At 40.6% G+C, this 72,089-nt stretch overlaps 3 protein-coding genes across 6 annotated transcripts in view; 1 reads left to right on the plus strand and 2 right to left on the minus strand.

Annotated features, from left to right (window-relative positions):
• Positions 1–1,114: 1,114 nt before the first annotated feature.
• Positions 1,115–5,203, minus strand: mlnr (motilin receptor; the record flags this gene model as incomplete). The annotated part of the gene is made up of 2 exons (XM_084350144.1): positions 1,115–1,422; positions 4,420–5,203. The coding sequence occupies 2 exons, from the start codon at positions 5,201–5,203 to the stop codon at positions 1,115–1,117; spliced, it is 1,092 nt and encodes a 363-aa protein (XP_084206270.1).
• A 4,578-nt stretch (positions 5,204–9,781) lies between these two features.
• fndc3a (fibronectin type III domain containing 3A) lies at positions 9,782–60,257 on the minus strand (the record flags this gene model as incomplete). 4 transcript variants are annotated; one of them, XM_084351143.1, is made up of 26 exons in its annotated part: positions 9,782–12,300; positions 13,902–14,026; positions 16,037–16,203; positions 16,482–16,694; positions 17,389–17,735; positions 19,749–19,898; positions 19,989–20,102; positions 20,248–20,423; positions 20,639–20,744; positions 21,714–21,832; positions 21,962–22,030; positions 23,603–23,741; positions 25,821–25,907; positions 26,445–26,619; positions 26,802–26,926; positions 27,026–27,079; positions 29,021–29,159; positions 29,251–29,310; positions 29,422–29,588; positions 30,810–30,868; positions 31,686–31,985; positions 32,283–32,529; positions 32,629–32,705; positions 42,959–43,034; positions 56,249–56,392; positions 59,734–60,257. In XM_084351143.1, 25 exons carry the CDS (start codon positions 56,357–56,359, stop codon positions 11,977–11,979), a joined length of 3,726 nt encoding a protein of 1,241 aa, XP_084207269.1. In that variant the 3' UTR covers positions 9,782–11,976. The 4 variants fall into 4 exon arrangements, with proteins under 4 accessions (XP_084207269.1, XP_084207270.1, XP_084207271.1 ...); XM_084351144.1 differs by having other exon boundaries at positions 59,730–60,257; XM_084351145.1 differs by lacking the exons at positions 56,249–56,392; positions 59,734–60,257 and adding an exon at positions 45,978–46,757.
• Positions 60,258–62,349: 2,092 nt separating this feature from the next.
• rcbtb2 (regulator of chromosome condensation (RCC1) and BTB (POZ) domain containing protein 2) overlaps positions 62,350–72,089 on the plus strand; it is an 11,582-nt gene continuing 1,842 nt past the window's right edge. Inside the window, exons 1-12 of the mRNA XM_084351708.1 lie at positions 62,350–62,578; positions 63,962–64,096; positions 65,007–65,157; positions 65,811–65,977; positions 66,068–66,226; positions 67,363–67,470; positions 67,570–67,712; positions 67,908–68,098; positions 68,985–69,111; positions 71,436–71,575; positions 71,673–71,803; positions 71,915–72,089. The exon at positions 71,915–72,089 is cut by the window's right edge and continues 1,842 nt beyond it. Of these exons, the coding sequence (XP_084207834.1) occupies positions 63,971–64,096; positions 65,007–65,157; positions 65,811–65,977; positions 66,068–66,226; positions 67,363–67,470; positions 67,570–67,712; positions 67,908–68,098; positions 68,985–69,111; positions 71,436–71,575; positions 71,673–71,803; positions 71,915–72,055 (1,584 nt within the window). The 5' untranslated portion in view covers positions 62,350–62,578; positions 63,962–63,970 and the 3' untranslated portion in view covers positions 72,056–72,089. The remainder of the gene's footprint in view (positions 62,579–63,961; positions 64,097–65,006; positions 65,158–65,810; positions 65,978–66,067; positions 66,227–67,362; positions 67,471–67,569; positions 67,713–67,907; positions 68,099–68,984; positions 69,112–71,435; positions 71,576–71,672; positions 71,804–71,914) is intronic.

Consider the following 72,089-nt stretch of genomic DNA (forward strand, 5'->3'; position numbering starts at 1 on the left):
GATGAGACATCGTTCAGGTTAAAAATACATAATTTCACCTTTCTTGCCCAAGTGTATGAGGTACGAAAGTGCACAATTTCTAATCTGAAACGCGAACATCAAAGAAGAATCGTACAATGCTGTGGAGATTATGCAAGTGGAAGCAATAAAAGCAATAAGATCCACCGCTGCTGACAACCTAATATCTTTTTTCCTCTTTGAAATGCACTTAGAGCAGCCATTACTTTGAATAAGATGATGCAGGGACGTCGGCTGCCTGCGTAAATCTAACACAGAGCCCAGGTAATATAATAGCTGTGTCAGATTACATGTGATGGCCCACACGTACGCAATCGCAACACCTCAAGGCTCAGGTGGCCTCTGTATCGCACACACAGACAACAACTACCCCCATTTTCATAGTAATTTGCTTTTATCAAGTTTATGTTCCATCTATTCACTGGAGAGATGGTAAACAGCCCTGCAAACACACAAACACGCACACACACAGTTTCAGATCCGAACAAACTAATGGCCCACAGCTAATAGGTTTACTTGCTTTGTTTTCCTTGATGTATGAGAAGAACGGACGGACAGTGTGATAAGAAGTGTTCACCATACATTAAACAAATTCAATCTTACAGCAGAATGGAGCTGAAGGGACAATTAAACATTGTAAATGAACAGTCATTTCAAATGTGGCAAACATCATCTGTCATTTATTAATCAGTGCTGCGGATTGATGTTAACTGTGAGCTGAAGTGGTTCATGTGTTCAGTAAGCGCTGACGCCAAGCAAGAAAAACATTTAGCAGCAAACAATGTGGAGGTAAATACTTATGCATGAGGTGTAACACTGGAACAGGACAATTTAAATTTTCTCTTGCAGTTCACTAAATTTTCTTGAAAATGTTGAACCTGACATGTTTGTAAATCCTTATCCAGTCTCTGTGAACAAACTGCCACTGAGTAGTAATAAATCTGAGGTCTCAGCCCTGTTTCCCCCCTCAAAGACAAACAGAACGAACATTCCTCCTCTACGTGTCTTCAACAAGTTTCCTCTTTAGCTGCAGTTCCTGAACTTTAAAGACCCCTGAAAACTCTCTCCTAGCGATGAAGTCAAACAAAAACACAGCTCAGACCCCAGTCAGGCTCTCATTCAGGGTGGACATGTGGTCGATCACAGAGAGCTGTCTCTGGCCACGGTGGGCTTGTCTGGGCCTCTGGTGCAGCAGGAAGAGGCGTTTGGCTGCAGCCCTGTACTTCCGTGACATGAGGTTGTAGACGACGGGGTTGATGGAAGCACTGAGGTAGCAGAGCACCATGGACGCCATGTTGAAGTTCTGGCTCAGCATGGCCAGGTCGTAGTCGTCCACCTGGGCAAAGAGGTTCCTGCCGATGTGGTAGGGCAGCCAGCAGATGATGAAGGCCAGCACCACCACCACTGAGGGGGAAATAAAGTAAGAAGGCGAAATTAGTTTCATGCAGGAGGGAATTTAGGGAATGGCTTGACTGTTTGGAAAATTCAATTATTCCCTTTCTTGCTGAGGGGATTGATACTATTTTCATGTTTATACCAAGTGCAAACCTGTCGTGACATAACCTATCCATTTGTGAGGTGGAGTGGAGTCAGCACAGTGAAAAACGACATTTAGTCACTTTCTGTCATCACCATGAGGATGCCAGGAGGTCACAAGAAATATCTGGGAGCATAACTTTCTGTCAAACCATTTGACACATTGGCATTTATAGTCCCTGTGTTTTCTAGAGATTAAACAAAAGAGATGTAAATTGTTAATGTCTCCAGTCTTTATGCTATGCTAAGCTAGCATGGCTGCTGGGGGTAGCTTTTACCTACCATACAAATGAGAGAGTGGTATCAATATTCTCACTAAATAAGAGTACTTCACAAAAAGTACCTGCAGTTGTATCTACTTCGGTGGAGAGTTTAAGTGTTACTTATCCAGGTTTCTTTGTACTTTAGGTGAACAGACCTTTTGAGTATCTGTGACTGGTTAAGCAACAAGTTAATGTTAGAAAGAAAAAAAAACCCTTTGTTCTGAAATTAATAAGAGTTTAATAAACACTAATAAACACATGCTAATGTCCCTTATTAGGACTGTGTGGGGGTGGTTTGATCAGATTCGACTGACAGCAGCATCTTTCTCACAAGGACCATTTCTGTTTTCTTATTTTTGTAAATTCAGATTGGTACGCTGAAACACCTGGCATTTTTAAACGCTGCAAACCAATTACAAGATCAGATCACACAAAGAAAAAGATTTCACATCTGCAATAACCAGTATCCTAACTGATGTACTCTTATTTCTTAGTATCTATTCCCTATTTTATATTTTTCTTATAATTTCTCTATAGACTTTTCTATTCTAAAAGGAGCAACTGTAACGTAACCCGATTTCCCCCTTTGGGATCAATAAGGTATTTCTGATTCTGATTGACAGACAATAGTTGGACTCATTTATAAAAAATACCTGATTAAGAAAATTGGTTTTCAAAATCTTTAAGTAAGCTATGATCTATGGTCTACAGCCAGCCTTGACATTTATTAATGACCTGCAGCAATAAATATCCATAGAACATTTCCACAATCCCACGCTCATGTTCACTTAAAGCTATATGCAACAGAAACACCACTGAGGGTAAAACATGTCACAAATCCAAAAGAGAACAAATCTTTATTGAGCCAGAAATTTCATTGCTAGATGAGGTAATCACGGAGACACTGATATTGATCATGAAGCCCCTGCAGATAAAATTAACATACATTTGTCTCATGGGGGCAGTAATTTCTGCGAGGATAATAAATATCAATTCAGTAATTAGAAGAGAAGTATATGTGGCCCACATAAGCCTAATCATTTGTGAATTAACAATGACAGCTATCGATAAGTTGAAGACCTACAGTGGGAACAGATGCCACAGTTTTGTCTAGAATTGATCTCATCTGGGCCATATGGGAAGAGTGATCATTGAGTGACTCCTGAGATGAGTGACAGATTAGAAATGAGCATGTGGGAGCATGTGAATTTCCATTAAGGCTGATGTATGAGGCCTCTGATGACAATCCAATTTGGGATTCAACAAACGTGGATACAAATGGAGGCAGGTCTGACAACATGAGCTCTGCGCAGTGTGTGCTCAGATAATGAACAGCATTAATATCCTAATGGATGCATCATGATTAAATATTTGGCCAATACAGATCGGCCTGGCTGCGGTCTTTTACTGTAAAACAGGGTTTCCTGCACAATATGCCAGAGCTCCAGATTAAGCCAATCAGTATGTGCAGAGGCAGGACACAATTAGCTTCAGACAAAACAGAATAATGAACTAGCTGATATCAACAATGACACACACACACACACACACACACACACACACACACACACACCAGTTTTCTCTTTCTAAAAGAGCACTTACAGAGAGCTGGATTAGACAGAGTAGGTGGAACTACTTTAAGTTTTAAATTGAGCACAAATCAGTTCTTTAAATATGTGAAAGCAAAAGTTAGATTTGCAGACACACTCAACAGAGCCAGTGTAGAAAACCCGTGTGAACAGATGGATTTCTGGTTTTCTGGTTTTCAAGCTTTTTACCTACAAAGAGAGTTTTATAAGCTGTCACTCCTGGATCTGAGATGTCTGCCTTTGAAGGTTGCGGCAATGAAAAGCAGAGAAAGTTTTCAGAAAGCAGAATCAGAGGGTGTCGTTCGGGATAATGTGAAATGTCTTTGTGCTTTTGTGTTTTATCATTTACTTGTAAGATGCAAATGGGAAAAAAATTTGTCCAAGTTTTTACTGGAAAAAAATGCTTCCTGATAGATATCTTTGTAATAAAATACTCAAGCAAAGCACAAGTACCTCAAATGTATTGCAGCACTCCCCTTGACAGCGGGAGTTTTCTTACCAGAAAATAAAAGACAAAGATTTGCTCCAGAAAGCTTGCCCTGCGTAGCCTAAGTCTCCAGAAGCCCAGAGATCCCAGATTAATTTTAAAAAGATGCTACATACTAACATTTTAGCTTAGCAGCTACAGCAAGATTTCAGCTTTAAAAAGCGTGTGAATAACATCTTTCAAATCAATTGGGGGTTTGAGGGCTTCTGTAGACTTGGATTATATCAGGCGGGCTGTAACACTTAACTCTGTAACTCTTAACACTTGACTATGAAACGTCACCTGACTTTCCATCTACATGGCCATGAGCAGATAATGATTGAATTTTTCATTTTTGGGCGAACTTGTACTTTAAGTACAATACCTGAGTAAGTGTACACCACTGCACACACACACATTGGTAGTAGTTTAGGTGTGCTCTTTCTGTTTTTCTTCTGTTACGATGTGCCCTGACATTAACCTTAACAACACAACATTCATCTGCCGAGTCGAGGAAAAAAAAAAAGAAAAAGAATAACCCACTCACCCAGGATCTTGACTGTTTGCCTGTGCGACCTTTCCCGGGCTAAAGCACAGGGACCTTGCAGATCATTTTTGCTTTTCCACAACTTGCATCCGATGGAGCCGTAAAGGAAGATGAGGCAGAGCATCGGGAAGAAAAAGTAGGTGGTGGACACCCAGAGCATGATGTGCAGCTGCCCGGAGCTGATGGCATAGTTGGTGTGTTTGCACTGCCCAGTGTTGTAGTCTGGGTGTGTGTCATTATCATACTCCACGCCAACCAGAAAGAGTGTAGGAGCTGCAGAAACCAGGGCGAAACCCCACAGGGCGAGGATGATGTACTGGACCCTTCGTCTGGTCACCATCACCTTGCTCCTGAGAGGGAAGCTGATGGCCAGGTAGCGCTCGATGCTCAGTGCCGTGATGTGAAGGATGGTGGCCGAGGTGCAGCCCTCAAAGATGTAGTGATAGAAGCGGCACACCGCCTCCCCGAACAGCCAGGGCACATACTTCCACAGGCGGTAGAGGTCAAAGGGCAGGCAGAGGAAGATGATGAGGTCAGACACGGCCATGCTGGACAGGTAGAGGTTGGTGGTCGTCTTCATGTCCTTGAAGTGCTGGATGATGAGGATGGTCATGGTGTTGCCCGTCACCCCAATGATGAAGATGAGGATGCAGATGACAGTGACAGGGATGAGGGTGGAGGTGGGGAACAGGGAGCCCTCGTAGTGGTGGTCCTCTATGTTGTACTGGTCCATGCCCTCCGCTCCACCAGCATGAAGGTCCACCTGAGGTCTGGTCCAGGGCATGCCAACCTCCACTAAGTGCCGGTGCAGTAAAGTGTGAATATACAAGTTGCTGAGGAGAGAAAAATGAGACCGTTAAAGGACCAACACTTTTTATCTCTCGCAAAGGAAGAATTGCCCCCTGAATCATACATACACATTTTCCCTTTTACATCTATCCATCTGGGTTGTTTCTGTGTGAGTTTTAGAGTTGTGAGATGTCTGCCTTCTCTCAAATATAATGAAACTAGATGGCACTCGGCTTGTGATGCTCAAATTGGCAAACAATGTATCAACAGCAATGTCTGTTTCTAGAAATGTTTTACCACATTTAAGCTCTGTGATAGCTTAGTGGTTTGCAGCTCAGTATTAAAGTCCGGCCCTTTGGCACTTCACTGTTTTTCAAATCTGGCCCATCTAAAAAAGTAGCTGAATAAGTCTGGACTAGAGGCTCATGCTCATGACAACGCAGGATGAAAACTTTAACGGTGTCCGACAGAAAGAAAAGAGTTCCTACATGAAACTGCTCACAACAAGGTTTGTGGATTATTGTGAGTAACTGGGTCATTATTTCTAATTTCATGATTTTTTGGTCCAGTGCCATCTAGTTCCATAATATTCCAGATAAGACAGAGATTTCCAAAACTCTGCAACTAACCAAAACAATCTAGTTGGATAAACAGCATGACAAGTAAGAGGGTGAACTATCCCTTTAACTACACATTTTTGTAGACTTAACATTTCTCCTATATATTCATATATGTATACTCTATACTGTTTTAATTCAAGGCAGCTGTTGGTTTCTATTATTTTATGACATTATGAACGTCTGTAAGCTGTGTCTTCAAACTTGCCTGAAAAATCTGTATTATTTTTGGTTCATTATTGTTACAAGGTAATGTTGTAGGTGATTTGACATTATTGCACTGCATTTCCCTTTAGCAATAATGTAAATTGTGACAAAGATAAAGGCACGTTTTATTATTACTCAACTGGCCTGCTCATTTATTTTCATTCCATACAGAAATTAATGGAAACCACTGGATGCCTGCAAAAATATATTCAGTAAAGTGAAACACATGAATAGTAGCCTCAATATAAAGGATAAAAAACACAAAATCACTGATATGATCCCTTAACTTCACCTCTAAGAGCAGAAACAACATCCTGCTGTAAAAGAAATCTTTGCTGGTGACTTTACCTTTAAAGTGGAGTTGAACCTCTGGACCTTTTAACTTTTTCTTTGCCTCGGTTGTGTTGACGTGGGTCGATGGAGAGCAGCAGCAGAAGGAGATTCTCATGAAGTGGCAGAGCCGGTCCCTGATGCTCAATAACCAGTTGAGCTCTGCTGAGAGATGTAGAAAGAAAGGAGCACCTCCTCCACAGTACCCTGAGGAGTCAGGGAGCAACAGGGAGGTTGTCTGCTGTGTGTGTGTCGAAGTAATCTTCATAATCGAATGATGACGGGACTGATGACGGTAAAAGGCATAAGAGGAGGGAATAAGATTTGAGGGAACCCCCCCACCACTGCTGCTGCTGCTCCCCTGAGAGAATTAATACAGATTGAGGATCAAATTAATCTGGACTGAGAACAAACACATTAGAGATATACATATAAAGAGGGCTATAACTTTATTAATAAATGCATCAATCACTGAAATCCCAGCATGTTTGCCAAGCTGTCTGGAAGTAGGCACTGAAAAATGAGTTCTGTGTTTGCCTAATTGTCCACCAGCCCCATCTGTCTCTGCTTGGCTTCATCACTCCACGCACCCACCAGCTCATCTCTTCGTCTTCATCCTCAAGTTACCAATCAGGCTTGTTATAATAAACCTAACTTCAACAGCACTGGTTAAAGAGGAATGCCATTTTAAGACATGAACTTTGCTCAGTAGTTAGGGGAGTAACCACAGCCTGAAATCTGTATCACTTTCTATGAGGACCACATCTATAGAAATCTATTAAAGGGGCATTTATTACAAATGCTGACATACAATTAATTATATGTTAAAGCTTCTTATTGATGTTCTAGACTAGTTGCAAACAAGAGGTTTAGGTTGATGGGATTTAGGTACATTATGACTACCTAGCATTAGTTATCACTGTATGTGTTAAGTAAAAGTCATATTACTTGTTATATTACTTGTAATTCTAATACTAATCATTAATGATGCAACTTAGTGATGCAACTTAGATTCTCGACCTAACCTTAACTCTTTGTGTGAGTTCCTTCACCTGAGGAGTTCAAGTTTTAAAATCTGTTTTTCAGTAAAAGAATGCAACTTTTTAATGCAGTGTGACCAACAAGTCAGTGCACAGTGACTTCACAATCCACTCATCCACATGTTGATGTTTTCAGATTTTAAGAGATAGAAAGTCGGTATGCATCAATATGTGGGCAAACTATCTACATCCGTAGATATTTGCTTTGTTGAATGCTGTTGGCTTATTGTAAAATATGACGGCAGTAGCTGATGTTTCATCATTCATCATCGTTTTATCATCGTTTTATCATCAGCATCATCGGTAACCATCTATTATGCATCAGTGATATTGGTGAGGTGAGGTGCCTGCGTAGAGCCCAAAGAATACTGAAAGGCAACACCCACCGCAGCCACAGACTGTATTCAATAGTCTGTTTTTGTTATTTTTTTTAAAATTTTGAATCATGACTATTATCTCTTGTCTCACATCACGTTTTTGCTGGCTCATTCATGAGCTACTGCCTTGTGACGTCAGTGCCAGTAAGGCTTTTAAGTACTGAAAAATTCTTATCATTGAGTCTGTACGTGTAAAGCAGGCTAAAAAATGCTTTTGAAGTAGTTACATAAAAAAAAAGTCTTTCATGTGAAAGAAGGTTCTATGAAAGGTTGTTTCATACATTTGTATGATGAAATTATACTTGTTCAAAGATAGTGTAATGAAAAACTTTAAAACTGTTATATTTTATAAGGAAAGGTGTCTTGACAACTAAAAAAAGGTAAACAATAACAAAGACATTGGCATCAGCTACTGGCCAAAATGTGATTTCAAACATCGGTATTAGAATTGAATTTAATAATCTGTGTATCTCTGATAGAAAGAGTGTTGCAAGCTCTGCAGATCAATATGATATTTGGATGACTGTTGCCTCTGTGTGTTGACTGAAACTGAATGGCATTTCCCAACTAGTGTCTACATCATGAGCATGCACAGAGGTGTATTCTCACTTCCTGATCTACAGGTTTTCCTATTCTGTGTCCAACATTAGTCACCAAAGCCTGGATGACCTGCTGGGTGACCAGCAGTGTGCTCTGTTGGTTCAGAGCCACCACGTCCATTAGATCTAAATGACCCATAACAAGAGACACACTGACATCAGTGTGTATGTGTGTGTTTACACGGAGCTGACCCACAGCCAGATGCACCAGTCAGACCTCAGAGGAGCAGCAGGGACGCCCCTCCTCTGTCATTGTTTACTCCTGTCAAAGCAACACGACAGGGGAGGCCTGTTTACCCATTTTTTGCAGTCTGTCTCTCAACAAGAGCTAATGTTGTACACAGAACGGTGACTGAGACGAGTAAGGCCACTTTCACCCTCATTAATCATGTCTGTCTTTCTTACACACCTTCGCTGTGTTTGTGCAGTGAACAGGAACTCTTATATCTTACTCCAGAAGCTTTCACTAAGCAGTGTCTCACACACACACACACACACACACACACACACACACACACACACAGTGCTGTGACATTTAGCAGCAGTGTTGAACTCTGAAGTCACAAAGAAATAAAGACCAGACAGAAGAAGTATCCCTATGACATCTGGATTTTAATTCTTGCGTGATTGCTGGCTGATTATTGTCTTCTAAATGCTTTGGGAACATGTTTTCTCATCTTGAGAGACTCAATGAAAGTAAGAGGAGAAAGGAGGGAAAAGGGGAGTAGACCTGAGGAAATAAAAAGGATAGATTCAATCTTCTTTCCAGTTTTGCAGAGGTTTCTGTTAGCTGACAGAATAAGCAGAACAGAATATCCCTTTTTCTCATTCCTTAAATGGACAAAAAGCTGTCAAAACTGACTCACCATCACACTCAATTTTGGTCCTTCAGCTCTTGAACTGTCCATATTTTAATCTTGATTTAAGGGGATGTTGTGTGCACCTATGTCTTTACCATCTTCAGTGAAAATATAAAGTGGCTTTCCAGCCATTTTGATTTTCTTTATAAAATTAAAGCAGCTGACAGGTTCAGTCCTTCTGTTTACTTTCAGTCTAAAGACAGCTACTTTCTAGTTTATTTTCCAACATGGACGTTATGTTGGTACTCAGCCAGCCAGCAAACCTTTTTATTTAACGCTTAATTGAAAGTCTGTCAACCATCAGACAATTGTGAAAAATGTCCATTTGCAGAGCCTGTCAAATCTTTAAATCTTGTTTTTTCAGACCAGTATCAGACAATACTTTAAAAAATGAATGGATAATCAAAGTAACTCAAAATTTCTGTGATTAATATAGATGTAGAAAGGTGGTTAAACTGCTGATTGGAACTCAGTTTGTCATTACTTGGTATACAGTTTCCACCGTAATTGAAAGACAAATATAGGACCCAACTACAAACATGATTAAGAATTATAAATCTTTTATTGTGCATGGATCCTTTGTAGATATCATGGCTATACAGATACACTTTAGATACATATCTATGATTATACATTTTCCCATAACGAACATTTTAAAGTGATATGTCTGGTAGTATGTATAGTATAACAAATTTTCATTTTGGAATGTACGGTGTATGAGGTAACTGCAAACATTAAAATTACATAAAAATGGTCTCTATTTTTGTGCATATTTTACTCATTTTTGTAGCATTTTGTTAATCTCCCCAACCAAAGGTAGTGAGCCCAGGGTGAAGAGGTGTTAAAATGGCACACGTTGCAATTGCTATCAAAAATAGGAATTTGAATTCTTTAAATGACAAAGAGAAGACATTTGCAGAATGTCTGAAAGACCAAATCATGTAATTATCCAAGACGTTTTGCAAGGTACCTGTATTTCATTTTTATGGTTGCAACAGCAATTATCTGCCCAAAACCAAACAACACTAGACCTTACAGCCAGATTACCACTGAAAAATCAGCGTTAGCAATCTGTTACAAATACTAAACACACAGAGAAAAGGCAAATTTAGATTCACAGGAAGTACATGATATAACACATTTTGTATCTGCCATTTGCGTTCCATGATTCATGAGTACTCAGGATTTATTATTTTCTCTGGAGAGTATTAACTTATATTACTTCAATATTATAAAAAAATATACTTCACACATGTATAACTTGACAAAAGAAATCAAAAGAAATCATAAGTAATACATAGAACTACTTTCCATTTCTCTCCTGATTACGTATGATTACTAACATCAAATAAATGTTGCAAAAAATAAAAGTAAATAAAACACATTTTAGTGTTTTCTAACACTAAAAGAAAAACATCAAAACTTGAGAAATTAAGAAAATTCTCCCGAGATTTTTTTCCTCTCCAATTAAGGCCTCTGAAACAACTGGTACATACTTTTTTTCTCTATTTTTTTTTTTTTCCTTTTTTTTTGCTGAGATAGATCAGCTGTTTCAGTGACACATCATGTGGTACTACAACTTTTAAAACACCCAAAACACAAGTAGGGCTTGCACAATCTCAAAGTGTGTTCTATAAAATGCATCACAAGACCAAGACGCAGTTAGTCAAGGTTTTCTTTCACTAAGGTGCAAAATCAATTACTGGGGAAATAAACAAAAACAAAACAAAATATAACATACAGGTAAGCATACATTTTTTGTGCTGAACAACAATATTTCGGAGTAAAGCAGCAGTATAACTATATGATAGTAAAAATAATTAGAATTCACTGTTAGTTTGGTTTTTGTTTGTTTTCTAACTTTATACTGAGCATTTTTTTTCCCCCTCAAACTTACAGGTCCTTGTGTCTTCACTGTACAAAAATATACTAACATTTCTCCAGTCATTTTTGCATCCTTAAACATTCTGAACATCAAAAAGGTTGGAAAGTGCTAAATGAACGCTCTATAATGTGAATAAGATTTTTCATTTTCCATTTCCTCTCTCACAAGACCCCTTAAACTCCAGCAGGGGGGTTAAGTCCCTTCATCTGGCCCTGAAGCCCTCCCAGCCGTGTACCTCTGTGGCACTAACTACATACAGTATACACATCTGGACACACACCCCACTGTGCAAACACTGGCCCAACCAGGTCCCAGGATCAAATAGCACATAGGCTAATGACACACCTACATACTATTTTTTGGAACACATCTATCAAAAACAGTTTCATACTGGACACATCAATGGAAATATAAATAATGACTATTTCTATACACATATATATATATATTTATATACTGTAATCAACAAGTACATGAGTCGAAGCGCCCCTTCCCCCCGACCCTCTCCCCAAAATAAACCACATCCCTGCTCATTCTGAGTTCCTTTTGCACAGGAAGCTGATCATGATGGAACAGAAATCTGAACTGAACAACAGATACAACAAAGTTGGGACAGGGTGACAAAGGCAGAAGAGTCAGGAAGGTATCACAGGTGCCAAAGAAGGTTCTCAATTTTTAACTTCTATTCAGCTTTCAATTACCAGCCCTTCCTCTGACTGCACCTCAACGTGCCTAATGCGATTACTCTGTTGACAACAGAAAACAATAAAGTACAAAACGAAGAATACAAAACAACAGAGAGAGGGGGGGAAAGAATAAAGCTATAACCCTGCAGCTGGGTGGCGCAAACTGCTCATTTAATGACAAAGTACTGGATGACGAAAGCGATGAGAATGGCGATGACGGCGAAAACCATGAGGAGGAGGAAAGCGCACTGCTCGTCTGTCAGGCTTCTTCTGGCTCGGTTGGACTCGGTGCCGGCCCTGGACCCCGAGCCGGTCGCGCCACCACTCACCGCCACTTCATTTCGCTGAGGGGAGAGGGTCACTGTGGGACTGTAGGGGCCGCTCAGCTCGGGGGCGTCCTGGCACTGCCTGATAGCACACACCCGGAAACGGTAGTCGCTGCTGGGCTGCAGGTTCTGGACGTGGAAGGATGTGGCAGAGCCTTTGTAGGCCTGTGAACAGGAGGGAAGAAGTGTGATTAAAAAAACTGAAGATAAGACAAGAGGAAAAAAAGAAAATATTATGTTTGTTTTTGCATTGAGGTCAGATGGATTTTCTTCCTAATTGCAGAAATGCATCATTTGCGTATCCCTAATACATCCCTGCATGTTTATGATAATCTGGAAAACTGTAATTCAGCTGCTTTAAAGGGAAAGTTTTGGCGACATCGACTGTGAAGACATCTACTTTCTCTCAAATGTTTCTAGATGACACTCGGCTTATACGTTTTCAATACAATAAATATATATATATATATATATATATATATATATATATAAATATGCTTGAAAAACTCAACATCAATATCTCTTTCCCGAACCCATGACCTGGTGACCCAAGATAATGCACATGCCTTGTTGTGAGCAGTTTCAAGTAGGAACCATTTTCTTTCTACCCAATTACACCTAATTAAACTGTATCACTGCACAGAATGAAGCGTGCATCTGCTCATGGTGAAGATGCTCATGATGAGGTGGCTGTAAACTGGCAGTCTGGCTGGACAATAAAAATAGCGAGTCTAGGTAGCTGAATTCGCTAGTAGTGAAGATACTGGAATTTTCTAGCTTTGATTTCCCAGTACAACTGGGAAATGGTATAAAATGGTGAAATGATCCTCTGAGGAATCTTCAGAACTTGTCTGAACTTGGCAACCAATATTGTTGTATTGAGCTTATGTACTGACGTTAAAGCTAAATCCTTCTCATCTTTCAGCTTCTGACTAACTGAAACTGCCTTTCATTGTCAGGCATGAAGAGAAAAAACTGCTTAGTGTCACTTCTTTTTTTCTCTCTCTTTTTTCAATTTATTAGTTATGTTATTTGTCGCCTTCGATGCGGGGGGAAGCCATCTGCCCATCTGCTGTTTGCTCAGTCGACACAACCACAAGCTTTTAGAAAGCTTTGTAAACAAGGCTGCCGAAATACATTCCCAGTTATTCTTGTTTATAAATTTGGCAAGACAACTATTGGACAAGGGTGTAAACAGTTTTTATACTGGGTTTCAAACTAGCAAAAATGTAGAAATTATTGAATTATCCATTATACACCAGCCAAACTACACAACCAGTTTATCGCAAAGACTGAAGCAAACTGCCTCAGTAAATTCCCATCCTCAGCAAATGAATAATTCCCCTTTCTTAAACATGAGCTTTTCAGTCTAGGCCACTGAGACTGACAGTGAGGATGGGAACCAACTGATGAGGGATGGCAGCCACATATTTCACCTCCCTGATTCAATTGCCATGTACGATGTGACGAGATTAGCATAAAACTGCAGTGGCCATTACTCCACGTTAACATGGCTGGAGGCCACTGGGAGGAATGAATGTGTTGGCAGGGGCCAGACACCTGGGATACCACATGGATCAATGACCTTTGCATAATGGGCAATTTAAAGCCAGCGGTGACTAATACAGAATGCTGTGAAAACATTAAGGCCCCGGATCCATCTGGATGCTCATCTGCATAAGAAGGCTGCTGTGATGAATGGTAGGTCAGCCACAGGTGAGGACACCAGATACAAAGAGGAAGGACCAGACCTTCAATGTCAGTACCTGTTTAAACTCAGAGTTTCCCATCATGCACTGCAAGGTGTAGAGGATTGGGTCCCCCTTCATGGGCGACAGGGCCTCCCATGTGACTTCGCAGGAGTTGTCATCCAGACGCTCCACTTTAGGGGCTGAAAGGAGGAAGACAGAGTGCAGATTCAATGACAGTTATGAGTTACTGTAGATTTATTGTATGCGTCACAATATTGACAAGTGGAAATGAAAATGAGACCAACAGCTCTGCCAACAACAGCTCACATTAGGCATCACCGACACCATTTGAAAAGTTTGACATGGTATATGTGGCACATACATGATACACAACCCATTTATAGAGCTGCAACGATTGGTTATTCCAATTAATTAGTCGATCCAAAGAAAATTATTTGCCAACTATTTTGATAACCAATAAATCATTTCAGTAATGTCAAACACTTGCTGGTTCCAGCTTCTTAAATGTAAGGATTTGCTGCTTTTCTTTGTCATTTATGACAGTAAATGTAGATTCTTTGGGTTTTGGACTGTTGGTTGGACAAAAGAAAAGCAATTTGAAGATGTCACTTTGTGCTCTAGGAAACTGTATTGTGCATTTCTTATAATTTTTTGACCTTTTGTAGACTAAACAATTAATGGCTTCATTGTGAAAATAATCAGCAGATTAATTGATAATGAAAAATTCTTTGTTGCAGCCCTACCTACTTATTTGAGCTTCTCTCTGAAGGGTAGTTCCATATTACTGCCATTGACAAGTGTGAAAGACTACTTTGAGTAAAAAATACAATACTATTTGGTTTGAACCAGTGTCCAAAATTAGCCGAATATGACGCTTGCAAATAAAATATATGAGGTCAGCCGTCATTGGTGGGTTGATGAAATGCTTCCTACAAACTCTTCTCACGACAACATACAAGCTGAATGACCAAATGTTGTTTTGCACTGATTCTGCACACCAGTATGACTGACAGTAATTGTATCAATCACAGTTCTTTGACTGACCCCTTCATGGTCACTGCAGTTACATTAAGATAGCGAGCAAATTTCGTACCATCTGCAAAGAGTGTGTGCAAATATGTGGCAGCACAATACCAGAGTAGATCATCCTTAAACTAAAAATAGAGAGTACGGCGGAAGTGTGGTTAAATGCAAATTTTCTCAGAAGTTGTGCTTCACAGATAAGGAAAGTTTTTGATGTTTTTCATGCATTGTAATCTACAACACCTCAGGATAAGAATTTAGACAAACCTCATTTGCTAAAGTAAGCTTTGAATTCTTGATTATTAAAAAAAAGCAACTAGAAGATGAAATGCACATCACATTTCCAACAAAGTTTTCATGTGCTGTGATCTTTCTGTCTGAATCAGAGGTTTGGAGGATTTTTCAAAGTTGGGCTGTTACAGAAACCGCTTACTTTAATACAAGATAACTTGCTTTCTGCATGCACAGTGACTCAGCTGATGAATTTAGAGTGAATTCGAGACAACTGCATGTAACTTTCCCCCTTTAGTTGAGAGTGCGCAATAACTATGAGTCATGCTCTTCTTTAGGTAGGTGGCAATTTAAGCAAAAACAATAAAAATAAGTGGCTCTTTTGAACTGGTTAAGTGTTAATCATCACAAAGTACAGTGGCAGGGAGGATTTTAATCCCCTGTGGCATTATGATATTAAGCTTAAAACTTTAGGTTGAAATGGTTATTCTAAATTCACACAGTTAATGGTGAGACTGTCCACTTCACTGTGTGGGGAGACAAACTGGCACATGACTGCCTGATTCGAAAGAGGTGCCGCACTGAGAATAAATCCCACGTCCTCATTACTGACTTCAACATGTAGGATCAAAAGAGGCTTTGCAGAGGCTGGCTGAGAGCGGAGCGCAGCGCTGAACAACCCAACTCATGATGACAGCCGACAAGTGAAGCTCGGGCTGCTGGGTCTTGATCAAATGCAAGTCAAACTTGGGTCAACTGAGGTTAAAAGCTGAGCACACTGGCTGTCGGTATGTCAGCAGTGAGTGTTTGTAAAGAGAGCTGATCCACACCGGGTAGACAGAGATAGAGAAAGATACAGAGAGAGAGAGAGTGTGAGATAGAGGGAAAGAAAGAGAGCAAAAAAGGAAGAAAGAGAAAACGTGCTGCCACTGTACCTTTCACAGGGGCTGGAGGAGAGCGCGGGGTGGTGAATGTGTAAACATTGGAGAAGGGCCCTTCGCCCGCCTCATTAAAGGCCTGGATGCGGAACGTATAAGAGGTAGACTCATTAAGCCTCTGGACTTTGTGTGTGTGGCATGGTCCTTTATACAAGGATATAAATCTGCAATGACAGGAACATGAAAAGAGAGAGAGAGAGAAAGGATTTAATGAGTAAAAGGGTAAAGATGACAAAAAGCAAATGAGATGAGTGACTCCTCTGTCAGGAAATATACAGTGACCTAAAGCACATCATCAGTTCCTTTCTCCTTATAAAAGGCACCGTGTATGGTACGTTATTTTCTGTGCCCTCCTCGATACAGTTATCTGAAGCTCTTCCTCAAACACCAGTCTCCTCTCTTATCAGGTCACTTCCCCTCGCCTGACTAATGGGCCACCGACCTGCCGCTCTTGTCCCCCATCTGCAGCTGATACTGGAGGGCGTCTGAGGTGGCGGCTTTGGCTGGGCCGTCACCCCACTTGAGCCTGAGGGTCTGATGGCTGAAGGCGGTGCACTCCAGGCGGGGTGGCTGCGGGGGCAGGGGCTTCGTCTTCAGCTTAAAGGTGTGACTAAAGGGGCCTGCGCCCAGGCTGTTCAGGGCTTGGATACGGAGCCTAAAGGAAGAAGAGAAATGGCAACATCAGAGAGCTGCAAGGACTGAGCTGACCTGAGCAGAAACGCTGCAGTGGCTGTCAAAGTGGCATTAACAGTATTTCATCTCCTCAGCAGACAGTGATGCTCAGCCTCTGTTGATGTACAGTCTGTAAGTAGCCCAACAGGGACACATTTTACAGCTCTGTATCTGGCTCTGAACACACTCATGAAAAGCTGAAAGTCAGCACTTTAATCCAACTTCAGTCTTCAAGTAAAGTGTGTAGACTCAATACAATGAAAAATACATTGCTGTCCTACCAGACTTCACTGAATAACTAACACAATTCTTAACATAAGCATATAATAAATACAGTGTAAAAGACATGTTCAGATGTCGTTTCAGATACAGCGTTTGCACACCTTCCTAAACATCAAATTCAAGGACTTTTCTTGGACAAATTACCTGAAAATCAAGGACCCAATTACTGTTACAACAAGGACAACTAGCAGGATTTATAGAAGCTCAGACAAAAATTGAAAAGAGAGCGAGGCTTCAATGTGTGAACACTTTTGTGTTTGTAATTGTTTTGTCATTCTCTGACTTGTGAGCGCTGAGATCAGTTTTGAAAGAACTGTAAGCTCTTGTTGACATTGAAAGGTGCAAAGTTGTTTAGCACAAGTGAAATTTTGATGTTCCTACAAGAAGACACCTACCTGTAGCTGGTGTCAGGCTGCAGGTGCTGGATGATGTGTTTGGTGACAGGACCGACAACAACGGGCTGGCGCTCTCCGAGGTCAATCAGGTAGGAAGTGATCTCAGAGCCATGATCGCACGGGGGGTCCCAGCAAATGCCCAGGCAGGTGGATGGAGAGTAGAATGGTGGCGGGCGGGGACTGCTGTCCTCATCTTCCTCGTCTTCATCTGCGTCCACTGGAGTCTCATACCTGTGAAGCTCGGACTCCTTCAGCGCGTAGATGTTGCTGACGGCTGCGGGCACAGAGCAGGGTGTCTGGCACAACACTGCCTCGCTGAAGGGCCCCACGCCAGCCACATTGACAGCCTGCATGACAGCAGAACACAAATGTCAGCTCGTCAACATCAAGTCTTGCTTGTGACGTTGAAGGACATGTGTAACAGCCTTGTATGACCACAAGGTGGAGTTCCAATGTAAACATGATTGGTTTGAGTTTCAGCAAGTCCTAAGAAGTGTGTGGTTTTATTTTCTAGCAGAGCCATGCAGTAAAAAAATAAACAAAATTACATATTTGAAAAATGAGGACCATATGGGTTGTGATTTTAATCAACTGCGACAACCAAAGTCTGGTTTTATAGCCTGACAAGAATGTAATAGTTAGGGATGGTCTGATTGGTCTGATTGGTCTGGACCAATAGTGGCAGTGGAGAAAATAAACACTGCATGCGTGATAACCCATAAGCAACAGTCGTCCCTCCCTCTCTCCCCTGTTGAACTCCAGAAAAGGCTGCAAGAGAACAGCACGTCCTGAAATTTCAGCCTGAACCAGACCCAAAGGACAAAGCCACAGTTTTAAAGTCAGAATCTGTCTCTTCTGTTACACAAACACTGGGTTCACTGGGCCTGACTTGCTGCTATTTCATGTAACTAGTGAACCAACTGTTTACAATACAAAAACAGTTTAGCATTAATCATTATCCTAGGCAAGCACACAAAGTCTAAAACCAACAATCTCCTGGTATGCAGCTGCTTGATGAATTAAAAATTGAGAGATTTAAGAAAAGCATTGTTTTTTAGTTTGTTACTTTTTGTAAAATACTTATTTTTATCATCCAAAACTCAGCCACAGCCTGTCTGGCTTTATGTAATTTATCTTGGTTTTTAGGCAATTAGGATGACAATTACAAGTACTGAAGTGTGACATACGGATTTATGAATAATGCATTTTCTACTCAGGCTGAAGAAATGTCTGTGATTCAGCATACCGACTGTTCCAGATCTCTTCTTTCCAGGTGTTTTCTACTCAGCAGAGGAGTATTAAAAATTAGGTTTGTAGCAATTAACTGATTTCACCATTATCCAGTTTAAAATGTCATGGTTTCGTAACGGCTATTGTAAAGGCTCAGTTACACCGAGTGTTTCTGCTCTTACTCTCAAAAAGGGATATAATGGGTCATTATAGGATGTCATTATAGGCTACAATATGGAAGGTATAGGTCTATTGTGTTTCATATGACTAAGCCTACAATTTGATCCTTTGTCTGCCTGCTCATCCCTGTGTCCAAGGCCATTCATTTATTTAAAAAGATCTAGGCTATTTAAATGTTCTATATAGGTTATTTGGGCATTTTGTTGAAGGTAACTAAAAGTAGTGTAATAAGTAATTTATTACTAAGGTATTTTGTACCATATTATTTGCTTACTGCATTATTTCTGTTCCAAAAGGCAGCAACTGTTGCAACAAATAAATGCTGTGCTAACAAAATACAAGAAAACCTTTTAATAAAAATGCTCATGTGATTGTATACATCCATAATAAATTAAGGAATAAATAAATGCATTATAATCATGAGACTTTGAAACTAGGATTAATCCTCAGACTATAATTGTAGCATAAAAACCTATAATCATTGCATCAACAGTAACAATCCATATACTGTAGTTTATACGAGGGCTTCTCAATCATTGTGGCCTTAGAGGGACTGGACTCCTTACCCTCACAGTGTTAGAATCACTCTTTTATCCACTGAGCCACAATGGCACAGAGAGAGAGATGGTGGGAGGTAACAAATCAAATGTTTGAGTAAAAGAATACAGTGAATAACTCTATATCCTTCAAATGATTGTGAGAAGAAGCCTGGAGAGATTTGTATATTCTTAAAAAAAACTCACAGCTGATCTTTGCTGTTCTTATCAAATACTTGTCAAGATAACCTGCGCTAATCATATTATTCATTTTAAAAAGGCAGCACCCTGGATTCTCCTTCAAGTCTTTATAAAAACTAATCATACTGAAATTACTCAGTGATTTCAACAGTGGGAACAAATGAAAATTAGTCAGGGCTTTATAAAATAAATTAAGTGTTTAATAGTGCTCACCTGTGTCCGGCAAAAGTAGTTGTTTGCAGGCAGCAGCCCCTTCATTTCATGGCTGAGTGCTGGTCCACTGTAACACATCTGCATGCTGCCCTCAGCAGCTCCCCACTCCAGACGAAACTCTGTCACTGGAGCTCCATTACAAGGAGGGGCCTAGAAGACGTACACAATGAAAATGCCCATCAGCACTTAAACCGATGACACGGTTTAATAATAATAGAATAGAAGTAGAGCTAGTCTTACCTCCCAGCTAACAACAACACAGCTGGGGGATTTGCATGTGGTGTTGGGAGCCTTGCACTGCTCAGGGGCCCCGGGGCCAGTTGTAACCTCACAGCGCTCCGAAAGAGGTCCAAACTATCCGCACAAAAGAGCAAAAACAATTTAATACAACCGAAATATATTATATTAGAGTTTTTCCAATCATATTTAGTGAGAAAGGACAGAATAAAACAATCCCTTCTCCTTTTATTGAAAGATCAGTTTTGACAGCCTCTCTCACCCCAGCCTTGTTTGCTGCCTTAAGCCGGAAGCCGTAGGTTTTGCCAGGCATTAAGCCTCCCACAGAGCAGTCAAACTCTGGACCGTGGTAAACCTCCCTGCTCTCCTCAGACTGTGGCCCACTCACTTCTACACTGTAGCAGGATACAGGGCTGCCTCCGTCTACCTGAGGGGGACCTAGGAAATTTGGACAACCAGTGTTTACAAATCAATACACTTTAAAAATGGTTTTCCAATAAAAAAAAAATAATACAGTATATACACAAAGATAAATGTACAAACAGCAGAAAACAAAAGCTCAATGCTTTGAGGTAGTTTGCTAGACAAATAATTGCATCAACAGAAGCTAGAATACATCCCACACAGATCTGAGTTGGAGAGGAATGACTCACCCCAGCGCAGTTGCACCTCCCTGGCTTTGGGCTTGCCCACCAGCCGAGGGGGCTGGCAGGGCCCTGGGGGCACTGCGGGAGTCTGGACCTGCAGGGTCTCCGACAGCTTGCAAGGGAAGACAACACACCAATTAAGCCCCAGAGGGAAAAAAAACCCAAAACAAATTGACAATCTCATCCCCCTGCACTCTTTCTCTTGCACAACACAAACATGCTGGATACAGATTGTCATTTTCACCCGCTTATCAGGCTGATTCAGGCTACAACAGACCAGAAAGGAGCCAAACGTGAATGCATCGTTCAAAGGTACACCTGCATTCCAAGAAATATGCTGAATTCCTCACAAAGCCGTGGACTGAGTTTGACAGATATTCTGGCGAGTGATAAAATAGGTCTGTGACAAAAAGCGAACATGTGAGTGTTATGTCACATTGTGCTGCGCCAAAAGGCAGGATCTCGCCACCATGAGTCATTGTTCTTTACAAGCCCCATCATGAATAAATGCATGCACTAACAGCTGATGAAGAAATTAATGAAGAGAGTGTCTGTGAACTGAACTAATTAAGAAAAACATCCTCTGACACATGCAGGGAGGGTTAATCGATTAGCGAGCCTTGTCTTGTACTTACACACCAGGAAGCATAGTCTAATCTTCTAACATAGGACACTGGCTGAATGACAACTTCCTATTAAAACTCACTATAAATAGAGTGCATATCTAGAATTATTCATGTAAAATTTATCAGATCAACCAGGGGATGTGCTGAGATTCATGGCTGCCTGCCCTAACAATTACTGTATATGTAACAGCCGAGAAATAAATCAATAATCAGACAGCCAACAGAAAAACAGTGAATAAAAATCAGGTTTTATACTGTATAACTGCACTCTGAGAGACAAGGTGACATATAAGAGTGGAGTGATATCTCTGGAGTGATGCCGATTTATAATTTTGAGTCCAATAAAAGATGTGTAGGTAAATAAAATCTGCATCGCAGATTCTAATCATTCTCTTGGTACTTGTGAATGTATAGGGTATCTATGCGTGCACGTGTGCTGATGCTGCGTGACTCACCGGGCTCTGTCCCCCCTCGCTCATGCAGTAAACTCGCGTCTGGTAGGAGCAGCCGGGCTTCAAGCCTTCACAGACGTGCTCCATAGCTGGCCCTGAGTAAACCAGGTCCCATGACAAGCCTAAGCACAAACATTGGAAATTAACGTTATTTATTTCAATAAACTATTGTTTCAATACCCCAAAAATAATATTCAACAATAAATAATAACAATGATTAAACATTTTAATTATCACCATTGGCAACTCACCGCTTAAGCCCTCAGACAGCTCCACAACATACTTTGTGACTTCTGCTCCACCATTTTCTTTCGGGGGCTCTGGATTGTAAAAGATACAAAATCAAAATAATCATCATCAATGCAAGCAAGCTTAGTTTTCAAGATGCCATGTCTGCAAATCTACTCTAGAAATGATTCATTTCAGTAAGTATGAGATTTGGCGAGTGACTTGATAATAGAGGAACTCACTGCCTCTCAAAACGAAATGTAAATGTAGATTAACCCTGATTTACCATTTCACAACCAAATTAGTGGAGAAATGCAGATTTTTTTAAATGCCGGTAAACCCGCTAAAAATAGGCAACGGACCAGAAGATGAGATTGCCTTTCTATCTTTTTTTCTGGTGTGTCATGTTCAATGTCACAAATGCGCCAGGAAACAGGGACCATTAGAAAGTAGGAGGTCGTGTACCTCAATAGACTACATCTAGAAGATGTTTTTAAAAAAGTTGTGACCATTAATATTCTGAATTAGACACACTGTTTTTTTTTTTGCAGAGCTGATAATGGAAGTAGCTAACGAGTGAGATATCTCATATCTCTCTCATCTCTGTTGCGAGTCTGAGTTGCACATGCACAGTAATGAATGATGAACACTGAGGGACCTGACATCAGGCCAGTGACAATGTTATGGCGGTTACTTTTCACATCTTAGGCCAGAGAAATACTTCCTTTTTAAACACACGTTCGCGTAAACAACCAGTTGTGTCGTGAAAGAAGTTGTTCGCATTACTTGCTTATATACTATGCGTGTTACTGGAAGATACCACTAGATGGCATACATTAGCTTGTTGTTCCATTGTTGTCCCTGCTGCTGCTGATGTGCTTACTGACCCTAACAAATCCCCATAATGGCCGTACACTGCCCCTACCGTTCATGTGTGTATTGCATGTTATGGACACGTAATGTTAAATTTCTGAGGTTGTGCACAACCGATGCTCCAAATGAACGCAGGATAAGCAGGGAAGTCGTCATGCATAGAGAACGTGTTGTTATAGGCAAGTGTATCTTCTGCCTTATACTTACGTTCGTCTTTCAAACTCAGTGCTGACTAAACGGTCGTTGTGTGCTGCTTGAACAGAGACAGCGTCCGAAACTTCAATACCCGTCTTAGCATTGCATCTGTGAGTGTTTTACATCACTGCTGAGTTAAGCTGGAGCTGATAAATACCTGTGACTACTGCAGTCATTTGATGTGGGCATGAATGCTGATTGTAGCCTTTCCCATTGAGGACAAAAGCCAGATGTTAGTGCATTTTTGTCCAGTGTGAAAGGGGTATTGGAGAATAGAGACACAACTAACATTGTTTTCAGAGCTGCAGACAGGTTTTTGTTTATGTTGAAAACTGGAAGCAGAGACAAAGTGCAGCAGTGGGTGAGGAGTTTTTCCTGTGAGGTTTAGGAAGGATTTGAGCTGAATAAGGGCGAGAACTGTCATTCATCTAGTGTACTGACTGCTTGGGATATCATCTCTCCCTAGCAGATTCATCTCTAGTCAGGAAAAGCTCAAAGAGTGAAGTGAAATTATAAACTAGCCTTTGTGGCCCGTCAACTACATGTAACAGTGAAGCATTTTGATAATGAAAAGGGCATTGACAGGAAATGCTCACCCCAGGCCATCTTGAAGCTGTTAGGAAGGACTCGTCCTCTGATTACAGGCCTGCAGGGACAGCTGGGTCTGTCTGGGTTTGTGATGAACTCCACCACCTGGCTGGGGTTACTCTTCCCCTCTGAGTTGTATGCTGCCACCTGGAGGAAGTGCATGAATACAGGCGTTAGGAGTCAAATTATTTCTGTCAGAATTTTGGCCAGTGTTTGCACAGATAGTCAGTGAGGGCAAGTGTATAAAGGTCATTATGTTTCCTGATAACAAGCACTGACTCAACTCAGAGAAGAGTAATGAAGGGATCTGAGAGAGTGAGCATAACACTCTGTCTGCAACTAAAATGGCTTCAGACAAATACCACATTATCACAAAGATTCAGCTGTACATGTAAGGCATCTACACATACATTTCAACAAAACTGTTTCAACAACACAAGCATGGCTATCAAAAAATCAAGGCAGTGAGCTTTAGTGGCATTTTCATTACGGTTTGCGATAATATGGAAATCTGTGAGCATGCTGCTGAGTGCAGCTCATCCACATACTGTACAAAGACAAACCTGCACAGCAACCAGACTCCACTCACACTACACAGCTGGATAATTGGAAATGAGGGAGGGAGGCAGTTTTTAGAGTGACTAATTTGTATCATTTGGACATAATGGAGGTTTGTTTGGGTAATATAGTACCTTTTCTTGCAGTATCATTTTAAGATAAGATTTGGTGCAGATTTTTTTGACTATGTGAGTGACGCTTTCTAACTTCAGTTCTTCTCAAAGCATTAATATGATTTAATGTTCTTAAGAGCTGGACAGATAGAGAGCACTTGTTGTCACTCGCTGCAGGAAAAAAACAAGTGTTCGGGGTAATTTGAATTCCTGTGGAGCAGCTCCCAGCTTCAGCTGATAACCGAGTTCAATTTCAGAGTGTAATCACAGCTACTTAGCCAAACTAAAATCAATTCATGAAATAGAATTTAGTTACACATAACCTGTACAATGAATTAAAACTGGAGGCTGGTGTTATTTTATGTTTTTGTTACTGTCAACATTTCCCATAAAAAGATCAAAACCAACAGTGCATTAGACCGTCACTCAGTTCTTTCTCCTCTCCGGTCTCTTTCCCTCAGCCTCAGGCCCATTGCTTCCTACTTAAGACATAAATCTTAAAAACAGCAAGAAATGTAGTTTCTATTGTTACTCAGTAGCATGCAATAATGCTCAGAAAATAGTCCACAACAATTCCACTATTTTCTGAGTATTTAAAGCAGCAGGATGGTATATGTGGAATCATCTCAAAACATAGTGGCAGTGGTCATCATAACAAAAGTTACTGAAATGAGCCATTAACCCTGGCAGTGTCAGACATCATATTTCTAAGAGCAGCTATGCAAGCTTCTAAAATCAATTAACTGATCTGTCATGAGATGTTTTTCCCCTTAGTTATCACCAAGTCAAACTCTGACTGCAGACACATTACACAGAGGCTATCTACAGCCAAAGGCAAATTTTAGACATTCAATACATTTATAAATCTAGCTGAAAGGGATCCTGTGACAAATCTGTTAAAACCAGTTGATTTTTGTTTGAACACTGCTTTTGTTTTTTTTTAAAAATTAATTAATTGACCACACCTGTAATGATTCATATGCAGATGCAACGCAGGACTTCAATTCACTCCCTATTAATCTATTTCCTCGCTGGGTTGCCTTAGATTATCAGGAGCATCGCGTGTCTTTCTTACAATGGTCTCTGTCTGTTGAGTCCTGATTATGAAATTCTGGGCCGATACCAATGTTTTGTTGTTGTGTTTTGTTTTTGTTTATATTTAGAAAACAGCAGAATGAGAGGGGAGTGCAATGAGGGAAAGGGTGAGAGACAAAGAGAGAAATACAGTGACATGGAGAGAAAGTCACTTTTCTGTCCCTAAACTTCGCTACATTTTACTGCCGGCCAAAAAGCCACTTTGGCTCAAACGCTTTGCTTGACTACCTTCTCACTGGGGCCCTACATGTGACGAGCATCGAGTCCTCCTGTTTATGCTGTCGGATGCCCACCGCCCTGCTGGCAGAATCCTGCAAACGGATGAGTCATAGGGCCACTGTAGACCTCAGCACCCTCCCTGCCTGAAGCGTGTCCCCTCCACACATACACACTCCGCTGCATCTTAAATTAAAGCTGTGGATACCCAGCTTTGAGTGCAAACATCACAGGGCTTCCTTACCCTAAACTTGTACTTGGTACTCCTGTGGAGATTCCTGACGGTGCAGGACAGTTCGTCGCCGTCGTAGCTTGGCTGGAAGCCATATCCCTGGGACAAGACAAATGACAAACGGAGAAAAAAACAACCAGGTGAGCAATGACTTACCAGACAACCATTGTAGCAGAAAACAAAGTGGTCTGCAGGAGACAAACAGCTTCAGGGAATAGACAAATGTTTTTGTGTTTTTCCTCACAGGCACTATGTCTGCAGGTAGTTGCTTGCAGTGCAGGTGACAGTGGCGATAAATGTCATGTAACTTTTAGAGAAGACTGATGTTGCAAAGGAAAGATATGTGAGTTTCATTTTTTCCTTTTGGCTGGGTTGAATTATGTATGTGAGTGTATTTTATTAATGGCGTCCATATTACATGCTGTCTGAAGATCAACTTAAGTCAAAAAGATGCACTTGGAAATACTGCCCTCTAAGACATAATGGCACTCCAACTGCAGCAAGGACCTCACAAAGAAGGGAAACAACGCGTATAATATTGTAAAGAAAGCCTTTAGTTGCAGATCCTGCTGTTTCATTTGTATGTGTTGAACTCAAATGATTTCTGTATTTAAAAAGAGACTGTGAGAAACTTACGGAGCCTTCCTCCTCCATCTCTAAAACATAGTAGATGTCATCCTCCTTTGGAGAGCTAGTGGGCCTCTGCCACTTCAGACACAGCCAGGTCACGCCTGCCATCTCCAGCTCTGGAGGGAAGGGTGGCAATGGCACACTGCATGAGGTGAACAGGTCCACCACTTCACTGAACTCGCTGGGGAGGGCAGAGAGAGACAGAGGATGGGAGAGAATGGGAGAGAGAGACACAGGAGAGACAGAGTGAGAGACACACATGCGCACACAGATGGAGACAATGAATGGAAGAAACAGCAACATAAAAATGGACAACAGAGAGGGTGCTATCCAGGAAATAATCAAGCATGTTAAGATGCCTACCTTACACCCATGTCATTTTTGGCTGCAAGGCGGAAGGAGTATCTTGAAGCTGGCGAAAGCTTGGTCACTCTGTACTGCTTCTGAGCTCCATAGTAGCACTGCTCATAGATCCCAGTGCCCTTCCCCTTCAGAGAACATAGTGTTTAGTCTGAAGATCAAGTAACTACAAATCTCAGTTCGTTGGGCAATGTTTAACATTTCTTTCATGATAAATTAATAAATACCTCATCCCATTGAAGAATGTAGTTTTGGATTTTGGAACCGTTGTCACATGGAGCCTGTAGATAAACCATGACAGTTTATTATATGTAAATCAGAAAAACATAGCAAACACACATACTTTCATGCATTCAGAGTGAAAATGTCATAGATACACTTAAATATTTTAGATGGCTTAAGCACCACCATCCTTCTTTACTAATACGAAAAAAGCAACCTGCATCACTACCAATAATGAATAGGGTGCATCCAGGTGTGCACACTTTTCTATGTTTTAAATAACTCAGTGATGTTTGCTGAACACGGATGGTTGTTCTTGAAGTGCTTCTCTAAACTCACACATTTACACACACATTTACACACACATTTACACACACACACACACACACAGGGAGGTGTGTCTGTGCTACCACACAGGAGGAGGGAAGATTGCTTTGGAATCACTTTTTCTCTTTCACCCAGCCAGTTTGGAGATCTTAACTGGGTGATCTACTTAAATGCAGAGTATGTAAGCAGGGGTACTTTTAATCAAAACAAAGGACAGAGTTTGAGGACAATGTGAGGTAGCAATGGATCACTGGAGTTTGTTGTCTTCATTGTTAAATAACCACCATTGCAGGTGAAAATCTTTCTGACATTACTCAGACAGAAAAGCCTGCGGAGGAAGTAATATTTTAAAGTTTTATTCATGTTGTGTTTTGCCACATCCCCTCTCTCTGACTCGCTCATGGAAGTTTTAGCGGCAGGCAACCAAATGAAATGCACTATTTTCTTGAGTAAAATACAGATTTCTCTGTGCAAAGCGGCACACAGCGCAGCACAAGTGTCATTGCTAGTTTCAGACTGACGCAGTTGTCATTTTCATGCCCAGCGCCAACGTTGTGTAAACAGTAAATGTACTTGTGCCCACCAGTGTGCCCCTGGGTGTGTTGGTCTTAAAGTGAGGTGTGCTAACCCAACAAAAAGCTGGTCTAAAGTCAAAAGCGCAGTCTGTTTCCTGCTATTTAAAGGACGCATTAGACGTGCGTACACAGGCGGGTTCACACTATTCATACACTGCTTTTAGTTATTTTAAACATTTCCATGAACGCAGTAATGTACCGTAACAAATATCATGGCTTATTTAATCAGCAAAACTAAAAGCTGTAGTTATACACTCTCCAAAGGAAACGAGTCAGGAGTTTCAAATAGTCAGTGAAGGTTATCAGCTGTTCCTCGTGCGCAAACGCGTAATGTATGTTAATGTATAGATACACATATCGTTTCTGCTGCTGGAGGATCCTTACAGGTAATGTCATTAATAATTTCCTCATTAATGACGTATTTCTCCCCTCTCATCCCATCTATTATTGATCAGGATGATACTTTTTAATGACCCATCACACCTGATCCACAGACTGAGATGCGCGCACACAAAGAGGGCCACGCAGCAGCACTCCTCCTCAGTTAAATATCAGTGTATTTTTTCATATGCAGTCAAACAGAGTTGTTGATGGGACAGATGACTGTGAAATGGTGGGGCAGAGGGTCCAGCAGCCGAGGATCACATCCCTTTCTCTCAGAGAAGACAAGTGCCACTGTGTAATATGTGCCAGGCCCTGGCGCACCTGGCTCTTAGAAGGAATGGGAGACGACACTCATATTGGTTTGATTTATGTTCCACACAAAACACACCCATGACTATTGGTGTCTAAATACCACCTCTTTGCACCGCACTTTGCATCCAGATTATTCAGCGTTTAACTAGCAAAATGTCTTGGACACGCCCGAAACACACTAGCGGGCTGCGCTTTAGACCATCTCAATAGGGCCCTATATCTTTCAGAGGACAAGTATGTCTGTGTATTAAAAGGTGCTATGGCTTACAAATTATACCATTGTCTAAATACTTGGTTGATCCACATTGAAATTTTTTTATTCAACTGCTGTTCCTACTTGCCCTCCACCCTTCAAACTGTGGTTTTTAATCCCAACTCCATCAATCATCCTCCTGTTTTTACCTTCCACTGGAGTACGAGTGTGTTCTTGGTCCCACTGGCCTTCCTGGGGGGATTGGGAGGATCCGGCTCACAGCTTAAAGTGGTGAAGCTCACAGCCTCCGACGGGCTTCCCTGTAAACAGTTACACATGGCCTGGACCCTGAGATGAGAAGAACAAAGTGGTTACAAAATGTTCCTCTGTGCATTAACACTGTTAGCTCAAACAAAAGCATGTAGAGGGTTGTGCCAACCTGACATAATAATCCGTTGCTGGTCGAAGGTCTTCTAAAGTAGCACTTAGTTCTTCCCCGCTTCATCAGAGGAAAACGGAAAAATAGTGTTATTTCAAATAACTTTCTCTTTTTCATAGCTTTAACCACATTTGGTGCTCAGTCTTGTGGCAGCTTGCTGCTAGTACTCACCAGTACATGCTCTTGTATTTCCCATCTTTGCCGCTAAATGAGATGGAGACCTCATAGCTGAGGGGGTCCTGGGGGCTGCAGTCGTCCTCCACACTGCCATTCTCACTCTTTGGCCTGGCGGGAGCACTCCAGCTCACTACTGCTCCCCTTGCCTGAATGTCTGACACCTACCATATGAGAGTTTTATGTGTCACTATCAAGTCTACTCCATCAAACCTGGACATGAAGCAGAAAACTGCAGCACCTGCCAAATCTCGAAATAGTGTACTATGTAATACATTTACAACCCTAAACCCACCTGATGTGTGGTAATTAGTCCTGTACAATGCTTCGTAGTCCTATACATTTATCATAAACACAAGCTCTTATTCTTAAATTTCAAAACCAACACAAAAATCACATTGCTTGGCAGACGAAAAGAGACAGGGATCAAAATACTCAAGCTGATGCCACCCTGGGAAAAGGTTTTCAGCACTTGGCAGAGATGTGCTGTGCAACCCTGAGATTTTTCGTTCTGTTTTGAGGAGGTTTAAAAATAGCCGGAGACACACTGCAGGGGGGATTCATATGTGGAAGAATTCAATCAGGTCAAGTCTGTGCCTCCTCCTCCCCTCTGCCCTCAGGGGCCTACCTTACTCCTTTACTTCCCACAGTTACATTCTCAGCCCTTTAACAAACCAGAGTGGCAGCAAAGACGAAGAAAATCCACTTTGCGTTGAGGCTGAACCCTCCCACATTAGACATCCTCCCTAAACTTTATCAATCATCTTTCCAACAGACTTGTTTTGCTACTTTTACAGGGAGTTCAGACCTTAGCGACAGTGTATGACAAATCCCATCTTTTATGAGGTCAAGGAAATTCTATTTCTAGTTCTACTGATTCCCATCCAGCTGCTGTTAAAAAAGCTATTCTCCTCTGTATTTATCTACTTTGCTGATGTGAACCTGGCACCACTAAACCAGGGTTTTTCAAGGTTTATTTCAAAGAATAAAAAAGCTGAGCTTTTGCATTTGAAGTCTAATACATAATCTTACAATTTGGGACAAAATAAACTACCATGAGGATGTTGGAGCTTGGTAATTTAGTAAAAAATCTGTACTTCCTTCAAATTAAAGCTCAAACCTTTAAGTAAGTGCTAACATTGTTGTTTGGTGGCACATTTGGGAATAGAAATCCCCACACGGATGCTAGTCAGCAGGTCTGACTCCATTAGCAAGATGTCAGCAAGAATTCATCACGGATGTTAATAGAATGTTTAATGACGCAACACATTGGCATCATTACGAGTTTTCATGAACACAGCACTAACAGCCACAGGAAATCTTGCAAATTTTACTGATTAGATAAAGAAAAAATAAAGATAGCAGAAGATGGATAGAATACTAACCACTGGTTTACCGATGGTACTCAGTAGTGCTTGCAGGGCCTGAGCTTCTTCGTCCAGCTCTGAGGAGAGAAATACATCTATTTTACTATTTTAGCATTTTTAAACATTACGTCCATCTGCTCTTTGGACAGTGCATATAATATTTTAGTACATCTGCAATGACTCTATTAAAACAAAAAAAAGGAAATCCATCTAAAAGAAAATGTAATGTTTTAATGGCCGCCGGTCAAATATAAAGATGTGACATGTCTTTATAAATGTACCATCACAGATCAACATTTAAAATCAGCAGTAGGGCTGCAACTAACTTTTCATTATCGATTATTCAGAATAATATTTCACATTTAATCATTTTGTCTATGAAAGTCAAAAAATTGTGAAAGATGCACATCGCAATTTCTGAGAGCCCAAAGTAACATCTTCAAATTGCTTCTTTAGTCCAACCAACAGTCTAAAATGCAAAGACTCTTCAATTACAATTACAAAGCAAATTCTTACATTTAAGAAGCTGATGGTTTTTTTTTTAACATGCCATTGTATTTTAGTGGTTGACTGCTCATATTTCAGTGTTCCAGGATTTCAGCAATCTTCTTGAGGTCATAAGGTGAAATTATTTTTCCCTCCACTTTCAAAATTGACAGTAATTCCTTAATTATGCACTGGTGTCGCCAAGTAGCAGTGTTAAACTCCATGATTAATGAGCAGTCAAAGTTCATGTAATCAAGAATAATGTTGGCCGTGTTGCTGATCCCTCACTGCCACCAGCTGCTGCAGCTAATGAGGCACTATTCTGAGCGCCTAAACACAACACACTCCTAAGATCTGGAGAATGCCGTGTGTAAACCTCAATGAACCTCTACCCTTTAACCTCCTTACCTCCTGACTCTCCATTTTTGCCCCGGCCTGTCTTGTCAGGGCCAGCCACCGCGTGGCTAAGCTGTCCCTGCTCCGCCTCTAGCCCTTTCCCTCCAACGCCATTGTGAATGTCCACTGTGGAGGGGCTGCTGCAAGTCTTCTGTGGCGAAGGTGGAGGGCTGTCTTTCACCTGTCCTCCTCCTCCTCCGCCTCCCTGACGGTCCTTCAGTTTCTTCTGCAGACGCTCGTATGTTTTGCTAGTTCTGTCGTCTCTGTGAACAAACGGGGGGCGTCCGTGTTGGGAGTGAGAATCTGTAGAGACTGGAAGAAGAAAAAAGCAACACTTGTGAGATTGCCAAACAAAGAGGGGTATACAAAAAAACCTGTCTGACAGCCAGAGAAGCAGGTCAAACAATTGCAAACTCATTGGTTAATATGAAAGGGTATACAAATAAACAGGGCGGTAGTGAGGTAAACTCCCAAAGATTAAACTGAAAGACTAAACAGTTTGACTCGGGCCTTGATTGTATAACTGGACTGTGCAAATAACGTGTTCGGGGCAAATAAATAATATCCTAATATAACAAGAGAGCCCAGACACTGCTGGCTCCAACTCACCCTGCTCTGAGTAGATATGAGCTGGATGGTACTGGGAGATATACTGAGAGCTCATGTCGCCAACGCCCCCCGCCATGCCTGTGTACAGGTGGGGTGGCGGGGGCATCATGGCAGGGTGTGGGATGAAGGCAGGCAGGTGGGCATGGGGTGGAGGTGGAGGGTGGTGGAGAGGTGAGTGGCCCCCGGGATGGAATTCTGGTTGCTGAGGTAAAACCAGAACCCGCCGCACTCCGTTCTCCTCTATGATCTAAGAGAAAACAAGAAGGAACGTACAAATCAAAGCTGTCCTGAGTTCGACAAGATGATGATCAGTAACACTGCACTGGAAATCATACAGGATTAATACCTGTGAAACGTATCCAGGAGGCACATAGATTGGAGGCACTGAACCATTTGGAGACATCATGGGAACCTGAGCAGGACCTGTGAAGAAAGCAGGAGCTAGATCAAACACTTTCCTCCAGGGCAAACAGCTGTTTCATCTTTGGTAATGTATTTAGAGTATTAGAGTTTTGCACAGGGCTGATGTTTCAGCTCGACCAAACCCCATTTTTAATGTCTCTCTCACACCAACATTTTTTAAACCTCAATGTGGCTCAACATCGTGGTTGCCTGAATAATAACCATACTATAGGTTAATATTTTTCTCCATCAGAAAATCACTTGAAATGATGAGTACTTGGTTACTGTCCAACTAGCAACATGTTGGAGTTAACGATGACTTACAACAAATGAATGCAGATACATTTTTAAAAGCTAATAAGAGGCTAAATCAATGTCAGACGATGGCCAAAGAGGTTCAGAGATTGCATTTCGGTCAATGCTTACGTATATTTTGCCCACCCACTGGCAGGCAACTAAAGCTGGGTGAGACATGATTGGTCAAAACTACTCAGACTACCAACATAAACCAGAACACTTCTGATACCAAAATCCCTCGTCTACAGATTCTGCATTTATATTTAGATCTGTTTAACCTTCTACAAAGATAATACGTGGACTTTTACGTCTGTAACCCTGGACAATCATATTGAGTCCTTCCATTTTGCCACCTATGGTATATGATACTTGGCAGGCGTTCCTTCGAGCCAACCTCAAAAGTTGCCTCTGTAGGGGGAAAATCCCCACATAGTCGATCACTCTAACCCAGCTGCATTTTCAATGACTATTTCATTTTTTTTAAATACCTTTGAGTAAGAGAAAGCAAGGAAATGCATTTTTTAAAATACTGGCAAACGCAAGAAGACCACTTTAAAAAAGTGCTGAGAAACAACAAAGTTTCCTGCGTGGCTCTGTTGTAGAGGCCAGTGTAGCGGCTTAGCTCAGCTCAGAGAAGTGACAGCTCAGCAGAAAGCCTGGGAGAGAGAAAGGGAGAGGGACCTCTGTGCCAAGTTTGCACATTCGCACATTTCTCTTCTTACAGACCTAAGACATAAACAGTAGGGCCCCAGCGCCAGATGTCATGCAGTAGAGCAAAAAGATCCTCAACACACACTGACCTCCCAGCGGCCTGCTTGAGGAAGAGCTTTCCTTCATTTTGTCAAAGCTGTCAGCAGAGAAAAGGCAATTCTAAATGAGCAGCCATAATGGGCCCACGACTACAGAGGCTGGCCTGTGTAATGATACACTGAAACCTCCCACTTCTAACCTCTAGCACCACCCCGTCAGGTGCTGAAGTCCAGGCTCCACCTATCGTAACAGCAAGTGAGTGCTGATATACAGACAGTTGTCTGTTGTTAGGTAAACTTAGTTAAAACTGATATCGTCTGATACAACAGCCTGCAATAAGTCCCCCCTTATTGTTGAAACTGTTTTAAAGGTGCTGTTGGATTGTATTGTGCTGCATTGAAAGGTGTTTCTAATATTTTGTTCATCTTTTTTATAACAAAGGTAGACAAAATATTAGAAACACCTCTCAGTATAATGTAGTACCATTAAGAGTGTCTGTATTTTCAGATCTTCATCACTCTTTCAGTCCTGTTGCAGCCAGACATTTCCTATTGAAGCTGTATTGGCTGTGTTAAAGTCTGTCTCCAGGGATGGGACAAATTGCTATTATTCAATAAAAAAAGAATCCATAATAGGATGTGGATAAGTCTCTGCCCTTCTTTATCACAAGAGCACTTTTAAATATTTTAAAAGGAGGAGAAGCAGCCGGAGGGAAGTGGTAGGTGAAGAGCAGCACATGACAGGAGACTGGAAAACCTTGGACACATCATCAAGGTAAGTAACAGCTCAATATTTTTAATCTCCACAGACACGCTTTATCATTACTCAGACTGGGCGACGAAATCAAATATAACAATAGTTTTGATCAACTCAGCATTATTGATGTTGCAACAACAATGTAGGGATGACTGCTGGTACTTTCACAAAATATTAGCAAATCATTTATGTGGATATAATGACAAACTGGATAATGGCAAGTATAAAAACTGATAGAAGAGTCTGCTTAGTTTAGAAAATTCACATCACAGCCCTTTGTGTACGATTGGGTGTTCAGACCACACAGAGATCGTAATGAAGATGCTTGGGATAATCTATAATTATTACATTCCCAGTTTACTCTTTCAGTGCAGTGATGTCATTTTAGACAATGAAGTTTATTGTTAAATAACTAAAATATCCTGCCTCTATTACATAGGTAGGGATCATTGCAAAAAATGTCTGTATATTGACCAATATATCGATCTTTTACTTACTATTATCTGTATCAGCATTAGCCCCAGAAATCACTTGGGTTAAGTGTCATTCCCAGGGCATCAAATATGGATGTTCTGGGTCAAATATGGATGCTTTGGGTCAAATATGGATGATTTGGTTCAACCCAAAAGCATCCATATTTGACAACGTGGGAATTAAATTCATCAATCAACCATCTTTCTCCAGAATCACCAACTGCACTTTTATGTTAGTCCAAATAACATTAATAATCTAAGAAAACAAATCTTTTCTCAGAAACTCAAAAATGAACAGGGTTCAGGTTGGCACAGGCCTGGATGAGACATTAAAACTGGACTTTGTTTCAAAATAAATTACCAAAATAGACATTTCCCAAAACTATCATTGTAGCGTTTAATTCACTGTGTACTGTGGGCTGTTAGATCAGTTAAAATCTATTGCCAGACAGTCTCAGAATGTATTACTTTAGGTTAGTAGAAAAATCATTGGGAAAACACTGTATTAGTCAACCTACTAATAAACTTAATTGGATAAGACAAATAGTAGGTAGGCCTCTTATAGTGAAATCAAAAGGGCAGAGAGCTTTGAAGCCCCTCTCAGTACACCGAGCCAGCAGACCGATCGGCAGTGAGTCATTTCTCTACCTCAGAAAACGGGTCCACGAGGACAAAAATCTTAATTCAGGGAGCATGGGAGAGCTCAGCCTGAATGAAGGCAGTCACACTGCCTCAGCCCTCATTGATTTCAGATTACAATATCATTTGAGTGGGAGTTCAAAGTATGCAGTGTTAACTCCACTCACTTTTAAGGCTAATAAATGATATGGTGCTTATGCCAGGTGCTGCTGTGCACCTGTGCGATCACTGATTAAGGCGACTCCGGTTAGTGCCGCGATGCTGACTAACAGGAAATCTGATGAATCACATTAGTATTCAATATGCCGTTGTTTGTCTGTTTAGAATGAAAGGCTTTGTACCGACTTGCAGAGCGTAGGGAGACGAGGACTAGCATAGGGTGAGAGAGGGAGGACAAGGGAGCCACACACATCCAAGAGAGAGAGGAGAGGTAGGGTGGAGAATGGGGGGAAAAAAACACCCACTCTTTTACATCAGACTGACGCACGAGTGCTGACAGAGATCAGATAGAAAAGGCCACATCCCCCTCCCCCTCCCCTCCCCTCCCCCTGAGTCAACTGGAGCATTGGTTGTGCTGACGTGGCCGTGGAGTGCCAGCCTTCCAGAGGAAGCAGCCACGGGAAAAACATCAGTCCTCCTCCACAAAACGGCAGGCTGCCACTGAGCCAAGAATAGCCACAAACAAGCTGCCCATTCTGGCAGTGTAAACAGAGGCTAGGCAACACTTTGGGAACACCATCATCTCCCGTCAACATCACATAACCCATCTTCACCTCCCCGCCTCCTGGGGCAGGCCAACAGGATCAACTGGTGCGGTGTGTCTGAGGCGAGAGGGGGCTAGAGGTTACCGCTGGGAGATGGGGATAATTGTTCATGTTGGCCGAAAAAGCCGAGGGAGAGAATTATCAAAGGCCAGATACATGTCCACACACATACACAGATGTGCAAGGGTGGCGAGTCCACTCTGAGCACCCACCTGTTTCCTCCTCTCTGAAAATGGACAGAGATCACAACAAACAAGCTCAAGTGGGACTTCACGCAGGTCTTCTAAGACACACTGCAAACAGAGGAAACTTGGCAGACGTGGCTCTGAAAATAACGGCAACAATCCAAGCAAACTGTCAGGGTGAATCGGATGTACAAATGAACCCTCAATTAGACATGGAATAAATTAGAATAAAATGAAGCATAGAAAACAAGCTGGATAAAGGCAGCTGGCTAGGTTAACAGAAAGGTGTAAAAATCAATGGCGGCACACAGACACGAGAGGACAAGAGAGGGGGAGAAAGACAGTGAGACAGAGCGGTCTCATATGGGATCACTCAATAAGCTCTCAATGCCAACATGATGAACTGTGAGCCTATGAAGATGGAGCAGGTTTGATTATTAATTAGAGCTAATAAATTGTCCATCCACAAATTAAAAGGAGAGAGAGGAAAGGCAAGCCGACTGACGGAGGTTAACAATTACAACCTAGCAAGCCAATGAGGCTAAGAACTGAACTGTCAACAAAACAAAAAAGTACTAATTGCAATTCAAAAACCTAACCTTGACTTTTAGTGATGATACTATGGTAAATTATATTATGGTTTATTGATAATATGGCTAATTTTCCTTGCAGGCAAGAAAGATCTTCCATCAATTAAGAGGGTAGTAATTTGCAATAAGTGTGACATTCTATTAGCAGATTATGAAGCCATGGACGTGTTCGCTCATCCTGGCTACTGTCAATGTCTACAACATGCCAGTAAGCATCCAACCACTGCCGATCCAGACTCAGAGTACGGGAGCGAGTGGGGAAAAAAGGAAAAGGGCATTCTGTGTTGATATGATTGCAAAACAGAGCCTGAGGGAGGAAGCTGTACAGTAAACAATGGAACAATTTAATAAGAATATCCATTTTGTTTAGCCGTTAGTAAACTTTGTCTGAATTCCTGATATTTTGAGGCATCCGCATGGTATTTGCAGCCCAGCCGGCATGAATGACGTTTACAGGAGGGGAGGGAATCAGTAACCTTCATGCTTGTGCTTATTACAGAACATCACACTGCTGCTGCTGCTGCTGCTCTCCGCCAGACAAACGGAAAAAAATATTTTTTTTTAATAATGAATTATTTGGCTCCATTCAGGATATGAAGAATTCACTCTAAAACCACTGTCTCCTCCTGCATCGAGGAGCTAACCTCACCAACCCACTGAGGTTGATAATTTAGTACAAAAACAGCTGAGTGGACACAGAACTGCCTTGCTCTGGACATCCCACCCCTGACTAAACTTAGCAGACAAACAAAAGTTTTTTCTCTCAAACACCCCTCTCTGTCATCATCTTCTATCATCCTCTTTACCCTTTCTCCTTTCTCCCTCCCCCTTGGTATCAACGCAGCAATGGGAGAATGAGTCACAAGCTCAGTCATTCTTAGAGCTACTCACTGCAGAAGCTGTGAATGAACCGCGCCTGTGTGTGTGCACCCGCACACACGTTTGTGTACATGGACTTGGAGTTAGGTGGGGGAGGTGGTGAGTATAAAAATAATGTGCTAATGAGGCTAATGTGTCTGATGTTTGTGCTCCAATTATGTGAACCATATGTGACGAGTTTTGTTCGGGAGGTTGCTGGGGGTGAGGAAACATGCAATCACCCCACAATTGTGCGCACGGATACACCCTCAACACGCAGTGTCAGATGTTCAACAGTGCACGTCCTGGCTGCTCAGTTTCAGGCACAGGGGACTTGACAGCCTCAAGTCCCTCTGATAGAAAATAGACTAAGCACATCTGCAGCACCATCAGGAATGAGATGAGGTGTTTCACAGCTATGGCATCGGAGATAAGGGACAAGATGACAGATGGACTGACTGACCAACCAGTATCTAACAGAGAGAAGAGGCAGAGGACACTGGCAACATGTCTACAAACTGAGCCAGACACACACACAAACACACACACACACACACACACACACACACACTTTAGCTCCCTGTCGACATGCCAGAATGACTATCTTGGCTTTTGTGGGAGAAGGCACATCTCTATCAGGCTCAATAAGCCCAGTGGAACTAGACAATGCTCTCAGCCACCAACCAGAGACTGAATCATCCAAAGTGATGTGAATCAGCATCAGGCGAAGTCAGATAAAGAAGTGGATCTAATCAACCCAATGGTCCCTATGCTGACTTGCCTCATCACAAAGCTTATCAGGTGGTCTATCTCTTAGTGACAGTGATACAGCCGTCAGATCTACAGTGGAAGATGCTGACAAAAGGCCAAACCAGAGAGCGCTGGGGGTCTGGGTTCATGCTATGAGGTCATGTCCGGTCACATACAGAACACCCCTTATGGCAGGGAGCACAGCGAGCAGGAAGATGCTAAATGGCCACTCTAATTAGCCTCCCTCGCTAAAGGCCCCTCCTCTAAGGCAGATCTCAGAAAAGACAAATGGCTCCTATAAACTGCATTTTACAAGATTGTCTGTTCATATTAAGCAGGCTGTCATGCACTAACACGCAGCAATTACGCACATCCAGCTGCTAAAAATACATGATTGAATACACAAACTGGAGTGGGATGGTGCAAATCTTGAAAAATACATGTAAACCAGATCATGCTGGCTCTGTAACGGTCACGCTGTCCCTGTCTGTACATACTGGGGTTAAAGGTGAAAGCACGCATATGTACAACAGACACTTAAGTCAACACTGATAGTCTGCTGTTGTGAACACACAACAAACCAAACCAACACACCACATGCGCATACATGCATGCATGCCCGCACGCACACACTCTTCTTCCTCCCTCCTTGCACCGCTAGCGGTGAGTCATCCCTCTATTCACGTCACCGAGAGATGAGTGCACCCAGTGACAGGCCAGTTAGTAGCAGTCACACTGATCTATGTGGCGCTTCTCAGCTCTTTGTTTCTCCTCTGATGGAGAGACTATGTATGCTCGCTCCCTATTAGGAAGGTTTACTCAGCTCGTAATGGGGGGCCGTTGTGGGAGCTCAGTCAGACAGGAGTAGGGAGAAGAGCCCCTGCGTGAGAAAACTGTATGATGGCTTCTTCCTGGGCAGCATCATTTCACAGCTTTAGTTCCTTTGTTATCGAAACCTGGAGGCCTGAGGCCTATTTTCCTGTTGGTATTCATATATGTCAAAGGATACAGTGAGACAGTCTGCAAGGTAGCACTGTTCTATACATTAGGGATGCATGATATATATTGGGAATATATAAGGGGAAATTTATATCAAGGTTATTTATCACTGTACTGATAAATAGAGCTGATAATACAAAGCAAAACTGCTTTCAATGATTTAATGTCAGTACAGTACGAAGGAGAGGAAGGAGAACAAGTGCAGCATGCTGTTGTCGTGCTCATGACGTCAAACTGCTGCACCTGGGTAGGGTCCTGTAGTGTAGACTTAAGGACCAAATATGTTGTTGCCAGTGCTGATGTTGAGTTCAGAGGAAGACAACACGAATGCAATTTGCAAAACATGTTCTGCAAGGGTTCAAAGAGGAGGGAAGAAGGCTACGAGTTTTAAAGGAAAAGTTCATCCAATAATGAAACTTCAGTCGTCACCCCCATGCTAATGGAAAGTAGGGTGAAGTTTTGTAGACCACAAAACATTTCTGGAGCTTCAGCTTGATTTGAAAATGGTATTTACACACTCAATGCATGGTAGAGGATGGGCACCCACTTCTGACTGGTTGCCACCATTTTAGCTTGGCAACTACAGTGAAGATCTCATCTCATCTCATCTCATCTCACGGCTTTAAAGAGACATTTATTTATTTTTTTACAGTTGTTTGTTCACATTTTAAAACACGTACCCATCTACTTCAGTTGTTTAGGAGAATGCTGCAATGCTGTTTTGCTGTGAAGCGCATGATATATTCTGTGGACTATCAAACTTTACCTGATTTTCCATCAGCATGGGGGTGAATAGATAATGACTAAAATTAAATTTATGGGTGAACTTTTCCTTTTACATGACATGGAATAGTAAATCCATCCATCTTTGCTTGCTACATCTTGGCCTTTAGCCACCCTCAGTGTACATAAACTTCGGATTATATAATACAAAAAATGTGAAATTATTGGTTATCTCGTCAGTATCAGCTATGAGAAGCAGATCAATATTGGCTACTGGTAGCGACTGAAAAAAATCAATCCCTACTAGACATGGGTTATTAAATTTATGCTAAAATGTCAACCAACTGCGAGCTGTGGTCACCAAGGGTAGCAAACATTATTCACTCCTTTATCATGCTGTCATCCTTTATTTGTCTTTATGAAATCAAATTGAACATTTAAGAGAAAGAAAGAGTGGCCTTTAAGCTCACAGAAATGTCAATAAATGGAGGGATGTCCACAGAGCGAGCCATAAACAAAAGCAAATCATTTTCAGATCCATGTTTTCCCGGGCAACTACATTTTGTAATAATCATTTGCAATTATGGCCCCACAGCTCTACCTCCTACAACTACTCCAGCTGTCTTTCGTTCACAATGTCAGCAACGTGTTGGAGCCAGACTTCATTGTTGCTGTCACAAAGCCAGCGCAATCACCAACAATTGAGGAAAAGGAAATGACTGCCATCAGGACAAATAAGAATGTGTAACACATCTTACTCAAACACCACCTATCTCCCCTAACTCCTCTACCAACAAACTGTAATTATACCATATGCCTTTTTTTATATTATGAACGTCTATCTGTGCACAGTTCATTCCATCATCTGGCTAATTAAATAGGAAGAGCAGCTTGCCAAATGACATTCAGGTAGCATACTAGATGAGTGGGAAAAAAAATATTGGGTCTTTTGGACAGGAAAGTATGAGGGTTGAGAAAAAAGATTTCAGGGGTGACACATTCAGTACTACGGGAAGTGTTGTAATAAAAAGCAACAATAAAAAACGAATTGGATGCATTTATGTGCACACAACATCACAAAACTGAATTCAAGACTGAAGGTGATGGTACATTTTCTGAGGTCAGGCAGCATTTTGTGAGTCTGTTTTCAATTTGTTACCTTCTACATGCATTTTCTATGACTTAACATGTTGGGATACATATTTTATTTAACTCCTTTTCTTTAACTTGCCATGCTTATTAAGTATGTCTAATGTGAAGCAATGTGATCAAGCTTGATCAGCTCAGTCAGTGTCTCTTAAAATTGATGCACTTCCATAACACATTCTCTCAAGCTGTACATTTCTCTATATTGGCTGGAACCATAAGAAGCAATTATCCCACTGAGCAGTCTGGGAGCTGTGAGACACAACTGTAATCCTGTTATCATTTCTGTAAAAATACGTCAGTGCATCCTGACTAACCCCCTTCCCTCTTTCACTGCACATGCTGTGAAAAGCTGAATTAATTCAGGTGCAGCTTTTTGCTAGAAATAAAGAAGTTAAGCAAAAATCCAGCTCTGCTAATTAGATTATGCTTTCACCTAGTATTACAATCTTACACGTGTTAAAATGATCAGACTTAAGGACATTTAGGAAATATGGCATTAACTGCAAGTACTGAGAGCATTCCTATGATTAGATGACAATTTTTGGGTATCAATATTGGATTTAAAAAAAAACTATTAATTTGTCAGAACCATCTGTACATACAGGCACAGAGATTCTTAGCTTTCATTTGATTTCTTTTGTGCCTTTTATGGGGAAGTTAATTTCAGATGTTCTTGTACATTTAATTAATCAACGTAACACAAATGTACAGTGTGAATCTTTTCTCTAATTACAGTTACAGCCTGTGTTTGTGTTCTCAAAACAGTGAAAATGTGTCAGATATTTTCTGACACAAGAGGAACCACTTTTTTAGATATTCACTTCAACTATATCACCCAGCCTGAGATATTTTACGTATTTGCTGTAGTAATTAATTAAGACAAGTCTCTTAGCTTTCCATAGATGTCAAGGTATAAGCAGAAATACCTTATTCTGCTTGGGTTTAAGCATTTTAAATAAGCAATACATTTGCGGAAGCTTTTCAGCAGTCCTGTCAAGAGTGCAGCCAAGAAGGCATTTGCCCTGAAACTGACACAGTGACTAAATGTTATCTGCTCTCACTGGAGCACTCTCTGCTGGAGCAGTAGTGCTCTGCCCAGTGAATATACTGTACCTCTTGAAGCATTTTGCAGCAAAGTCTTCATATTTGGGAGATACTGCTAGAACTTGCTTTTACTCATCTTGATGCTTTTGGGATTGGTATATCCAATATAGTTAGATGCTGTTAAACTATCATATGTATTATAAAATATTTTGTGATGAATATATATTTTTACAACATCCATTCAACTTCAGATAACTTTGAGAAGATATGCATTTGATTACAGAACAGTTGTCTTACCTGTGATACACTGAAACTGACCATCCTCTCGTTGAATAGTGAAGGCCTCACCTGGGTTTACCTGCACCAGGATTACCTGTGGAGAAACAAAACAACATTTTATTCTTCTAAGTTCATATCACACTTGCTCTACAGCGAGTGGTCAATTAAATTTGAAGAATGAACAATTTAACATGTCAGCACATGTAAACAGGAAGCCACAGTCAATGTTTTGTAGAAGTCGCTCAGGCACTGTACAAATTCAAGATCTCTTAAGATTTCTGCTAACTTTCCTCCACAGTTCCAGTGTGAGCAAAAGCAGCAGCATGTCTGTGAAAAGCAGCAAACAGTCTTGGTATAATGTGACACTGATTATATGTTGAACTGAAAATCATCCTGTGTCTCTATTTAGAGCATTTCTGTGATGCCCAATAGGCGACATGGTCAGACGCAGACGCAAACAACTATGGGTGACACGATTCGACACGATTATCATATTTAAACTTTTTTTGGACACTGATGGCTATGCCAGTATCTGACAATCACATCTTGAAGCTGTAAATAAACAGATTATGGTTTTAACTGTAATTAACATTTTCAAATTCCTAATATTCCTAATAGGGATTCTAGAGTACAATACAAAATACCACTCTTCAGGGATTCAACAAAAGATATGAATTAAGTTTTTTTTTACTAAACTTCAGTTACACAAATCTGTCCTGAGTAAACCTTCTTCCCAAAAAACTCAATTAAGGATCTCTTGCAATGTTATGAGTTCTGTTCAGTTCAGTTCTTCCCCGACAAGCAAACCCTCTTCCAAAACAAATCAATAAAGGATCCAACATCTGTGTGTCTGGTACCAGTCAGTTAACCGTCTTTGTGCACACAGGAGAAGTGTCTCGAAGTACAACTGCAGGCTACCAGTAAGCTAGCTGTGTCGTCTTTGAAGCTTTTTTTCCTATGGATGCAAGAAGGCGGGGTGGAGAGGAGAAAAAAAATTCAGGGATAATCGCCAATCCTGCTTTTGATGTTAATGATTGAGATTGAAAGCTCATTTTGATCGATTTTCGATGAAGACTCGAAATCATGACAGACGTCGAAGCAACAGAAACAGGGTTAGGGGCACAGGGCATCAATAAGACCCAAAACACACAAAGCTGTCTCTCGTGGGAGAAGTGCTACAGCCAGCTTAAAATATGTGCGGTAGACAAAAGAAATTGGACAGCTCAAATTTAACTTTCAATCACACAAATTGTTATGTGGACAATAGTCCATCTACACAGGAATTAGCTACAAAATCATCAGGAAAAATTAACTGAGAGCAAGACTGACAGACTGTGGGGGCTGAGGTGGTGACAAGCCTGTCTCCTGTCTTGACTGTGGTCCTAAATGTAGCTGAGGGGATAAACAATCATTAAACTGCAAAAAGGAATATAATATTGTTTTATATAGGAGATGTAAGCGTGAAGACTGTAAAGCTATGGCTACGATTACTGCACTGCCATAGCTTTACAACTTAATCCATCAACAGGACACTGTATATGTGCGGAAGGGTTAATTGAATGAAACACAAAGATTTCATCCTTCAAATCTAGGACTGTTTCTAAGAACTGCAGGTTACAATAAAAAAAATAATCCCAACCCGTAAGATATTTAAACTTATTGCTCTTTCTGTAAATCAATGAGATGAAATGATTGAATTTTTCCCTTGAGCTTGATTACTTTCAAAGTCTGTGTTCAGCAATATAAATTTACTTTTGTGTTTTACAAGCGAGCATTTACAAGGTTAAAAATAAAACTATGTATCAAACATACAGACAAGGGCAAGCATGTACATATCAGGAACATTCAATGGATGTTGCCTTCAGATAAAACAGATGAAAAAAACTGAAAGGAAATGAACTGATCATTATTTCGACCCACGTAGCAAAAAATAACAATTGGCCTCCATGTCTAAAAATATTCAAAATTAAAATTATCAATGAAATCATGATTTGTAACCAGAGTGTTTATCCCCATTTTAATTTATAAAAATAAAAATAAAACTTTCCTCTTCTTGAGTTCAGGCTTTACATGTATTTCATTGATCTTTATCCATCAGAAATGTGAACTGCGTTCATCATGACTGATGGAAATATCAGGTACACACTGTTACCATACTCTGAGTCATGCTGCTTCTGTCTTTACAAAAGACTTCGGCATCAGAACTGAACAAAAAAAAAAGAAAAAAACCCTGATGAAAAAGGTAAATTTCATCTAAGAAAAACTTTTCAAACCATATCTGACAATGTCACATTCTTTTCACTACAGCTGAACAAAACTAAAATCGCTAACAGAACTGAAGGCATCAATCATCTTTTCATTCACTTAATCAACAAGTCAGATTATGTTTCTAAACCAAGCAACCCTGAAACTTCTCCCTCCGAAGCATCTCGAACTCATCATTTTCTTAACCTATTCCAATAAACTCCTAAAGAAGACACATAACTAGGTTTTTGTTGCCCGGCAATGTGTGTGGGCGCTAGTTACCTCACTCTTGTGGAAGTCGCTGTCATAGAATCTACACTCCCCTGGCAGAGGGCTCTGGCTACGGTTCTGTTCAAGCACAGAAATCATCAGCACCTCCATCTCTGACACTGCTCCCATTCATGTGCTCAGCGGGGACAGGAAAGAGCCCTTTGACTGCCACACACAGAAGCTCATATGTCCATACACACCCACACAGGCAGCGTCAGCAGCAAGTGTAGATGTTGGTGGTGGTGGGGAGGAGGGGGTGAGGGTAGGAGGTTGGGAGTGGGGGTGTAGGGGCAAGGGAGGTCTAATTGAATCAAAGTCTAGGCACTTCACAGTCGGGTGCATGTGTATGTTTGTTGTTCACCCCGTTCTGTGTGAAGCAAACATCTCTCCTATGATCACTCCCTTTTTCAGTTTAATCTTAACACTGGAAGTAACCTTTAAAATCAATAGGAGGCATTCACTGCATGTTTATAACACAGAAAGGAAGGACATTTTGCTCGCAAAGGATCTGACTGCTACTTACTGTTGCCCGCATTGCTTTTTCTCATTCAGGCGTCGCTATTCACGCAGTCACTGATGCTCCAGGGTCTAACAGACCCTCCACCACTTCACCCAGCCCTCATGAGAAATCACATGACCTGCGATGCTAACACATCTGGCTGTGCTGATCCTTTACACCCTCCACTTCCATCAGCTCCCCCACAAAATCCAGGAGGAAACTAGCGAGAGGCGAGGAGTGCAGCGGGAGCAATGTAGGCAGATGGGGCTTAGTCTCTTCCGCTGGATGTAGCCTTCACAGAAAGTGTGGCGTGGATCTCATGTTTGCTTAGCCTAGTTCAGCCTCATCTGCTCCATAGCGGCACTCTCTGCAGCAGGCGGCTTGTTCACTCTTGCCTCTGGCTTCAGTGCAGCCTCCCCACCGTCAGTATCCACAGCAACCCCTTCAACAAATAAGCCACAGCAATGTCCGTGCCAAACCTTCAGAGAAGGGATTGAAACCTTATCAGCAGTGGCCACTCTCCAGGAAAGGAAGGCGGATGAACCCAAGAAAACAGGACCAAAAATATGAGGAGGACTGGATGATGCCTCAGTTTGCTTTTCTGTTTCCTTCTTGCCTCTTGTCACTGACTGTCTGCCAGCTCAGTTAACGCCTGCTGTGCTCCTTAATATGGTTAATTTCAATAGCATTCCATCAGGGTGTGATCGTAGCACAGCTGAGCCGGCAAAGGTATAAGGGTTCCATAGCGTGGGGAGTCCTTTGTTCTGCCTTTTTTCACAACAACAACAATGGCGTGAGGGAGCTGAGCGACCCACGCAGCTTCTGAGGCTGACATATACGACTACGCTACAGTCACTTCTCCCTCCCTCCCTCCCTCCCTTCTCTCCCTCCCCCTCATACTCTCTATGGCTCTCTCTCCCATTCACAGAGCGACATGCCATACACCCTCTCTTAATACTCCGATCGATGTGAGAGGAGATGAGGTGGTGGGAGTTCAATTGCAGAGCTCCAGCGCCGGCGACAATTGTACCCTCGAGTTCTCTACTGTCTTCAAAGATCACAAAGCAGCCCACTGACAGTCAAAACAGAGACACTATTTGTACAGCGACACAATAAACAGAGCTTGCAAGTATTCACACGGCTTCTGTAACATCTGTCCTCATTCATTCTAAATGGATCGTTCCTTAAAGCGACAGTGCTGATCACTTGATCAGCATGTGCCAAGTTAACAGATACTCTGCGTCACCGATACTGCTGCGTGAGAACTGCACCTATGGCACATCCTCCACAAAATTAAATCCTACGTTTTTTGTTTTTTTTTACTTTACTAAATGATAAAAGCTGGATTTAAGGAATTAGATAAATAAAGCCTCTAGCAGCAATGATCAGGGTCCAAGTACAAAAGGCTTATGAAGTAAGATGACTTGAGGGAAATATGAAGTGAAAATTAATTTTGGAAGAGGAAGAATGGTAAGAAGACAGGATGCCCACACATTAATAAAGGGTTTCAGTTAATCAGATCAATGGTCTGTTATGATCATTATGCAGAGAATCGATTGAAATAGGGATTTGTTTTAGAATCAAAGACTTGTGGACCATATTACTAAGTGGAATCATGATAGTGCCCCATTTAGGTTAAATAAGTTTTTTATTCTAGCCATCTGAAATACATGTTGCTATAAACCAAACATGTGATTTTTTGAGACACCCGAGATTCTAATTATTGAACTGTATACAGTTAGACAGCGCTCAGCAACTACATATAATTAAAATAAAACTGTGCCACCAAAACAAGCAACCTGATGCAGAAAGCACCTTTTTTGTTCCTTGCTGCTCTTGCCTGTGTATTCAATGAAAAAATTGGAATAAGGTCTTGGCCAAAATGTTATTAGGATTTTTCTCTTTCAAGTTACAACTGCATAACATTGTGCTGTATTACGTGATGTGATTAGTGTTTTGGGATTATAATATGGGCAGGCTACTAAGATTTTTATAGGCATTTCCATTAATTTATGCTTAGACTGTTAGATTCTTTTCACTAACTTACTTTGGATTTAGAGTCTTTAGCACTTTTGCAAAGCCTGTTCAAGGAGTAACCATTGTGCCTTTATTCACCCTCACTGTTCACGTGCTATGTTTGTGACGCAGCTAACTCAAGAAGTACAGCAACTAAAAATGGCTAGGAATTGGGGGTGCCATGTCAAAACAACTGCAGAGTGACTTCATTTGGAAGTAGATAGACTCTGAAACACTGCTAGGATGCTGCAAAGGTTACTTTTCACACAGATGACTAAACACTGTAATGTGCATTGTGGTCACATTCACAATGGGGAACATCTTTTTGTATTTATAGAATACACCCAAACTTCAAGCAATACATCTTGTTCCCACGATCGTAAAGATTTGCGTCAATGTACGTAAGACTGTGCAAAGAGACTGCATATCAATTAGCACACACTGTCACACAGGTGGTCACGGCTGTGTTTTATTACCCGAGAGAATGGGCCAGCTCTGTGTGTTCATGGCTGTTAACTCTGACGTTTCTCAGCCGTTGGTGACTCAGAGTTCAGGTTTCTCACTATTTGTTCCTCTTAATTGTTTACTGTGTGTTGATGTGACATAGCAGCTGGGTGGACAGGAAACGGGAGCCAAATGAAACAGGGAAAATCCTGCCAGTGTCGGAACTAGCCAGGAACTAACGCAGTCTCCCTGCAGCTGATGGCATACGCTTACGTGTGCAACGATAATTCAAGGCAATTTGATGATCCTCCACCCTCCAGGGTCCCCTGGAAACGTTGCATGACGAGATAGTAGGATAGAAACAGACGGGGGGAAAAAATCTTTCCAAGAGGTGTTCATGCAGTAGCCAGTCCTTGTAAATTTCAGTTATCTTCTAATGTCTTTATCAGAGGAACCGCAAAACATTATCAAAACACAAAGTCAGCTGTATACAAACATACGTAATCTCAAACCTGAGTCACACAGTAATTTCCACCAGCTTTCCATTCACTATGTTAATTAGCTTTCATGTTTCCACTCAATGTTTCGGAACATTTCCATAAACTCATGAACAGTCACAAGCCACCTTTGACTGATGATTACTAAAGGTTTGGCAATAATGAATGTTGTATACAATATTGTGTTTAAAAGGGGCAGTATAATGTTGGTGATAACGGTGATATCTTTTTCAGGTACATAAATGAATAATACCAAGAACAAAACACCAACAATACTGACCAAATGTGACCATTTTTTATCTGCAAACTATTTAACCACTGACATGAGAGTCTGGATGAGCACCTAATTATACATTCGACTGTATGCAGACCAAATCAGGCGTTTCAGCATTTAGTGCAGGGTTGTGCCGCGGTGTGGAAATGTCATTACATGGCCCATTTGTGTGAACACATCCACTGCAGTTAAAAGGCTTAAAAAGTAATGATTATTTTGCATGTTTCTGATGTGTGCAACTAATGGCACCATTTTGCTGCTGCTTATTTAAATCTGGTGAAGATGCCTCGTTTGTCTGGTGGAGAAATTATTATTTCAGGAAAATTGGTGGTTCTTCTCCTAGATCCTGCTGCAATAGCAGTTTAATATTGGAACAATTATAACTTATGGTATTGTTGTTGTTGTGGCAAATTAACATACAGTACATAATGGGATTATTATCAATACTGTTGACCAGCTGGTCTGATCGCCGGCTTATGTGACTGGCCACCGCAGTGGACGTCGGGTTGCATTTCTCCGAAAGTTGATTCCATTTCAACTGCAATTTTTTCGGCTTCCCTTGCAGTCCACACCATTGCAGCCTGAATGCACTACCCCCGCACAAATGAATGGGGGGACTGGCGTTTTTTTTGCTGCAATGCCTGATTTGGTCAGAATACAGCCATAGTTTGGTACACCTGGACTTCATCATGTCTACATCTTTTGAAATTTGTAGAAACAACATTCAACTAATTTTAAATGTGATTTATTACAGAGTAAATGAAGGACGGAAGCCATTCCAGTATTGATCTGGGTGCATGGTAAGGATCAGTGTTCTGCTAAATGTCAAATCAACACACAAATAAATAAGGATGTTATACGATGAAGAGGATTTTACTCATGACCTGACTCTGGTTTTTGTACCTTTAATATCTGCTGCAAAAACAAAGATTCCACAACCTGATGCTGCTTCACCGTGGAGCTGGTGTTAGATAGGTGAAAGGCTGTGGTAGTCCTGATACAGAAATCTCAGCCACAGCTCAACTATTCATTTTTGTTCGGTCAGACCACATTATCTTTTGGCTCATGCCCTCTCAAATTTTCACATGAATTTCTGCAAACTCCAGGCATGCTGTCATGTGCTTTTTTCCCTCCTCAGGAGTGCCTTCCATCTGGCTCCTCTACCACACAGGCCAGACTTGTGAAATTTTGTACTGAGTGTAGTCCTTCCAGAGGAATCTCATCATAGCTTGGGCATTTTGTACTTCTGTCAGAAGACTTTGTCCTTGGGTTCCAGGTAAGCTTCCTCACAAAAGGTCCTTCTTGGTTGGTCAGTCAACCAGCACTTGGAAAAGTCCAAGTAGCTTCACATTTTTGCGATTTTTAATGATGAAGCCTAATGTGCTCCTCTAATGTGTGAATTTCCAACACATGAAAATGTATGTTCTACCCTTTCCCACGGACCTATGTTTTCGGCTAGGTTGGTCTACCTCCGTCTACCCAGAGTGTAAGCAGTAAAATACAGACAAGGAAATTCAGATTTCAAGTTTTTATTTTATTTTAGTGATGTAAACACATTTTTAAGAGATTTAATGGCATTTTAAGCTACTAAAACATTTTGCTAATTTTATTTCTTACGTAAGGAACAATATAGCAACTGAAATATTGACATTCGATATATTGTACCCATAGTTTTCAGCGCATTAAAACTGCAATGATTAGTCGACTAATCGATTAGACAATTGAAAGAAAAACTGTCAACTATTTTGATAATCATTTAATCATTTCAGTCATTTCTCAAGCAAAAATGTCCAACATATTCTGATCAAATATAAGGATTTGTTGCTTTTGTTTGTTATTTATGATAGTTAATGAAGAGTCTGTAGGTTTTAAATTGTTGGTTGGGGAGAGGAAGCAATTTGAAGATATGACTTTGGGCTCTGGAAGATTGTGATGAGCATTTTTCAAAATGTTTTGATATTTTATAGACTAAATGATTACTTGTAAAAATAATAAGCAGATCAATTGAGAATGAAAATATGTGTTAGTTGCAGTCCTACAGTGCATATCTTGATCAACTGTGGTACTTGACTGATTTACTTTATCTGTTGGTTCTGAATAGTGGTGCAGTAATAATGTTATAGTTTGTCTCACTGTTTTAGAAGAAAAGTGTTCTAAATACTGCTGAGTCACGCACTGTCCACCTCCTCACAATAGTTGACAAATAGTGGGCTCACCCCATCTTCACAGATGATTCAGTGGCTGACCAGGAGACGAGCAGAGTGGGTTGCATTTTTTGTCACAACATCTCAGGCCCTCTGGCAGCCTGTTAGGGGCACATTTCCAAGGCTCTGTCTCCTGTGTCTGGCTATAGCATACAAGGCCGGCACCGAAGACGGCTGAGTCGGGAGTGAGGTCTCACTATCCCACAGTAACATAAGCCCACGCATGGCACGTAGCCACAAGCAGACCACACACTCATGTCTGTGTGCTCCCTATTCAACTGGTGTAGTTACTACTTAATGCTGAGTGTTCTCTCACACAACCACAGTAAAAACAGTGGGTTTTTTTTACTTTTGAAATCTCAGCTCATGTCATAGAGGATGTAAAAACAATATTATAGGCCATGTTATCGACTTATTGTATAAATATTATTTAATCGCACTTGTCTTATTGATATATTAATGTATGTACATGGTGATCATGGTTGATGACCTCAATATTAACCGTTGTGTTTACATGCATCTTGTTTACATGAGAATGTCACCAACATTTTAGCAAAGATGATGCAAGAATAACTAGCAGGGTTTACACAACGATTGTTAGGACTTAGGCACAGCACTCAAGATTTTATTCACATTTTATTTACTTAGGGCTGTAACTCACGATTGTTTATATTGTCAATTAATCCATTTATTAATTTCTGGATTGATCGATAACTAGTTTGGTCTGCGAAATGTCAGAAAATGGCTTAAAAATATTGATCAGTGTTTTCCAATGCCCAAGGTGATGTCAAAGATACTTAGTTTACCCTCATAGCAACAATAGAAACCAGTATTTTCACATTTAAGAGGCTGGAATCAGATGATCTTTTTTTTTTATTTATGTATTTATTTATTTATTTATTTATTTATTTTTTAAATTACTCAAACCTCCTCATAAGTAACAATCACTTCAAGAAGTTGCACAAGGGAGTGAGAAAAAACTGCCAACGAATCGTTTCTCCTAACAGTTCATCACATTTTTCTCAAAGGTGTTTTTATCACTTACAGTCTGTCAGGTTACAATCACAGACCTGAAAACCATCAATACAGAAAAACACAAGCAGAGAGAACACAAAAACATTAAATGGCAGCGCCAATGAAAAAGAGTAATGAACAAAATGGAAGAAAATATACCAAACCATCAGCACAGACAACAGCTAAGTACATAAGCCATTAGCGAGGCTTAAACATTGACAGAAACAGACTGATTCATCCGTTACCAATTTAGCTACGAACCAAACGGCAAGAGCAGGAAAAACTTGGAGGGGAGGGGGGGCTTAAATGGATGGAAGAAGTGAATCATACTGTAGCCAAAGTCATCTCTAAAAAGGAATCATCTCAGGTAATGACCCCAAGACAACAACTTCCTCTCTGACTCACAATAATTGGTCCAACAGAGCGTTAATACCAAGCCAAGACTGGGATAAAGAAACCAAGAAGAAAGAATGAGGTGTCCTTGCAGCTTCTCCAACTAAAGGTCAGAAATGGAGGGGTCAGCCATCGCTGTGAATCCTCTTCACTGTCACCGCAGTCCTGCCTCGCTCTGTCAGGGCCCAGACCCCTCCAGTGGTTCCTGCTCCTCACTCTGCAGCTGTCATGATATTTACACACCTCCTCAGACACACAACACACATAAGCTACATCTGATTCACAGCAGCACTCAAACAACAATCCTCGAAAAGCCCTACATCGAATAATGTGAGATGGGTCTTTTTTTGCATCAGGATCAGGAGAGCCGCTGCAATGATTAGCCGACCATTTTGATGATCGATTAATTGGTTTAGTCATTTTTAAAGAAAAAATGTCAAACATTAAGGATTTGCTGCTTTTCTTTGTCCCTAGCGATAGTAAATGAGGAGTCTTTGGGTGTTGGACTGTTGGTTGGACAAACAAAGCAATTTGAAGATGTCACTTTAGGCTCTGGGAAATTTGATGAGCCTTTTTTTCCCCCAATTCTTCGAGTTTGCTTCTAAATGATTGATGGATTAATCATGAAATAATTGGCAGATGAAAGTAACAATATATGACGTCTTCAATTCAGTACCAAAAATAATCCAATACAGATATTAAACACTCAGGACAAATTATAATAATTTCTGTGCTCCTGAGCCTCAAGTCCTTGTGCTTGTGTGAATGACCCACCGCTCGTCTGCTAAAAAATTAAACAAATCCCACGCAGATGAAAAGGACAGTGTGCACAGTACACAACGACCAGCCAGCTGCGGGTACAAAGTTTCAAAGCTCTCTGGATTCTGTGAGCAGTGAAGCGTTTTCGACAAGACAAAAGAACGCAGAACATGAAAAAACCATAAAAATATAATCGTACTCCATAAACCTTTGTGCTCTACTTTCCATAATGCTGCCTTGAATATCAATTTAAACAGAGAAGTCATATGAGGCAGGCTAACCATACTTGCATTAGCAACTGCACTGTCACACTCAGTTTCTCGCAGTCAAAGGCAATAACTGAAGTCATAAGCCATTTTATTTGCAAGGACATGCCCTCATATAGCATTGTTGAAAATGATGGCTAAAGATGGATGATTCTGACCCTGAAACCACTGTGCACAATATCCACTTCTGGCAGCATTTCAGAGAAAATGCATACGTAATGAGCACTGCCTAAAAAGTTGCCTTGTCTTTCAATGCCCATTGTTCTTTATGCATTTATTTTGGCAATAGTTCCTTAATAATTGAAAATATTCTTTGCTATTCATTTTTGCGATTTTGTCGTTTATACTATTTGTCCATTCAAAACTTAAATAAATAATTTAATACAAAATGAAATCATATCAAATCTTTTGCTCAATAGCAAATTGTTTCTGTATCAAATTGCAACTATGTATCCGAGTATTGATGTTTCTGAGAGGGATACACAAACACCTCTAATGCAAAAAGAAAGTCATTACGCCGCCTTTCGAAAAACACAGTAACTGCTCTGTGTTATCGGATACTTGTTATTCCTCCTCATAGGAACACATTTCAGTACATTTCAGCGATCATGAACATGCAGTGTCTCAAATTGGTGTGAGCAGCAGGGTGGTAATGATGTAAGCCATGAAGGAACAGCCGCATTTTACTCCTCTAGCTCTCATAAAACACTGCAAACACTGACAGGGAACATGTACGGGTAATCAGGTAACCTTTGTGGGAGGTGGTAAGGTAACTGAATTCCATGAGAACAGCACCCTCGCAGCCCGACACAAGCAGCAAAATTTGATCTCGACGTGAACAAAGCCTGATTCAGGTGAGGGTTTTTCCACTGTGGAAAATGACAAGATGGCTGGAAAGGCATGTTTATAGGGCAGTGCTAATATTAGCAGGTCTTATCTAGACAAACTGCATAAGACTGAGGAAATGACGGAAAAGATATCACTTTGGGTTCCATGCTGTCCCCCAGGAAGTCACGGAAACTTAAGCAAATCGAACTGATGACCATCAAAATGACAGGGAAATCACCCGGGCTTGTCAGGGTCACTCAATCTCACTCTCATACTGACAAGAGATGGTGAGGGGAGGTGTATCATCCCCTCATCCTGTACCATACAGCAAAGGCTGCTGTCAAAACCGAGAGAGATGTGGTTCACAAATAAGCACCTGTTGCCTGAGAAATACATTCAATGTGCAGCTGGAGAAAGGACAGCAAATCCGTTAGGGTTGTTTCAATACTTATCTGAGTAAGAAACACAACTGCAGATTTTGTTTAGCACCTGAAAAAAGCTACGAAACACATCAGGTTTCACAAGAGGCAGATAGTGGATGCTGCTGTCAATGTAATTGTATCAGGAAACAGTTATGACACTAGATTGACTTTGTAGCGACACAATTGCATAAAAGAATTTCTATTGAAAATACAGCTGCTGTGGTAAGTTAAGTCAAGAGGTATACATTGCATAAATAAATTAATATAAAATTAAACCAATTCAAACCGTGAAATCTCATTTATCCATAGTCAGTCATTCATACAATTTTATTATTGCACAACACTCACAGTCCTGGCTCTGGTCTCTGCTACTACGTATCAGGCCAACATATCAAACCATGCACTGTCACTGCCTCTGTGTTACTACTTAAAGGGGACTCCGCCAATTTTACACATTAAACTGTGTTTGCATGTCTTGGGGAGTAGCGCTGCACATCTTTAACATTGTTGGACTCAATATGGAAAGTTTAAATATAAATGATCAAAATCCATACAGCAGAACCAGAGATATTGCCTTTTTTATTCCACCCATTCTTCTTTCTATTCAAAGCCTGGTGCCTAAATTACCCACAATGCAACGTAACCACTGAGTGTCATCACTGCGGGCAATTTATCAGATTACATGCAGCTTCCTCTGGAGCCACAAAAGGCTTTATACTATTTTTTTCACACATGCAGCAGCACTTCACAAGAGCTATAAACACACTTTCATGTGTACAATTGTTGACGGTTCCCTGTTTGTGTTCAATTGCTAAAGTATCTTAATTTCACTGACAAAGTCCATGAATGGAGTGGTTATTAAGGCATGAATATTCTGTTTTTGTAAAGCAGTCCAGAGTTATTATATTATTATTTCTGACAAGCACAAAACAGCTAACATTTGCTAGTATGACTTTGTTTTCCTCATCTGGCTCAGCTGCATTGAACAGAAAACAGTTCAACAACTGAAGAGTGAAAGCCAACAACAGACTAAACAAGCCAGAGGCACTCCTTCTGACAAATCCCTTCAACTGTAATTGCAGAGCAGACTGCTAAAAGTCAATTTGGGCATAACAGACTTGATGCAGCAAGTGTGACTAATAGCAGAGAGACATGAGGGCAGAGGGGTCCAAGTGTACCTGCTGGGGGCCCTCCCCGTTGACCATGGCTGGGGGTGGTGGTGAGGCCAGGATTGGGAGTTCAGGGCTGAGAAGCTGGCCGGACTCCAGAGGTGGGGTGTGGTCTGCCATGTCTCCCTCATTCACACCACTGAAGAGGTACTCCTGCAACAAAGACACAGCAATCAATTGAAATGTACAAAGAACAGTCTACAATGAAGATTTGTGGTATCATTGTCCTGAGTCTTCCCACCAGCCATTAGACCTGTGCTGAAAACCACATTTACAAAATATTTCCATAGGATGCAGCTTCTCTCTACCCTTTCCTAGTATTTAGTACGAGCACATCATCACCTAAAATCGTACAATATTAGGATATGACTGCTTTTAATATAAAGCAGACAAAAAGTAAGTGTAGAGTAGAATATAATAGCATGATATTTATCACTATGAAATATCTTTATCAGTTTCTACAGATGTTGGAAGTATTTTTTGTCCATAACATAACTACAGGATACGACTGTTGGGCAATAAGACAAATCTGCTGTCCTCTACAATGGTTTTGATTTTTTTTTTTCACATTTTATGATGATATTAAGGTGTATATTTAGCTATTTAAAATTTTGCACGACATAATGGGCGAGGCAAATAACCACTAAATGCACAACTATTTCCAGTAAAGACATAGTGACAAGCTGAATGACACTGAGGGGAAATTTGACACACATCATAATTCATTTCCAAACACATTCATTATTTTCCACTGCCAGTCATATGCTGGCAGCGTATTCTGGCAAAGCAGCTCAGTTGGTGACTCTGAAAGATATTTCTGATGGTATCAATGAGTGGCCAGGTTAGGCCAGCTGTCCCATCCAAACTAAACAGGCATGACCAGAGAGGCTTGATCAGATGTATTTTCTTTAATAGAATATATAAACATCCCATGTATGTAAAAGCCTTTGCATACTCTCATTTGTGCCGTTGAGCATCTATGCTGTCTATTATTAATCTTTTTAATCAAAATAAAAACCATTGTTAAAGTCATTTTCAAGCAAAAGCATAAAACATTTGCTGGTTCAAACTTCTTAAATCTTAGGATTTGACAACGATTTGAAGATGTCACTTTGGGCTCTTGGAAATTCTGATTAGCATTTTTCACAATTTTTGACAATGTATAGACTACTCGATTAATCATGAAAATAATTGGGAGATTAACCAAGAATAAACATAATATTAAGCTGCAGTCTTAGTCTATTACTCTTGTTTGGAACTTGTATAGTCATATAAAACCATAGAATCAAATGGCAAGCCATAAGCAACTCAAAACTAAGCTTTCCTGAAGCAGTCTACTGGTGAGAGGAAGATAGAGAAAGAAGAGAATATTTTTTTTTTTTTTTTCAAAATTACTGTAACTAATTATCTTATCAATGGTTTAAAAATAAACATGTCACAGAGTGAGAAACAAAGAAACTATGCATGAGTTGTCATTATGTATTGTGCATGATGTCTGTGTGGTCATGGGTATCAGCAACTTACGAAGCATAACAATACTTCTTTATAGTGTTAATACAATGATTTTGAGGGTGGGGCACATGAGAAGAGAATAAGAATGAAGTTACTGTTGTGTTGGGAAAATGTTAACCCCTTCAATTGAAAAATAAGGTTTCATAGGGCACATGACAAGTACAAGCACCCACTGCTGTCAAATGTGTTCTCACTCCCTACATATAACAAACACAAATATCCAAAGCTGATCATGGAGGCACAGATGATCAACGAATGCAATTCAACCAATAGAAATTATACATAAACTAATCAAATCAAGCCTTAAGTATCCAGGGAAAATGTAGTTCCTTTTAAGGACAGTACAATGAAATAAGACTGAACAATCAAATGGCCCTACTGAGGACTGACCACATGTGAAAAAAACTTGTAAAATATCACATGGCTGACAGAAATTCTGCCAAAAACAACAGAACACCATGAGAGAAATGTAACATGTCCTTGAACCTAATTACAATCCGGCGCATGCGCCCCTAAAGCTAACAGTGATCTGGCTTATCTGTTAGCTTTAGCCCCTCCCTTCCTTAAGCTTAAACAACAAAGTCAGTTTACAGTGTGATGGTCAATGAACTGGGTTTAAGGGAACTACTGCTACAGTGGAGGACCGGCATGAGATTAGCCTAGAATCACTAGCAGGGTTTAGATGATGGCCGGCTCCTTCATTAGGCCTCCAAGTCAATCACTGCTATTTTCTATAATACAATCACATATTACTCTGTAACACAAAACATTTTCAGTAAATCCTTGATCAAATTTAAAATTCTTCATCGACAGCTACCCAGGGGTCAGTCAGAGGAGAACAAAGGACAGCTCTTCTCTACTTCCGACCACATTTCACACATTTGATGAAGCCCCAAGTGACGTCTCATACAGGAAATCATGATTTAAGAGCTAAGTAGTCATTTTCCAAATGTGATGTCATTTGATGAGGGCGAATATGACATTTTAATTAAATTTTTTTCTTGGAGTTTCCTGTGGAGGCTGCATGCTAAAATATGAACACATTGTTCCCCCTCTTTACTTCTAGCCTTCTTTAGGAAAAGAGGTCTTGTATAAGCTGCTGATAAGTAATCAGAAAACACCACAGCCTCTTATTATTAAAAAAAAAAAAAAACTATACCAGCTGACCCTGGTACAGCACAATACATCTCCTACATCGAAATTGTGGTAACATCTGCTGTTGCCCTGACTGCATCATATTTGACTGTGGCTAGGCGAGCAGTCGATAAGGACACAGCAGCTGTTTCTCAGTTACAGTTTTGGTGAGAAGGGGGAAAACACCCTGAATGGCGAGAACACTATGATATTCTCTTCAGCAAATACTTCTGTTTATTCCTCATTGTTAAGCATCAGACAAAGGCATCTAAAGTCATGACAATGATGAGGAAGCAATAAGGCCTCACATGTATAATGACTTGGAAATGTTGGTCGCTTGTTCACTTTCAAATGACGACTACAATGTATTCATTTATTCAGGTTTTCACACAATGCGGCCACTAAGCTGAAACACCAGCAGAAATATTGCCCTGACCTGTGGCAGTCAGTTTCACACGGTGTAACAGCTGGTTATCCATAAAGTGCATGTTCTGCCTTCACCTTACCGTCACCCACCTAGCTAACCATATCTCTGCCTTTACGTTAGCTGATATTATTTAACATGTCACATTACAAATACCAAAGTCAATGTTCAGAGGCAATATTCCTTATTCCCCATGTTACCTAAACTAGCTACCCTGCAGCTAAGACAATTGTTTACTCTGGCTACAGGTGTGTGTGTGCGTGCGCTTGGCGTTGTCATAGATATTCGTTATCCAATTGCAATATAACTTCTTATAACCTTTAATTTCAAGTCCCCTGAGGAGACAAAGTTAATACAAGGTAACGTTAAAGGCTGTCAGCAACACAAGTGAGTTATTACCGACAGCGCAGCTTACGTTACTCACTCAGTCAGTCGACACAGCAGCAGCAGTCTTGGTGCACAGTGATGATTCTTCTTATGCAGCTCTTCCCGAAATGTTTAACGTCAGCGAGCTCCGACGAGCAGCTACTTTCTGCAACACCTGAGACGGATAACTTGCTAGCTACCGAGATAAACACAGGACACAGCAAAATGTGACATGCTAGCGTCAGCTACCTAATGCTACCTAGCTAATAGTTAGCAAGATGAAGATGTGCTTTACTCGTTATAAGAACGACGATCGCTCGTTACTGACTACCCCTAAAACAGACCGAAGTTTAGAGAGCGACAGTGACGATGCCAAGTATCGATAACGTTAGCCTAACTGCCAATTTTATCGAGATAACTTTCCATCCAACCCTGCTCCTTGCATAAAAGTCAGGAATTTCGCCATCGCTTACTCGGCTCTGTGCGCAATGCGCATGCGTATTCTAGCAAATCATGACGAATCCCAAATTCCAAGATAGCTTAGTGAGACATTTATAATATAGTCACATTGTTTGAATTTTGGGAGTATCGTTGACGTGCCCCGTGTCAAGAGCAGCTACATTGAATTTTATGTGTCTACCTACATTTTCATTATTTTAAGGAAGACCTTAAGGTTGACGTGTCTGTGATCGGTTTGTCCCTCAAGTCAGTCGCAGAGAATCGTGCGTATGTGATGAAACGAGCACTCAACAGTTGTTTCACGTGTATGAGACCTTGCCAGGCTCAGTCTTGCTCTGCCAAGTCACAGATACCTCGGACAACGCTGAGCCGTGACCGGCCTCTTTTTGGACATTTCCGGTCCACCTTAACAGTGTCATATGGCCTTTAAAGGGTACGACTGAAATTGTTCATTCATGTATTTCCTGCACGGAAACTATATTTAGGCCTATCTATCTATGACTAATGAAATTCTAATGTATCTTCTGTGTGACGTGATGTTATGAATGGTAGAAAGCGTGTTTGCACATGGTATGGTGGTTAGTGTCTATGGCCTACCTCATTATTAGAGAGTGATCAGGAACTTTAGTATTGAGGTTGGACAGGCAACATCACAGACAATCCATCAGTCACAACACAGTAGATCCACAACAACAACAACAACAACAACACACAAATTCACTACAGCATGTCTTTGTTGTGTGTGATTAACAGAACCATTTTAAAAACACAGCCTTTTGTCAAAAATACTCCATATGCTTACAATTTGTATGTTGGTGGCTTTGGGTGAAGGGAGAGAATTGAAATGAGTAACATTACATATTTCATATTTTAATTAGATGCTTTTACTTTGCCCAAGAAACCTACTTCTAATAAGTCTACAATATATTGAGCTGCCATTTGTTCATCCCAAGTTGCCTATATATTTGAAAATGAATGACCTCACAGTCTATATTAAGGCATGCGTTATACTTCTGAAACATATGTGATTTTAATCTTCATATAAAATATGAGCATGTCAAATGAGGATCTGTAAAGCTTTGGCACAAACAGGTGCAATGTGTCATGCAATGACTGCACCAAGTCTAGGATACCCATGGCTCCACCTGCTGGACTTAATGAAGGCGCACTGTGCTGTTTCTGACAAACAAGTCATGAAAGTCGACATAAGATGTACTGATGATAAGAGTACTAAGCTTAATTTCCTGATGACCCCTTGAGCCTAGAGACAATGTGTTTCAACATGTGTCTTATTCTCCTTCATATCATTTCTTTTGCTGTTTTTGTCTGCAGTTTTCTGTAAAGAGTGCATAGAGGAATAAAACGAACAGCCCACGTAAGTGTTAAATATCAAGGAACCTGAAGAGAAAATTCACTCTCAGGTGTTTGAAGTTTCTTATAATCGATCATTATGCAGAAGTGTTTTACAGTATTTAGCGGTGTAAAACAAAGTGACTTTGGAAAGCAGTAGAGGATGGATATGAGGGAAAATACTATTTATTTATTTTTTGGTGTTTAAATCCAAATTTAAAAGAAATTGTAATTATGGTAACCACCTACATCTAATGCATCGGAGGATACATAAACAAAGCATATTAGTAAGTGTGCGTGTGTGTGTGTGTGTGTGTGTGTGTGTGTGTGTTTTACAATGTTGACAATATTTTACATGATGTTTATTGTTAAGATTTTATACAAGTAATGTTATCTAACATTTAAGGTGTCACAATGCTAGAATCAATACAAGTATATACAAATCAACTCATATACTTTCTTTCTATTCAACCAGGCAATCAGTAATGTGACTTTACAAATGGAAATGCTGATCAGTGTCACTTAATTGTAATTCTGTTATTCTATGTTTTTGTTTAATGAATTGTATATCCTCTTTACACCCATGTTTTATAATCACAATAAACAATGATATGTTATTGGATTGTTTTATAATGAAAAAAATCTAATGGAAATTCCTTATTTATCTGTGTAGCGCTATGTTAATGCAGACAACTGCTTCAAAAACACAATGTCTATTAGTAAGAGCTAGTTAAAGTAATAGTAATAGTAATAGTAATTACTCTTGCTGGGAAAGCCTTTGATATATATTTTTTTTTATTTGCCAATAATACCATTAGAAGGCCCAGCTCCGACACTCTGTGAACGCACCATATCACTACAGGAAGTACGGTGCTGGTGGTGTGTTTTCCTCCGTTGGCAGTTTAGCGATCTAAGCTAACTACAACAAGGTGCAACCACAGCCACCGATGTGAAGCTAAACCAGTACCAGACTTCAAAGATGAATTCATCGGCGGCTTAATTCGCCAAATATGTTGGCTGACATTGACATGTCTCGCTATTCATTGATAAGAAAACGACATCGCGGACGACACACTAGCTAGAACAACAGCAAGGTAACGTCAACAGTTTGAACCAGCAGTGAGTCCCAGCAACAACAACACTTCTTAACTTCATGACCATTAGCTTGCTAATGCAGTTTCTTGTCGTATAGTTTGATAGTGAAGCTGCTAGATTCTACATTAGCAAATCTGGCGTTGCTAGCTTGTAAACCCAGGCTTTAAGTCTGCCGTTACAACGCAGTGTAACTGTTTTTCTTTTGCACTGTTTATTCGTATTATCTTTGGCATTTGTTGAGTTGAAGTGTTGGACATGTCCTTAAGGCGGTGTACAGTTAGGGTGGGCTGGTGTCCAGAAACCGGGTGCAAAGTAAGTGCAACTTCATGTTATTGCTCACTGAGAGGACATAGGGGTAGGCTAGTCTTTCCAGATATTACAGTAACTTATGAAACATTAATAAAACAGGCCATTTCAGCTGAGAACTGCTACATAATGTCAGCCATATTAAATGCGTTATTCCTTTTATATATCTTCTACTTAGTCTATTATGCGTTTGGAAGAAGGCAGATTTACACGAGGAGACAAGTAGGTTTTATTAGCATATATATTGATCTGAAAAACTCAGCTGATATTTAATCTCCATTAAATACAGAGGCCCAGGCAACTCATTTCAGATCATTTATGTGGACTGGTATCACCCCTCTGAGAACGTGATGATGTAAGTTAAAAGGAAAAGTATTTCCGTGACTCGGTGGTTTGGCTATTGTGCTTGAAATATTGTATCAGGATTAATAGAGTCAAGACACATGAGGAGGTGACATAACCTGGACCGCACTCATTCTGCAGGTAAACAACACACTTAATGGGTTTACCTCAGGCGACATGTATACAGTTTTAATCTCTTTACAAAACTGTGCCCAGTTGCTGTCTGTACTGGGCAATTTGGAGACATGCAAAGCCTTCTGGGTAATCTAGCTTCAGTTTGTACTATATGTATTTGCTGCTACACACTGGACAATGCACTTTCTCACTTACTCATTAGACAGTCAACTTTTTCCTTCTTTTGGCCTGTTTTTTTTTTTTTTTTTTTTCTCCATTTTCCATTTTTTAATAACAGTACACAGTAACAGTACTTTGCGATCAATCATTATTTACCCGAGCAGCAATGACAACGTTCCTGCTAACATTACAACTTACAACATTACAACCATCTTCCTGCTTGACTGTGACTCAGCGTTTTACTTTATGAATATATTTCTTTTGAAGAATATTCAAAGTACGATAAGGGAACATACACGTCAGAAAAAGCCTTTTTGATTCGTATCTTTCCATTAAAGCCTTCTCCCACATTTCCACATTTTGCAAACAATGTTTGTTTAAATCATAATCTCTGTATGACTCATATTCACAGCTGTTTGTGTTTTGTCCTCATTTCACAGCTGAGTAGTATGCTGGACGTGGGGAAGTGGCCAGTGTTTGCACTCCTTCCTCCAGAGGAACTGCGGCTTATCCGGCAGGCTTGTGTCTTTGGCAGTGCTGCAAATGAAGCCCTCTATGTCACAGTTAATGATGAGGTAACCCTTAGCCTTTAATCCTTTTGTTTACATCAAAATGTGTTGCAAGACTTGATAGACTCTCCTTTTATAATATTGGTATGATTATCTTGCTTTTGGAAGTGGATATCAAAATGCTACAGGCCTCTCACTGTCTGGTGGATGTAGAGTGCAGTTCCAGGCGAGGGGATAAGTAGATAGAATGAGGCTATCTTTAGCTAATACCCGAGCAAGCTCCATTTTTATCCTGTTGAAAGGTGTAGAGCATGCTTCATCTGGCCTCCTTTGCTCATGTGTTTGTCCCTGTGGCCCAAACAGTTTATATTTTGAAGCAGTCATTTGTGGTGTTTAAAAAAATATTTCCTTTAAATGGCAGGCTACATTACTCTCCATCTTGCCTGTGTGCATAGTTGTTTCTTTAGTGAATATAACTTTACAGCTCCCGAACATTCTGTTTACATTCTGGTTGCAGGAGAAGTTTTATTTGGGTGTGAAAAGTGATAATTAGTCATTTAATTACTCAGACAGCTGACACAGAATTACGTCAAAACCTTATTGGCACTGGGAAGATGTGAGGAACATTTTTCCTTTTTTTATTTTACAGACTTGATAGACAATAATTAGTCAAAAAACAACACACAGATGAACAATAATGAAAATATCTTTAGGGGTTATTGGGGAAATGGAATATAATACAAAAAGAATTTATTAACATATATTTTACAGCTCTGACACTTCCATTACATCAAATTATAATTAAAATCCGGCAAACAAATTGTTAATATTATGTATTCTCCTCCCTATATGTCGTCTCACCAGATAGTTGATGTTTACTGGGGTGCCGGTATTTATCATGAGCATTTTAATGTGGCATTTATGTATTATTTATTAATACCAGTCCCATTTCATCAGTGATGTTTGGTCTTCACAGGTCTTTGCTCTGGGCACCAACTGCAGCGGCTGTTTAGGGCTCGGAGACCTTCAAAGCACGATTGAGCCGCGCCGGATTGATGTCTTGTGTGGAAAGAAGATTGTGTCCCTAAGCTATGGAACAGGACCACATGTGGTTATCGCTACTGCAGGTAAACCTGTTATGAAAACTTAGATTTTTCACTAAAGGGAAAATGTCCTCAGGAGACATATGGATGACATCACAAACAACAGCATGATACATGCAAATGTCTACAATCTGGTTTTATAATGATGCTGTGTCATTCATGCCAACACACTATCAAAAATCACCTAATCAAAAATAAAACAGTCCAAAAAATAAAAAAGAATTTATTTTAGTCTAATAACTTCATATAAGTATGATCTTAACAAACTAAAAGTTATGTGCGTTAATAAGGCTTTTAGCCTTCAGTCATTATCGACTCACCCTCATGCTGATGAGAAGTCCGGTGTAGTTTCTTATTCCTCAAAGTGCAGCTGGAGACCCGCGGGGGTACCCTCCTGCAGCAATAATCCATATAACTGGCGTCAATGGTGTCCGAGACGAAAAGGTCCCTAAAACTACACAAAAACTTTGTAATATTCCTTCATACTGCTCGCTGACTATATTTTATAGTGATAGCAAGTTTTAATTTTAGGTTTAGATTGTTCTCCTACTCACATTTAAAACATGGAACGTTCCCTTTACCTGCTGTAAATCATGTGATGTCAACTCTTTCTTATCTACTAATAAAACATTAACCACTGAGACAACCTGAATGAAAGTTTGCCTGCTGCTGTGTAGACGGAGAGGTTTTTGCTTGGGGCCACAATGGCTACAGCCAGCTGGGCAATGGGACTACCAACCACGGATTGACCCCTGCCCTCGTGTCTACTAACCTCCTTAGCAAGAGAGTGACAGAAGTGGCCTGTGGCTCCCACCACACTATTGCCCTCACAACTGATGGAGAGGTAACCTATCATCAGTTGTGTCCTTTCTTAAGTTTCTGTCTGCTTAATCTCTGTATTTATTTGGACGTTGAACATGATGTCTGTGTTCAGGTGTACGCATGGGGTTACAACAACTCAGGCCAAGTAGGGTCAGGGTCTACTGCCAACCAGCCAACCCCACGCCGGGTCAGCAGCTGCCTGCAGAACAAAGTGGTGGTTAACATAGCCTGTGGTCAGCTCTGCTCTATGGCTGTACTGGACAATGGAGAGGTAATGGGTCACAACAATCTGCTAATGTTTAACACCAGCAAGTGAATCAGTGCTCTCAGTAGGCCAACTTTTGGGCGGTTTGTACATTAGGGGCATAGCTAATCATTTTTAATTTTACCCTTTTTTTTTTTCAGAAGGTGCAGATCATTTCATACTCATTTTTACCACCATATGAATGTACCCATCTATTCAAAAGCGATATCTCAGAATATACATATAACCATGTAAAGACGGTGAAGGATAAAAAATGCTAACGAGCTGCTGCTTTGTCTGATATTTTACAGTGTTGAAAGGGACATTTCACCCTAAAATCAAAAATTCATATTTCTCTTTTACCTCTAGTGCTTTATCCATCTAGATTGTTATGTGTGAGTTGCCGAGTTTTGAGGATATCAGTTGTAGAGATGTCTACCTTCTCTTTAATGTAGTGGAAGTTGTCACTTGGTTGGGCACTAAAAGTGCCAAAAATACATTTCCAGAAATCATGACCCGGTTACTCAAGAAAATCAGCAGACCTTGTTGTAAGCAGTTTCATGTAAGAACTATTTTCTGTCTACTGAACTACACTTGCTAATCATCTCAATAGTGCAGAAGGAAATGTGCATCTAGTCATGGATTAGAGCCCCATGCTCGTGACAGTGCAGGATGTAAATATTACTGCCATCCGTCTCGGCTGAGCTGTATCGTTAGTAAGTCATTTGACAATGAGTAGATGCATGTTTCCTTCTGCGCCATGAAACAGCCGGGGGATGTAGTTCAGTAGAAAGAAAATAGGTCCTGAAGCCGCTCATAACAGGGTCATTGCTGTTGAGTTTCTCAGATGTATTTTTTGGCACTTTGAGCACCACAAGCCAAGTGCCATCTAGTTCCATTATATTCAAGAGAAGACGGACATCTTTACAGCCAATATCTGCAAAAATCTGCAACTCACACCAAAACAAGCTAGATTGATAAATAGCACTACAGCTAGAGGAAAAATATGTATTTTTGATTTTGTGGTGAACTGCCAATTTAAAATATATGCTGACAAAAGCTAGTAGAACTGAAAACAATTCGGCCTAAAGATACAGAAAAGTATCTCTCACTACTGCCTTGATATAGCGTGAGCATCATCTGAATTTGTCCCCTGTTTATAGATCTATGGCTGGGGCTACAATTGCAATGGACAGCTTGGTTTGGGCAACAATGGAAATCAGCAGACGCCTTGCAGGATTGCTGCTCTCCAAGGTGTCAACATCGTCCAGGTAAGAGCCTAGAATGAGATGAATGTCATAATGCTCTGCATTTGATTCTTTTTTGAGTTAACACGTTCAGCTTGATTATACTCTTCCTTCCATATGCAGGTGGCCTGTGGATACGCACATACATTGGCACTTACAGATGAGGGGTTTGTTTACGCCTGGGGAGCCAACTCATACGGGCAGTTGGGAACAGGCAATAAGAGTAACCAAGCTCTCCCCACTCTAATAAACACAGACAAGGAGAGGTTGGTACTTTGTTTTAACGCTGGCAACAATTAGCAGTGAACCCTCTCTGCCACCACAACAAGTCACTGAGGGCCACATGACAAGATCCTGAGAGATCTGTGGTAGAATGTTACCACATTAGACATATTTCAACATACAGTCTGCATAAGAAGGCTTTATATTAGTCGTCTCTGAGGTTCTGTTTTCGTCACCAGGATGGTGGAGGTGGCTGCATGTCACACCAGCCACACGTCAGCAGCCAAGACCCAGAGTGGGCAGGTTCTGATGTGGGGTCAGTGTCGAGGTCAGGCTGTTGCCAGCCCCTACCTCACCCATTTCAGCAGCACGGATGATGTGTTTGCTTGCTTCGCTACACCAGCAGTCACGTGGCACCTCCTGTCAGTAGGTAAGAGGGTTCTAGGAACTGAAAGATTTCTAAAACTGTAGAGGAGATTTCCTAGATTTCAGGCGCAGTCTTTTGTGAACCATTTGACATCCCATTTAGCCTATACTCGGGACTAATCATACATAATGAAGTAGAAATATAGTGTACAACGAGTGTCATAGGTACAAATACCTGGAAATGGTCTAAGAAATAAACAGGAAACTCTCTTTCCTGTCCTCGTAAAACCATCATCTTTTGTATGCTCCGTTTTGAGTATAATGACATCATTCTGAAAAATCTGTTTAAATGTATTTTTTAACAATATACTTTATTTATTAGTTTTTACTTTTGCAATAAGTAGAAGATGGATACATTATTGAATCCAAAGGAGAAAGAAAAAAGTACAAAAGGCCAGCAGAACAGTCAAGAAAATCCTTGCAGCATTATGGCAGAGGTACCAGGCCCTATGTAGTTCCCTAGATTTTATATAATTGGTCAGGGAATATCTGTTCAACTATCAAGCCACTGAAATTATCAGTGCCCTTATAATCGCAATCAGTCTGTTGCCTGTTTACCTGTGGTGTCAGAGGAACAAATATTGACTACAATTAAACTTGCAATCCCCTAGATTTTTTCTTCTTACAATGTGTAATAGAGAGTCAAATCTGCAGTGTCAAAAGGCATTAATTTAAATTGTAATTTGGGGATTTTAATAAACGAATGTATTGGCATACCCCGGACATAAGTGTTGCTACATATTTACAGTGAAATATGGCAGTTGTTACAGGACTGTAAAATAGGATTAACATATAATTTATCCAGTTTCAAGGAATCATGCAGTATCATCAGCATCATGTTTATTCCTTCTTTTCTACAAACACAATTTATTTTTCTTTATTTTTGCCAGATGGCGACGACTACTTAACCGTTGCCCAGTCCTTGAAGAAGGAGTTTGACAGCCCAGAGATCTCAGACCTGAAGTTCTTGGTCGATGGGAAGTGTATCCATGTTCACAAAGCTCTGCTGAAAATCAGGTACAGGGACATGGTAGCTCAAAGTCCAAAGTAAAAATGTGAACTAGTGCCTGGAAAAAATCACAAATGTTTAGTTGAATAATGTGATGATTTACTTGACACCTTTAGTTTTGCAACTTCATATTTACTTTTTGCTTTTAAAGAAATATTTTAGTGTAAAATAGACTTCTTGAAAATGAAATGGGAGCGTAGGAAAACTAACCAAAACAACAGAGTTCCCAAACAATCACGTCACTTTGAGCGGCTGGTGTATGTCTGATGAGGTGCAGAGTATGTGGGCTCTTATTTACACAAACCAAATTAAGAATTCCTTTTGTGTGCACATGATGATCCTTAAATAGGAACTGAAACAGTGTCTCCAGGTTTCTCTCTCTGTTGTGGAGCCACTGTAGTCTAATCTTCTTTACTTGATTCTGTTTTTCAAAGATGCTTTTCTTTTCTTCCTCACCGAAGCAGCCTACTTCTCCATCCTGACTTTCATTTCGGTCACATGAGTGTATTTAGGTTGTACTTGGTCATGAGCCATGAAGGCGCTTGTTAGACCGCACTGGGTTTTTTAGGGGAACAGAAACAAACTTTGATGTTGCAGAATTGTTTGTTAATTATAGAAACATAACATCAAGACAAACATAATTTTGCTAATTGTGCTGCTGTCATGACAGCAAACACACTGAGCCATCATTCTGTGATAATGAATTTAACATATAACTTTTGAATGCTGTGCTGCCTATATTTAAACTCCATCTGTTAACCAGCGTTTCCTCGTCTTTCCTGTTAATGTCATGAGGAAGCAAAGGCAGACCTATTGTTTTCCGCTTTTCTTTTTATAACCACACTTGGATTCAAAGTATCTGCATTCCAGTCCCTTGCTCTTTTACACTGTCAGTAGGAAGGAGCCAGGCTGTCTGCGACATCAACCTTGGTGCACATGCTCACACGAATATGCAGCAGTGCAAAACGCCTGCTTTGGCAAAATCACATGCAAATGATACGTCTGAGATGAACTTGGAAGAAATGATAGGGGGGCAGTGTTTTGAGCCAGCAGTTTGGGTAATTTGAAGAAAAATGGTAATCAGTATTTAAAATGCAGAGGGCCATAAGGAACAAACATGGAAAAATACTGTGGGGTGTAGAGTGACATTGCCCCAGGAAGTGTATTATGGCATTAACACTGAATCTTAAGTTAGATCACAAGAATATATGAATATGTTTCATTTTTACTTTGATGCAATACAACAGAAACAGTTTCAGTGTATTTGTTAAGGGTTAGAGTCTTCTGTAGTTGTGGGATTCAGATATGGGAAAGCGTACGGGAAAGAAAACATGATTTACATCACTATTAAATATTTAGTGAACAGTATTGATTACAAACACAGCTGTAAAAAAATAATAATACTAACATACTTATTTTACGCTGTATGTAACGGAATAGAATTGAAGAAATCATTCTCAGTGTATTTTAGCTCCTTGACTTCTAATCAAAAGTGATTAGCACTTAATACTTCATATCACTACCGAATGATATATGATATATATCTGCAGGTTTTTAAAAAGTCTTAGAATGTCCTAAAGGTATTAGGACTTCAAAGTCATTTAATAATCTTAAATTAGTGATTTGTGAGGTCTTGATTGTCACAAACATGTTTATTAATTTATTTTTGTTAAAATTAGTCAAACTCTTGTGTCTGAGTCCATGTTTGCAATATTACAAATCTACCTACCACTGAATCTAATATTAGCCTGTTGGCAAAATGTAGATGAACTTAACTCACTCTAGGAACCATATTCCTACATAAAACCTTCTTCTGAACAGGACGACACATATACTACTTACCTTTACACTTACCTGCAGTGCTTGAATGAGGAAAATGATATATTCATCAAAAAATCTGACATTGGTTAGAAAATATATTTAAAAATATTACATTTACTGATGCCTATAAATAATTTGCTGTAGTGTTTCATATTGTTGCAGATGTTGTTCCTTCTTTATGGGCAGTCACTGTTTCCATTGATTTCCATCCAGTATGAAAATTAGTTACCGGGCTTTTGAAACTTGCTCGAGCTGTGTGATCGATCACAGTGAACATGAAGTCTCATTATTTTTTTTTGCAAATTCAATTTTTACTGGGTGGTAATATAATTTTCCTGGAAGTGCAGACTGCACTGCGTTACCTCACAGTGATAATAAAACTCTGACACTAAATTAATTATAAACCATGTTTGGATTTCTTGGAAAGTAGGTTATAACACATCCAAATTCACTGGCGAGGTGTCTTTAACCATGTCACACCAATACTATGCTCCTTTTCTTTCCTCTCCAGGTGTGAGCATTTTCGGGCACTGCTGAATGAAACAGATGAGGACACCATAGAAATTCACCAGTTCTCATACCTGGTGTACAGAGCCTTTCTGGAGTACCTCTACACAGACACTATTAACCTGCCACCAGAGGATGCTATTGGTAAGCCAGTCCTTTTACACACTGAGAGTACATGTTGACACAAGCGGGTGCAGAAGTCATAAACACACTCATCTGTGTTTTGTTCTTGTGTGTTCAGGACTGTTAGACTTGGCTACGTTCTACAGAGAGACGAGGCTGAAGAGGTTGTGCCAGGAAACAATCAAGAGAGGCATCTCTGAGGAGAACGCCATCACTTTGCTCTCTGCTGCTGTCAAGTATGAGGCGCGGGTAAGCTTATAACCCCTGACACACAGTCGGGCACCATGGTGGTGGGGACCCTTTCAGTAGCTAGTCAGTTGTACTCCTCAGCACTGACCAGACAGCCCTCTTCATTTTTAGGACCTGGAGGAGTTCTGCTTCAAGTTTTGCGTCAACCACCTCACGGCTGTCACGCAGACCCAGGCCTTTGCAGACATGGACCACGACCTGCTCAAGAACTTCATTAGTAAAGCCAGCCGCTACGGGGCCTTCAAAAACTGACTAGAGCGCCCCTGTAGTGATGGATTCAACACGA

Source organism: Pagrus pagrus (genome assembly GCF_965226575.1).
Source record: "Pagrus pagrus genome assembly, chromosome: 4".
In the NCBI taxonomy this organism is placed as follows: Eukaryota; Metazoa; Chordata; class Actinopteri; order Spariformes; family Sparidae; genus Pagrus; species Pagrus pagrus.